The sequence below is a fragment of the Petromyzon marinus genome, unplaced genomic scaffold, assembly GCF_048934315.1.
Source record: "Petromyzon marinus isolate PM22_M1 ecotype Great Lakes invasive population unplaced genomic scaffold, UKy_Petmar_22M1.pri1.0 PM_G_Scaffold_51, whole genome shotgun sequence".
Lineage (NCBI taxonomy): Eukaryota > Metazoa > Chordata > Hyperoartia > Petromyzontiformes > Petromyzontidae > Petromyzon > Petromyzon marinus.
Window position 1 is genome coordinate 11,432 of NW_027423004.1, and position 72,089 is coordinate 83,520.

Here is a 72,089-nt window from a genome sequence, read left to right on the forward strand (position 1 = left end):
AGCCGCGAGGTGCCGGAGCGGCCGGTGGAGCGGCAGCGGCGTAACGAGCGCAGCAGTGACCAGCCGGGTGTGCCGGGACAGCTGGCACTGTGGTGCCCCACCCCACCCCCCACTCCACCCCCCACTCTACCCCCCACTCTACCCCACACTCCACCCTCCACTCTACCCCACACTCTACCCCACACTCTACCCCCCACTCTACCCCCTACCCCACCCCCCACTCCACCCCACACTCCACCCCCCACTCCACCCCCCACCCCCAACTCCACCCCCACTCCACCCCCTACCCCACCCCCCACTCTACCCCCCACTCTACCCCCCACTCCACCCCCCACTCTACCCCACACTCCACCCCCCACTCTACCCCCCACTCTACCCCCCACTCCACCCCCTACCCCACCCCCTACTCTACCCCCCATTCTACCCCCCACTCTACCCCCCACTCCACCCCCCACTCTACCCCCCACTCTACCCCCCACTCCACCCCCCACTCTACCCCCCACTCTACCCCACACTCCACCCCCCACTCTACCCCCCACTCTACCCCCCACTCCACCCCCTACCCCACCCCCTACTCTACCCCCCATTCTACCCCCCACTCTACCCCCCACTCCACCCCCCACTCTACCCCCCACTCCACCCACCACTCCACCCCCCACTCCACCCCCTACCCCACCCCCCACTCCACCCCCCACTCCACCCCCCACCCCACCCCCCACCTGACCCCCCACCCCACCCCCCACTCTACCCCCCACTCCACCCCCCACTCCACCCCCCACTCTACCCCCCACCCCACCCCCCACTTTACCCCCCACTCCACCCCCCACTCCACCCCCTACCCCACCCCCCACTCCACCCCCCACTCCACCCCCCACCCCCCACTCCACCCCCCACTCCACCCCCCACCCCACCCCCCACAACCCCACCCCAACCCCCCACCCCACCCTCCCACTCCACCCCCCACTCCACCCCCCCACTCCACCCCCCACCCCACCCCCCACTCCACCCACACAGTCTTAGAGGTCTACGCTCGAAGTGATAACGAGGAGACGCTCGTGGCCCGAAAGGAATTCCGTTCGGCGTGGATTATTGGTACAACCCTGGTGGTGGCCCGTGTCACTTATCGCTTGCGCGCCGTTCACGAAAGCTCTTTGTCCATTGTTTAACTATTCATTATTTGACAGCGCATTGAACTCGGTTGAACTAAAAAGACAGAAATACCCCGTCTAGCCTTTAGCCGACCGTTGGAGCAAGCGGCGTTAGCCAGCGGCACCTCGTGTTGTGAAGGCTGGCATCGGGCACGAGGTGGTAGGTAGCCAGCAAACCACGCACGTCCGCCTTTGTCTCCCCAGTGTTGATGTTTTGCACAACGCGCCAGGTACCCATTTGAACCCGAGTCAACCTGGGGGGGAGGCCCAGGGATGACCGGTTCAGACAATCGTCACGGTCGTTTGCCAGCGAGCGGGGATCTAGTTTAGAAAGTCACGGTTGTTTTTGCCCAGCCGTCGTGGGATTGTTGATTGTGTTTTAGGATTCTCACGCAGTGCGCCGCTGAAGATTCACTCTCTTCAGCTCGAAACGCAATCTAAGCGAAGAGGATGCGCGTTGAGCCAACACTTTGAGCCGTGCGGTTGTAACTTCCGACGAATAAAAAAAACTAATTTAATCGTGGACAACGCCTCTTTTTTAGTTTGTTTAACGGATGCCTTGTTAGATTGCGAGGAGTCTGCAGATTCAGGATGGTTCGGCATTAACCGTGCCCCTATGGCATATTTTGGCATCGTTTATTGCTCGACTTCTTTCCAGCACAGAGGCAGGGAAGCCGACAACCCAAGGGGCGCCCGCGAGGGAGAATATCGTGGGGCGAGTCGTTTGTGCGACACGCGCCTCATTGTCAAGTGAAGCTTCAGTTCAATATTCACTGTGTAATAGATGTAAAACACGTGATGGAGCATTAGCACGTGATACCATCAACAATATCAACTGCTCTCTCTATATATATTCTAATGCAAGGATGAGAACTTAAAAGATGTGAATCGCAAGTCCGACGTGTATTCATTTAAAACGTTTTAATTGGAATGGAACGATGAAACGTAGAACGATTGTTAAGTGAAATGAAGTTATAATAACAAAACAATTCCATTAAGAAAGTAATAGGACTCGTCAAAGCGCAAAAAAATCGCAACCTTTGCAATTTTGCTAATCGCATTGTTTCAAATTGCGATTGTTTGATTTTAAATCGATTTAATCGTTCAGGCCTAGTGCCTACCCGGGGACACTATACCACCCCCCCCCCCCCCCCCCCACGTGTGACCACCCCACGTGCGTGTATACAATAGAGTCGTGCCTGTCTCTTGCTATAGGGAATTATTAAAAAGATGGTAAACAAAACTGTGCTCGTGTATGTATGCATGCTGAACTTCCCAGTGCAAGAGTTCCTGCTGCTGCTGCTGTTGTAACCTAAGGGCAGTGGTTCTTGAACCTTTACTGTAGCCTTGCACCCACCCCCTTTGGCTCTGAAATCGTTAGACATGTGACGATGTTAATAACAACGTAGGGGGAGGGGGCTTGACCAAACAAAGTTCTTACTTACGTTGCCCCGTGGCTTCGTTTGAGTTTGACGATTTCACTTTAAAAAATCATCCGGCCATGTCTCGCACCCCCCAGGGGGTGCATGACCCACAGGTCAAGAACCACTGGTGTAGTGTGTAGCGTAGTGGATAGTGTAGAGGAGCATGGTAGTGTAGTGTACAGTAGGCTAGTGTACGTATTATTGGGTCTTTCAGGTCACGTTGATAGGTTCAAATAAAATAAAATAACTCATCTACGTGACTTTATGACGTCTTGCTTGTGATACGTCTTGCTTGAGATACGTCATGCTTCTGATACGTCTTGCTTGTGATACAACGTCTTGTGATACGTCTTGTGATACGTCTTGCTTGTGATACGACGTCTTGTGATACATCTTGCTTGTGATACGTCTTGTGATACGACGTCTTGTGATACGTCTTGCTTGTGATACGACGTCTTGTGATACGTCGTCTTGTGATACGGCGTCTTGCTTGAGGTACGATGCGCTTGCTCGAACTTGTCTGGGTCGGGATGAGTCACTGATTCCTCCCCTTCCTCACCACCATCCTCGTAGGCTATCAACTCCTCTCAGCAAGGCAAAGTGATGTTAAATTTTATTTTTTATATTTATTTATTTTAATTTATGTATGCATTTTAGTAATAAGTAGTGTCTAAATTATCTTATACAACCCCATTAATGTATAATATGCCATATAAAATATCATTTCTTTTACTCTGGAACGGATTAGTTCCATTCCCTTTATTTCTTATGGGAAAAATGCGTTTGGTATTCGTCATTTTGGGTATAAGTCCTCCTACCTTCTGAAACAAATTAACGACGTGTACCGAGGTGCCACTGTACTTCATATATTGAAACAATAGATATTAAAACATAAAGATATAAACAGGTAATATTAAAAGAAACATGGTTAATGGATGCATTCATACATTTTTACTGTACCTTCAACAGCCTATCGTTAACAGGGGAATGGACGGTAAGCTAATACATTGGGCTCTATGGAGGCACTACACTACCCTAATATACACTACACTACAATATACAGTACACTATACACTACAATATACACTACTCTATACACTTCAATATACACTACACTATACACTACACTATGCACTACACTATACATGACACTATACACTACACTACTCTATACACTACAATATACACTACAATATACACTACACTATACACCTCACCCAATCAGCCAAACAGCCACCTAAACAACAACAACCGCCATTCGCCACTAAGTGGCGGTGATGTCACCACGACGCTTGTGCCAGGCCATGTGCACCTTGAGGCCACGTGAAGTGTCGAACGCCCGCTGACAGGAGGTCACGGGGCAGACCCAGGTGCCACGGGTCGACTGACTAAGATGACTGGCTGATGCACCACCTGTGCCCCCTACTGTGCCAACCTGCTGTGCTTTAGCCACCCGGGGCTCCGCTCGCTGTTGTGAGCGTCGCTCCTCCGCCCTCCATTGTTGTTGGAGGGTGACTGCCTCCAACTGCCCAGTAGCGTCCTTCACGAGCCTCCTCCACAAAGACTTGACACCGCTGGTACCAGTCATCGGCAAGTCCACTCAGCTCGACGTCCTCCTGTACCACATCACTCCATCTCTTCTCTAGCCTGTCCCGCGCCCGTTTAGCCTCCTTGATCCGGCCGAACAAAAGGTGTATCGGCATGTGGTGGCTGTGCATGCGGTCTAAATGACCAAGCCAACGCAGCCTTGCCTGCCGGAGAAGCTCACCGATGGGACCTTGCCCAGATCTTTCAAAGATTTGTGAGCTCCTTACACAATCCAGCCTGGTTAAATCCAGGATGGATCGTAGGCAGGATAGCCTAAATGTTTCTAACCGGCGAAGATGTTCCATTAGGGGGGTCCACGTTTCGCAAGCGTAGAGAAGGAAGGGAATGACCGTGGCCGAGAAGACCTGAAGCTTCGTGCGGAGCGACAGACCAGGTAGCTTCCACACAGCATTACGCAACCGATGTAAATATATTGCCGCTCAACTTATTTGGAGTGAGACCTCTGCTGTTAAACCTGAGCCGGTCGTAAGCACACTGCCCAGGTATGGGAAACACAACTGCCCCATCACCGATTGGGAGTTGTGGGGTTGGAGTGTCCGATGGTACAAAATACCCAGGCAGGTGCTTGGTTTTGGTGGGGCTGATAGTAAGGCCCCATCTCTTAGTGGCACGCTCCAGTCCCAGCAGCAGCGTCTCCAACTCCTCCTTTGAATGAGCAGCTATTACCAAATCATTGGCATACATAACGTGGTTGAGCAATAGGTAGCCATCCCTTGATCGCACCCGGACATCGATCAGCCTCCGATTATATCTGTACCAAATGGAGATTCCCCCGGTACAGCTATTGAAGGCTTCACGAACTACGTGGTCAAAATAGATGTTAAATAATGTAAGAGCCAGAGGACATCCCTGTCGCACCCCAAAGTGTACAGGGAATGGCTCTGACTCCCGGCCACGTAGTTTTACCCGGGCCCACTCACCATCATGAAGGTCCTTAATGATCGTGAGCAGAGGGTCAGGGACTCCAAAAGCACGAAGAACACCCCAGAGCCCAGGCCTACTGATGGTATCATAGGCCTTGACCAGGTCAATAAAGCAGAGATGTAGGTCTTATTGGAATTCCCTACACCTCTGCTGTAGCAGACGGACAGAAAATATGGCATCTGTGCAGGACCGCCCTTTCCTGAAACCGCATTGGGGCTCGGCAAGCCTCTCCTCAACGTGCCTGGCAAGGCGATGTTGAATAATCCTTGCCAGGACCTTTCCCAGCACACTGAGGAGTGAGATGCCCCTGTAGTTGTTACAGTCTGTGCGGTCCCCCTTCTTAAAGAGGGGGACCACCAGGGCATCCTTCCAATCTTGCGGAACCTGTCCAGAGGTCCAGACTGTTGTTATGATGTCATATAGGGCAGTCTGTGCACAAATGCCACCCTCCCTCAGCATTTCGCTTGGGAGATCATCTCTACCCAGTGCCTTTCCTGGTCTCAGACTCCGGATCGCCCTCAGTACTTCCTCAACAGATGGCACCTCAGCCAGCCACTCACACGGGGTAACGTCTTCCAATATTTGAGGCACTGCAGCTTCAGCAGGGTCATCCCCACTTTGTGCCACGATGTTTTCCTGGCTGAGGGATTTCCCCTCCCCCAGGACCTCACAGAAATGCTCAGCACATCTACAAACCTTTTCCTGGGGGTCAGAGATTGGACCACCGTTTTTTCCCCTAATGATGGTAATAGGTGTGGCGCTGCAGGTTATTTTTGCAACCCGCGACCACCACCCATCCTTGCAGCGCCTCACGGCTCTCCGAACCTCAGAGCGAAGGCTGCGGTAAGCCTCCTCATTCTCTGACGTGGGATTCTGTAGCCGATGACAGTGGGCCTGTCGCTTTTTCTCAACCATCCTGAACACCTCTGTCAGCCAGGGTCTCTGGGGAGGTCTGCACCGCGTACCCAAAGCAACCATTGCAGCAGCATGAGTCACAGTCCTAAACCTCGCCCATTTACCCTCGACATGATGAAATTCTCGCTTGCAACTTTCATCAGATAACTGAGACCAGGCCACTTTAGATTGGAATGGGGTCCTGGATGTACATCCACTACCGGAGTGAAAGAATGACAGGCGCATCTTACAGATGACTAGTCTATGGTCATAGGGCAGATCAGCTCCACGGTAGGTCCTGGTGTCAAGGACATGGGCTCGCATCCGCTGGTCCGTCACTATGTAGTCCAGCAGATGTTCTTGCTTGGACTCGGCATGCATCCGTGATGTTGTGTGGATGCGCCAATGCCGGAACAGCGTGTTGGTAATTACAAGCCCATGGGCTGCACAAAAATCTAGCAGCCTCCTACCATTGTTATTGAGCTGATCTGGCCCATGCCCTCCAATCACTCCAGACCAGGTGCCAGCATCATGACCAACTCGGGCATTGAAGTCACCCAACAAGATGACTGTATCCCGAGGGGCCACTTTAGCCAGCACCTGTGACAGGAGGTCATAGAAGGCATCTGACTCATCGGCTTTGCCTGCATCCCTCCATGGATGTTCGTCTTCGGTGGGGGCATAAGTAACCACCCATCCCTCATGGACTGTCTACCCCTCATGGTGGCAGGAGCCAGAACCGGTCCACCGGACCTCCTGAATGCCACAGAGACCCAGGCGGTACCGGTCCAGCTCCCGACAGAGGAGTGGCAGCCTCTCCTCTGCAGTGAGCATTCGAACCTTCCACGTGGCCACACGAAGTGGCTTTTCGTTGTTTCTGGAGGAGCCCCGAGGGTAGAGATTCAATCTCCTGGCTCCGCCAATTGGGGTTTGGCCAGGAGACGTCATAGACGCCTGTCCCTCCGGGGCCTCCGGCACAAGCTTATTAGTTACATATTTAAGTCGTGGTTTCGTGGTAATGTTTTGAAGGTGGAGGGGTTACTAGCCCCTCGCACCCGTCCAGAGCCCCCGTTTAGCCACTGTGGTGGTCACAGACGCCATGAGGGGAGGGGCCAATCGGAATTGGCCCTCTCCCCACAGCACTGTCGACGACAGAGTTGCCCGTCCGGCACCGCGAGGAGGTAGGGGGCTGTTTTGCCGGACACCTACTCACTCACCCACTCACTCACCCACCCACTCACCCACCCACTGACCCACCCACTCACCTAATCAGCCAATCACCCACCCACTCACCCACCCACTGACCCACCCACTCACCCAATCAGCCACCCACTCACTCACCCACCCACTCACCCAATCAGCCCATCAGCCACCTACTCACTCACTCACCCACTCACTCACCCACCCACTCACTCACCCACCCACTCACACAATCAGCCCATCAGCCACCTACTTACTCACCCACCAACTCACCCATTCAGCCACCCACTCACCCACCCACTCACCCACCCACTCACACAAGCAGCCACCCACTCACCCACCCAATGACCCACCCACTCACCCAATCAGTTACCCGCTCACTCACCCACCCACTCACCCACCCAATCAGCCAAACAGCCACCCACTCACCCACCCACCCACTCACACAAGCAGCCACCCACTCACCTACCCACTGACCCACCCACTCACCCAATCAGCCACCCGCTCACTCACCCACCCACTCACCCAATCAGCCAAACAGCCACACACTCACTCACCCACTCGCTTTGCCCCTCCCCCCTAGCGCTGCCCCTCCCCCCAGCGCTGCCCCTCCCCCCTAGCGCTGCCCCTCCCCCCTAGCGCTGCCCCTCCCCCCAGCGCTGCCCCTCCCCCTCAGTGTGCCGCTGCCTCCGTCTCGTGCTGGTGCAGCTGTTCGCTCCACGTCGCGCCGTTCACTCTCACAAGCCTGCAGGCGAGTGGCAATGTTATTACAATGTTACTACTAACTACCACTATGTTACCACTAACTACCACCACCACGACTACCACATCTATTACTATCACTACTAACATCACTATTATCACCACAACCACCACCACGACTACCACCACTTCCACTAACTACCACCACTACTACCACTGCTACTACCACGACTACCACTATTATTACTATCACTACTATTACTATCACTACTACCACAACTACTACCACCACTAACTACCACCACCACGACTGCCACCACTACTACCACTGCTACTACCACGACTACCACTACTATCACTACTATTACTATCACCACTACTATCACTACCACCACTACTACCACGACTACTACCACTACTATTATTATCACTACTATTACTATCACTACTATCACCACTACTATCACCACTACTACCACCACCACCACGACTACCACCACCACTACTACCACCACTACTACCACGACTACTACCACTACTATTACTATCACTACTATTACTATCACTACAATCACCACTACTATCACCACCACCACTACTACCACCACTACTACCACTGCTACTACCACGACTACCACTACTATTACTACTATTACTATCACTACTACCACCACTACTATCACCACTACCACCACCATGACTACCACCACCACTACTACCATTGCTACTACCACTGCACTTGACGCTGTAAGTGTGGTCTTGATATATTAATGACTCAAAGTTGTCCCCGTTCACGGAAATCGATAGTTTAGTCCTAGTCGTAATATTAAACAGCTGAGTGCCGCTGGTGATTCTGAGCCTAGAGGGTTGCGTGAGGACAGACACCAAGCTCCAGACAACACGCTACTGGCTCTTATTGCAGACGCGGCGAGATAAAATGTTCACACCCCCCCCCCCCCAAGTAGACAAAAAACCCCTCCACAAATTGCGTGACAATGAAATGGCCTCCCTAGGCCTCGTAAGCACGGGGCCTGCTCTTATAAAACACTAACGGAATCCAACAAGATATTTGTCTGATTTTCAATGCCGCTCTGCAGGCTGTTATATCGGTTCACGAGTCCCAGGAAGTTAGGTGATATCCGCAAAAGAGTGAAAACTTTGAGAGGTGGCGCGTGCCATGTCAAGTATTGCAACTCGGGAGAAGAAGGCCAAGTGGCTTAATGGGCCAGGAGCGAGGCGTACGCCACCTGAACTCTCGCGTGGGGCACGCTGCTCACAGCTGTCGAGGTGGAGCGCGCCGCGTGGGGCACGCCACGTGGTAGGGGTTCAGCCTTGCAGACCAATATACAAAAAGTCTTATTTTTATACGTTTTGACATTGTGTACAATATGGGAGCCGTACTCTTTGGTTCTATTCGGTAAAGTCACGTAGGCAAAAAATAACAAAAATCACGACGTTTCGGCCACAACACAAGTGGCCTTCTTCAGGTGTTGTGGCCAAAACGTCGTGATTTATGTTATTTTATTTTTGTTACCTACGTGACTTTACCGAATAGAACCAAAGAGTATGGATCCTTGCAGTCACGAAAGCTTCAAATCTAGAATATGGGAGCTACCCACGTGCCAAATTTTAGTTTTTTATAGCATGTTGGGAAGCATGCTAAACATCTCGAACAGACACACATCCACACATTTCCCTTTTATTATATATATACAGACAACTAGCTGCTACTGCCCGGCTTCGCCCGGGACTTGGATTCACCACGCCCGGCCGCCTTTGTCTCCCCAGTGCTAGCGATGTTCACACACCGCACAGCAGTTACTCGTTTGAGGCTGAGTCGACCTAGGGGAGGCCCAGGACCGGTTCAGATAATCGTCACCGGTGGTGGCCATGGGCGGGAATCGAACCCGGGTCGCTGGCTGCTCGAACCACAACACACATGTGACGTCACAGCTCACTTGCCGTGCAAAATCTAAATGCATTATTGCACCCCCACCCCCCAAAGAAACAAAAGTGTATTTGTATAATGTTAGCACGGTGTACAGTCTGGAAAGTACCCACATGGCAAATTTAAAGTTTGTTGCATGTCGGAAAGTACGCTAAACATTTTGAACAGACAACACACACAATCACAACTTTGCCTTTTATATATCGATGTAGTGTGTGGTCTTTTTTTATGTGTAGTGCGTGGTCTTGAAATTATAAGAATGTGTAGTGTGTGGCAAGGCCGTAATTTTAATATATATTGGGGTGGGGGGACACATCCCTGTGTAGGCATAGATACCTACACACCCTACATACAGGTGGGTAGTATGTAGTGACTGTTTTTTTCGGTAAATTCACGTAGAAATAATAAAAAAGTAATAAAAAAATAAAATTATATAATAGCATACGACGTTTCGATCGCAACACAAGCAATCATCATCAGGTAGAGGAAACATAACAGCAGACAGACCTTAAGTAGGGAGAATTAACACAGATATACCAAGGGATACAGAGAGACGGAACATCACACTAAATCAAACAGGGTTTAGCAAAATTTGTAAACTATATAAAGCAACACAGACGGTCGGTTAATTAAAAATCACGAAAGCGCCTAATCAAGTTAGTATCCAGTAGTGACTCTGTAGTAGTGTCTGGCTCTACAGTAGTGTAGAGGAGTATTGTGAGTAACCAATAAGGGGGCGAACAGAAGGAGGTGATGGGGCGGTTGTGGAGAGAGTGGAGAGTTTCCAATACCTGGGCAGTGTGCTCATGACCGGCTCCCGTTTGACAGCAGATGTCTCCGAATCAGTCGAGCGGCAATATCTTTTCATCGTTTGCGTAACGCTGCTGTGTGGAAGCTACCTGGTCTGTCGCTCCGCACGAAGCTTCAGGTCTTTTCGGCCACGGTCATTCCCTCCCTTTTTTATGCTTGCGAAACGTTAACTCCCTTAATGGAGCATCTTCACCGGTTGGAAAAATTTATGCTGGTTTAACCAAGCTGAATTCTGTAAGGAGCTTACAAACCCTTGAATGATTTGGACAAAGTCCCATCGGTGAGCTCCTCCGGCAGGCAAGGCTGCGTTGGCTGGGTCATGTAGCCCACATGTCCAGTCACCGCATGCCTAAACAGCTTTTGTTCAGCCGGATTGAGGGAGCTCAACGGGCGCGGCACGGGCTAGAGAAGAGATGGAGTGACGTGGTACAGAAGGATGTGGAGCTGAGTGGACATGCCGATGACTGGTACCAGCGGTGTCATAATCGGCCTCTGTGGAGGAGGCTCGTGAAGGACGCTACTTGGCAGTTGGAGGCAGTCGCCCTCCAACAACAACGGAGGGCGGAGGAGCGACGCTCACAACAACGAGCGGAGCGCCGGGTGGCTAAAGCACAGCAGGTTGGCACAGTAGGGGGCACAGGTGGTGCATCAGCCAGTCATCTCAGTCATCTCAGTCAGTCGACCCGTGGCACCTGGGTCTGCCCCGTGACCTCCTGCCCGCGGGCGTTCGCCACTTCACGTGGCCTCAACGTGCACATGGCCTGGCACAAGCGTCGTGGTGACGCCACCGCCACTTAGTGGCGAATGGCGGTGGTTGTAGAAACGTCCCTTTTGAGTATTTGTCTGCTGCTGTAATTGTAAATGTCCACGTGATGGTGATGATGACGACGATGCTGATGAGCCACATTGTCGAGCTATCGTTTACGATGGCCAGGTCGCTTCTGAAAAAGCGCTATCCGGTAACTCAGCGGGGCGCCTTGCCTGGCAAAAAGAAAAATTGTTTGGTTTGTGTTTGGTCTCGATCTGACACGTTAGAGGAGGAGGAGGACCGACACCCCATCGGGAGCGCCCAACGAACCCGGAGACTTTGACGGCGCCCGCCTCTCCGACCGCGGCTCGGTGTCGTCGGCGGCTCTCAGGCGCAGGGCCCGACGCCCGACACGATGGCCTCGGCGCTCCTCCCGCTGCCGCTGCTCCTGCTGCTGCTGCCACCGTGCGTGAGATGCCTCGCCGGGCAACGCGGCCCGCCAGGGTCGCCCCTGCGCTTCACCAGGCCGTCCTACCATGCCACCGTCTACGAGAACTCCGCGCCCGCCACGTACGTGGAGAGCCACGACAAGATGGGGATCCACGTCGGCCGCTCGGCCCCCGGGGCCCGGTACGCCGTCGTGTCCGGGGACGAGGAGGCCGCGTTCGAGGCGGAGGGGCTCGTCGTGGGCGACTTTTGGTTCCTGCGCGTCCGCACAAGGGGCGTGCCATTGGACCGCGAGGAGCGCCACGGCTACACGCTAGGGGTCAAAGCGTTCTCCGAGAACGGCCGCGGGGCGGCGTCCGCCGAGGTCTTCGTCCACGTGCTGGACCGCAACGACCTGAGTCCGCTGTTCTCGGCGTCGTCGTACTCCGCCGGCGTCGCCGACGACGCGCCGGCGGGCGCCGCGCTCCTACGCGTCGCCGCCACGGACGCCGACGAGGGCCCCAACGGGCGCTTCAGTTACACCCTGGAGCAGCGCTCGGACGCCTTCGCCGTGCACCCGGCGAGCGGCGAGGTGACGCTCGCCAGGAGGCTGACGGAGCCCGGCGACGCGGGGCCGCACGAGTTCAAGGTGACGGCCGTCGACGGCGGCGGGCTGAGCGGCTCGGCGCGCGTCGTAGTGAACGTGAGCCGGGCGAACGCCCACGCCCCGCGCGTCGCCGTCGCCGCGACCCGCGCGCCCGCGTGCGGGCCGGCCCCCCTCCGCCTCCGCGTGCCCGAGGACGTCCCGGTGGGGGCCGTCCTCGGCTGGCTCGACGCTGGTGGCCCCGCCGGGGAGGCGCGCTACTCCCTGCGGGGCGAGGACGAGGACGGCGTCACGTTCGCGGTGCACGAGACGAGCGGGGCCCTGCGTCTGGCGCGGCCGCTCGACTTCGAGAGGCGACGCCGCTACGACCTGACGGTGGCCGCGCGCGACGGCGACCCCGGGGGGCCGCCGCCGGCGGTCTGCCGGGCGACGGTGGAGGTGGCGGACGTGGACGAGAACCGCCACGCCCCGCGGTTCACGGAGTTCGCGGCGGCCGCCGCCGTGCGGGAGGACGCCCCCGCGGGGGCCGTCGTCGTCACCGTCGCGGCCGCGGACGAAGACCGGGGGATCGACGGGGAGGTGCGGTACTCCCTCGTGGACGGGTCCGACCTGGGGGTCTTCAGCGTTCATCCGGAGACCGGTAGATCACACCCACTACTGCTATCACTACAACCACCACTTCTACAGCTACCACCGCTACCTCCCTCCTCCCTCCCCCCCTCATCCTGCACAGTCACACATAGTCACTGTAAGATGTTTTTCTTGTTCGTGTTTTTGTTTGTTTGTTGTGGTTGCACCCGATTCAAGCGCCGAATGGCTCACAGGGCTATAACCAAAATAAATAAACTAAAAAAACTAAAAACCCTCGCGGCTAATGACGCCGTGTCCCGCGCCGGCAGGGGCGATCGTCACGGCGCGGCCGCTGGATCGCGAGACGGCGAGCAGCTACTGGCTCGCGGTGCGCGCTACGGATCGCGGACTCGTCCCTCGCTTCGCCACGCTGCACGTCTACGTGGAGGTGCAGGTACGGGAACCCATGCGCACTTGCGCGCACGCACGCACGTGTGAGTGCGTGCGTTTGCACCGCTGCGTTTTAAAACGACACGATGCGAATGCCGTGCGTCTCTCCCGCCCCCGTCCCGCCGCCCCCCCCCAGGACGTGAACGACAACCCCCCACGGGCGTCGCGTCCGTGGTACCGGGCCGAGGTGGCGGAGAACTCCCCAGGGGGCGTCGCGGCAGCACAAGTTGACGCCTGGGACCCGGACAACGCCGACGCCGCCGCCAACACCGCCGCCGACACCGCCGGGGAGGCGCGGGGCAGGGGCCTCACGTTCAACATCGTCTGCGGAGACCCGCAGGGATTCTTCAACATAAACACCAGCACAGGTGGGGGCGGTGGTGCTGGGGGTGGAGAGCAAATCCACAACATTTACAACGATAGTGTAGTGTGCAGTGTTGTGTGTAGCGTATAGCAGTTTGCAGCGTAGTGTATAGTGTATAGCGTAGTGTATAGTGTAGTGTATAGTATAGTGTATAGTAGTGTAGTGTATAGTAATGTATAGTGTAGTGTACAGTGTTGTGTGTAGCGTATAGCAGTGTGTAGCGTAGTGTATAGTGTAGTGTATAGTGTAGTGTATAGTAGTGTATAGTGTAGTGTGTAGCAGTGTAGTATATAGTGTAGTGTATAGTGTAGTGTTGTGTGTAGTGTAGTGTGTTGTGTTGTGTGTAGCGTAGTGTGTTGTGTTGTGTGTAGCGTAGTGTATAGTAGTGTATAGCGTGTAGTGTATAGTGCAGTGTATAGTATATAGCGTAGTGTATAGCGTAGTGTATAGTGTATTGTAGTGTATTGTAGTTTAGTGTTGTAAGGACGAGCAGACTTCTTTAGGAGGCACACTCTGTTTATTGTATTATTTCCTTATACAACGCTTAACACACACAGAGGGATATTCGGTCCCCTCACCCGATACCCTAGGGAGGTACAGCCTCTGGACCTGGCGGGACTCACACGTCTACCGCTAACCTCCTTGATACCTAAGGAGGTACAACCTCCGGACTTGGCGGGACTCACACGTCTACCGCTATCCTAGTCCTCCGGCTAGGACCTAGGGGAGGCTATCTGACCCACCGCTGGCCCGGTGGGTCCTGACCACTGGGTTTGCCGAGCCTTAGCCCTTAGAAGGGCTGGAAGGCTGGTCCAGGGTCCTAGCTAGGCTTCAGCCCAGTCTTCTGTCTTTGTGCAGGGAGAGAACTCCCCAAGGTCCGTTGGGTCACCCGTCTTATACTCCTTCGTGGCCAGGTAGAACCAATCATACATTCCCACGTGGAACCGTCTGATTGGTTCGTACCAAACCCTGGCCACGATTTGTTTCACCTCGACTGACCCCAACCGTTGTACCCAGGGGTAATGCTGTACTGCCCTGGTGGCAATGCAGGTTACGCAACAGCGCGTAGTTATAAGTGTATAGTGTAGTGTATAGTAGTGTAGAGTGTATTGTATAGTGTATAATAGTGCTTAGCGTAGTGTATAGTGTAGTGTATATTGTAGTGTATAGTAGTGTATTGTAGTGTATAGTGTAATGTATAGTAGTGTATAGTGTAGTGTATAGTAGTGTATAGTGTAGTGTATAGCAGTGTGTAGCGTAGTGTATAGCGTGTATTGTAGTGTATTGTAGTGTATAGAGAGCAAATCCAACAACATTTACTATCGACGCATTTCCATTTGGCACGATGTGACCCAACATAGCCTGACATCACGTGGTGATGTCGTCTTTAAGTTGTCAACTGACGAGCTACCCCCCCCACCCCGTCTCCACGTTGACGCCCCCCACCCCACCGTGTGCGTGTGCCGGCCGGCGTGGGAGGGTTGTGGTTCACCTCTGGTGAACGACTCGTCACAGGCGTCATCCACACCACCAGCAGGCCGCTGGACAGAGAGAGGCAGGCGGAGCACGAGCTGGAGGTAAGAGTCACCGTGAGGGTGGTGGTTGTGGTGGGGGTGGTAGTTGTGGTGGTGGTGGTGTTGGTGGTAGTGGTGGTGGTAGTGGTGGTTGTAGTAGTAGTGGTGGTGGTAGTGATAATGGTAGTGGTAGTAGTGGTGGTAGTTGTAGTAGTGGTGGTGTTAGTGGTAGTCGTGGTGGTGTTGGTAGCGGTGTTCGTGATGGTGGTGGTAGTGGTAGTAGTGGTGGTGGAAGTTGTGGTGGTAGTGGTGGAAATAGTGGCGGTGGTGGTAGTGATGCTGGTAGTAGTGGTGGTGGTAGTAGTGGTAGTGGTGGAGTGATGGTGGTGGTGGTAGTAGTGGTGATGGTGGTAGTAGTGCTGGTGCTATTGGTGGTGGTGATGATAATGGTAGTAGTAATGGTGGTGGTAGTCGTGTTGGTGGTGGCATTGGTAGTGGTGGTAGTGATGGTGGTGGTAGTGGTAGTAGTGGTGGTGGAAGTTGTGCTGGTAGTGGTGGAAGTTGTGGTGGTGGTAGTAGTAGTGGTGATGGTAGTGGTGGGTGGTGGTAGTGGTAGTAGTGGTGGTAGTAGTAGTGATGATGATGGTAGTGGTGGTGGTGGTAGTGGTAGTAGTGGTGGTAGGGATGGTGGTGGTGGTGGAGTGATGGTGGTGGTAGTGGTAGTAGTGGCTGTGGTGGTGGTAGTTGTGGTGGTGGTAGTTGTGGTGGTAGTGATAATGGTGGTGGTAGTAGTGGTAGTGGTGGTGGTGGTAGTAGTGGTGGTAGTGGTGGTACAGTAGGGGACACAGTTGGTGCATCAGCCAGTCATCTCAGTCGACCCGTGGCACCTGGGTCTGCCCCGTGACCTCCGGCCAGCGGGCGTTCGATACTTCACGTGGCTTCAACGTGCACCTAGCCTGGCACAAGCGTCATGGTGACATCACTGCCACTTAGTGGCCGAATGGCGGTTGTTGTTGTGCGTGCGTGTCTGTATGTGCGTGTCTGTGCGTGCGTGTCTGTGCGTGTCTGTGTGTGTCTGTGCTTGCGTGTCTGTGCGTGTCTGTGTGTGTCTGTGCGTGTGTGTCTGTGCATGTGTGTCTGTGCATGTCTGTGCGTGTCTGTGCGTGTCAGTGTGTGTCTGTGCGTGTCTGTGTGTGTCTGTGTCTGTGTGTGTCTGTGTGTGTCTGTGTGTGTCTGTGTGTGTGTGTCTGTGCGTGCGTGTCTGTGTGTGTCTGTGCGTGTCTGTGTGTGTCTGTGTGTGTCTGTGCGTGTCTGTGTGTGTTTGTGCGTGTGTGTCTGTGCGTGCGTGTCTGTGCGTGTCTGTGCGTGTCTGTGTGTGCTTCCCGCCGGCCGGCGCCAGGTGTCCATCGTGGACGGCGGCGTCCCCCCGCGTGAAGCGAGGGTGGCGGTGACGCTGAGCGTCTCCGACGAGAACGACAACGCCCCGCGCTTCCCCAGGAACCTCACGCGAGTCAAAGTCGTCGCGGCGGCGGCGGCGCCGACCCCGGGCCCGGCGGTGCCCGTCGCCCGTGTCTACGCCGCCGACGCCGACCGGGGCATCAACGCGGATCTGCGTTACGTCATCAGCGGGGGGCACGACGTTGGAGACTTTGCCATCGACCGCGCGCGAGGAATCGTCTACAGCCAGAGCAGGCGGCAGCCTGCGGGGACATCCAACTCAATCACGGTGCTGGGCACACTCCACATGCTACCTCCTCCTCTCCTGCTCTCCCTACTCCCCCTCTCCCTCCTCCTCTCCCTCCTCCTCTCCCTCCTCACGCAGACACGCATGACGAGGTAACCCCGACTCGACGCAAGGACCCCCCCCCCCCCGCCTCGCCTCTTATCGCCGCGACGATTCGACCGCTGAAACGGAACTCGCCGATGTCGGCGTCGCCGGCCCCGCAGGTCCACGCCACGGACGGGGGGCGACCGCCCAAGTCGTCGACGGCCACGCTCCACGTGGAGTGGATCGCCGCTCCACGGCCACCCGAGACGCCCGCGGCCTTCGCCCTGAGGCAGCACGCGGTCACCGTGGCGGAGACGGCCGCCGTGGGCATGGTGGTGATCGTGCTGCCCACGGAGAGCACGTGGGGGAGCCTCCTGTGGTGGTTCAGCATCGCAGGTCACGTGGTGCCACCACACACACCACACACACACACCACACACACACCACACACACCACACACTCACCACACACACACCACACACACACAACACACACACCACACACACACCACACACACGACACACACCACATACACACCACACACTCACCACACACTCCACACACACACATACACCACACACACCACACACACCACACACACACCACACACACCACACACACACCACACACACCACACACCACACACACCACACACACACCACACACTCACCACACACTCCACACACACACATACACCACACACACCACACACACCACACACACATCACACACTCACCACACACTCCACACACACACATACACCACACACACCACACACACCACACACACACCACACACACCACACACACACCACACACACCACACACCACACACACCACATACACACCACACACACCACACACACACATACACCACACACACCACACACACCACACACACACCACATACACCACACACACCACACACACACCACACACACACCACACACACCACACACACACCACACACACACACACACATACACCACACACACCACACACACCACACACACACCACACACACACACCACACACACCACACACACACACCACACACACACCACACACTCACCACACACACACACATATACACCACACACACCACACACACCACACACACCACACACACCACACACACACCACACACACCACACACACACTACACACACACACCACACGCCCCACACACACACACACCACACACACACACACCACACACACGCACCACACACACCACACACACACCACACACACCGCACACACCACACACACCACACACACACCACACACACCACACACACCATACACACACACCACACACCACACACACACCACACACACACACCACACACCCCACACACATACACCACACACACCACACACACCACACACCACACACACCACACAGACCACACACACCACACACACCACACACACACCACACACCACACACACACCACACACAACACACACCACACACACACCACACATACACCACACACACACACCACACGCACCACACACACACCACACACACACACCACACACACGCACCACACACACACCCACACACACACCACACACACCACACACACACACACACCACACACACCACACACATACACGACGCACACCACACACACACACACCACACACACTACACACACACCACACACACACACCACACACACACACCACACACACCACACACACCACACACCACACACACCACACACACCACACACCACACACACCACACACACACCACACACACCACACACACACCACACACACACCACACACACCACACACACAGTCACACACACAGTAACACACACACATCACACACACCACACACACCACACCACACACACCATACGCACCACACACACACACCACACACACCACACACACACACACCACACACACAGAACACACACCACACACCACACACCACACACATCACACACACCACACACACCACACACACACACACCACACACACACACCACACACATCATACACACACCACACACACCACACACAAACACCACACACACCACACACACACCACACACACACCACACACACACCACACACACACCACACACACAATACACACCACACCCCAACCCACGTGTTGTGTTCATGGTGACATCATGTGGATGGTTTAACGGTGACATCTTGATGGTGGTGTGCTAACGGTGACGTGATGATGATGATGATGACGATGGTGACGGTGTTGGCAGGCGGTAACTGGGAGGGCAGCTTCCACGTGACGGAGCACAGCGGCTTTGTGGAGGTGGCCAAGCCGCTGGATGCCGAGCGGTGCTCCCTCTACCGGCTCACCGTGACGCTCACCGACGGGACCAACGCTGCAACCACCCTGGTGGGCAGGCACGCGTGTCTGTGTGTGTGTCTGTGTGTGCGTCTGTGTCTGTGTGTGTCGGTGTGTGTGTCTGTGTGTGTGTCTGTGTGTGTCTGTGTGTGTGTCTGTGTGTGTGTGTCTGTGTGTGTCTGTGTGTGTGTCTGTGTGTGTCTGAGTGTGTCTGTGTGTGTGTCTGTGTGGGGAGCGATAGTGTAGCGGTTAGCGCGCTGCGCTATGAACCTGGCGACCCGGGTTCGATTCCCGCTCACGGCCAACACCAGTGACGATTATCTGAACCGGTCCCGGGCCTCCCCCTAGGTCGACTCAGCCTCAAATGAGTACCTGGTGCGGTGTGTAAACATTGCCACTAGGGAGACAAAGGCGGTCGGGCGTGGTGCTGGCCACCCACCCCCTCGTGTACCGTTCCGGCCTTCATAGGTGCTCGCTAACAGCACTTGCCCCTACAGTCTGTTAAGGCTATATGGGGGATCTTTGTCTTTGTGTGTGTGTCTGTGTGTGTGTCTGTGTGTGTGTCTGTGTGTGTCTGTGTGTCTGTGTGTGTGTCTGTGTGTCTGTGTGTGTGTCTGTGTGTGTGTCTGTGTGTCTGTGTGTGTGTTTGTGTGTCTGTGTGTGTGTCTGTGTCTGTGTGTGTGTCTGTGTGTGTGTCTGTGTGTGTCTGTGTGTGTGTGAATGTGTGTGTGTGTCTGTGTGTGTCTGTGTGTGTGTCTGTGTGTGTGTCTGTCCGGCAAAACAACCCCCTACCTCCTCGCGGTGCCGGACGGGCAACTCTGTCGTGGACAGTGCTGTGGGGGGAGATCCAATTTTGATTGGCTCCTCCCCTCATGGCATATGTGTCCACCACAGGGGCTAAACGGGGGCTCTGGACGGGTGCGAGGGGCTGGTAACCCCTCCACCTTCAATGAATTACCACGAAACCACGAATTAAACTGAAATATGTAACTAATAAGCTTGTGCTGGAGGCCCCGGGGGGCCAGGCGTCTATGACGTCTCCTGGCCAAACCCCAATTGGCGGAGCCAGGAGATTGAATACCTACCCTCGGGGCTACTCCAGAAACAACGAAAAGCCACTACGGGTGGCCACGTGGAATGTTCGAACGCTCACTGCAGAAGAGAGGCTGCCACTCCTCTGTCGGGAGCTGGACCGGTATCGCCTGGATCTATGCGGCATTCAGGAGGTCCGGTGGACCGGCTCTGGCTCCTGCCACCATGAGGGGTGGACAGTTCTCTACTCGGGGCAGCAGACTGCCAAACAACAGGGTGTGGGTCTTCTTTTGAACAAAAGAATGAAGGGGGCGTGGGAGCGTGGCGGTGAGGTGTGGGAAGCTGTAAGCCCCAGGCTACTTTGGGCTCGCCTTCCCATCAACCGGAGGCGAGAAATGGTGGTCGTGGTTACTTATGCCCCCACCGAAGATGAACATCCGTGGAGGGATGCAGGCAAAGCCGATGAGTCAGATGCCTTCTATGACCTCCTGTCACAGGTGCTGGCTAAAGTGGCCTCTCGGGATAGAGTCATCATGTTGGGTGACTTCAATGCCCGAGTTGGTCATGATACTGGCACCTGGTCTGGAGTGATTGGAGGGCATGGGCCAGATCAGCTCAATAACAACGGTAGGAGGCTGCTAGATTTTTGTGCAGCCCATGTGCTTGTAATTACCAACACGCTGTTCCGGCATCGGCGCATCCACACAACATCATGGATGCATGCCGGGTCCAAGCAAGAACATCTGCTGGACTACATAGTGACGGACCAGCGAATGCGAGCACATGTCCTTGACACCAGGACCTACCGTGGAGCTGATCTGCCCTCTGACCATCGACTAGTCATCTGTAAGATGCGCCTGCCATTCTTCCACTCCGGTGGTGGGTGTACACCCAGGACCCCATTCCAACCTAAAGTGGCCTGGTCTCAGTTATCTGATGAAAGTTGCAAGCGAGAATTTCATCATCGCTTGCGGCTGGGATTGGCATCGTCCCCGACTCCTCCTGATGTCGAGGGTAAATGGGCGAGGTTTAGAACTGTGACTCATGCAGCTGCAATGGCTGCTTTGGGTACACGGTCCAGACCTCCCCAGAGACCCTGGCTGACAGAGGAGGTGTTCAGGATGGTTGAGAAAAAGCGACAGGCCCACTGTCATCGGCTACAGAATCCCACGTCAGAGAATGAGGAGGCTTACCGCAGCCTTCGCTCGGAGGTTCGGAGAGCCGTGAGGCGCTGCAAGGATGGGTGGTGGTCGCGGGTTGCTGAGGAGATGGAGTCTGCCTCAGTGGCCCGTGATCACAAATCTCTATTTAACTCCATCAAAAAAGTAACCTGCAGCGCCACACCTATTACCATCATTAGGGGAAAAAACGGTGATCCAATCTCCGACCCCCAGGAACAGGTTCGCAGATTTGCTGAGCATTTCTGTGAGGTCCTGGGGGAGGGAAAATCCCTCAGCCAGGAAAACATCGTGGCACAAAGTGAGGATGACCCTGCTGAGGCTGCGGTGCCTCAAATATTGGAAGAAGTCACCCCCTGTGAGTGGCTGGCTGAGGTGCCATCTGCTGAGGAAGTATTGCAGGTGATCCGGAGTCTGAGACCAGGAAAGGCAGCGGGCAGAGATGATCTCCCAAGCGAAATGCTGAGGGAGGGTGGCGTTTGTGCACAGACTGCCCTATATGACATCATAACAACAGTCTGGACCACTGGACGGGTTCCGCAGGATTGGAAGGATGCCCTGGTGGTCCCCCTTTTTAAGAAGGGGGACCGCACAGACTGTAACAACTACAGGGGCATCTCACTCCTCAGTGTGCCGGGAAAGGTCCTGGCAAGGATTATTCAGCATCGCCTTGCCAGGCACGCTGAGGAGAGGCTTGCGGAGCCCCAATGCGGTTTCAGGATAGGGCGGTCCTGCACAGATGCCATATTTTCTGTCCGTCTGCTACAGCAGAGGTGTAGGGAATTCCAACAAGACCTACATCTCTGCTTTATTGACCTGGTCAAGGCCTATGATACCATCAGTAGGCCTGGGCTCTGGGTCGTTCTTCGTGCTTTTGGAGTACCTGACCATCTGCTCACGATCATTAAGGACCTTCATGATGGTGAGCGGGCCCGGGTAAAACTACGTGGCCGGGAGTCAGAGCCATTCCCTGTACACCTTGGGGTGCGACAGGGATGTCCTCTGGCTCCCACATTATTTAACATCTATTTTGACCACGTAGTCCGTGAAGCCTTCAATAGCTGTACCAGGGGAATCTCCATATGGTACAGATATAATGGGAGGCTAATCGATGCCCGGGTGCGGTCAAGGGATGGCTCCCTATTGCTCAACCACGTTATGTATGCTGATGATTTGGTAATAGCTGCTCAGTCAGAGGAGGAGTTGGAGACGCTGCTGCTGAGACTGGAGCGTGCCACTAAGAGGTGGGGCCTTACCATCAGCCCCACCAAAACTAAGCACCTGCCTGGGTATTTTGTACCATCGGACACTCCACCCCCACAACTCCCAATCGGTGATGGGGCAGTTGTGGAGAGAGTGGAGAGTTTCCCATACCTGGGCAGTGTGCTTATGACTGGCTCCAGTTTAACAGCAGAGGTCTCACTCCGAATCAGTCGAGCGGCAATATCTTTTCATCGGTTGTGTAACGCTGTGTGGAAGCTACCTGGTCTGTCGCTCCGCACTAAGCTTCAGGTCTTCTCGGCCACGGTCATTCCCTCCCTTCTCTACGCTTGCGAAACGTGGACCCCCCTAATGGAACATCTTCGCCGGTTAGAAACATTTAGGCTGGCCTGCCTACGATCCATCCTGGGTTTAACCAGACTGGATTGTGTGAGGAGCTCACAAATCCTTGAAAGATCTGGGCAGGGTCCCATCGGTGAGCTCCTCCGGCAGGCAAGGCTGCGATGGCTGGGTCATGTAGCCCGCATGCCCAGCCACCGCATGCCGAAACAGCTTTTGTTTGGCCGGATTGAGGGGGCTAAGCGGGAGCGGCACGGGCTAGAGAAGAGATGGAGTGATGTGGTACAGGAGGACGTGGAGCTGAGTGGACTTGCCGATGACTGGTACCAGCGGTGTCAAGATCGGCCTCTGTGGAGGAGGCTCGTGAAGGATGCTACTGGGCAGTTGGAGGCAGTCGCCCTCCAACAACAACGGAGGGCGGAGGAGCGACGCTCACAACAACGAGCGGAGCGCCGGGTGGCTAAAGCACAGCAGGTTGGCACAGTAGGGGGCACAGGTGGTGCATCAGCCAGTCATCTCAGTCAGTCGACCCGTGGCACCTGGGTCTGCCCCGTGACCTCCTGCCAGCGGGCGTTCGACACTTCACGTGGCCTCAGGGTGCACATAGCCTGGCACAAGCGTCGTGGTGACGTCACCGCCACTTAGTGGCGAATGGCGGTTGTTGTTGTGTGTCTGTGTGTGTCTGTGTGTGTGTCTGTGTGTGCACCGTCCACGACAGCGTTGCCCGTCCGGCACCACGAGGAGGTAGTGGGTTGTTTTACCACCCGCATCACCACATTACTCACCCCCACTACCCTCACCACCCACCCCCCCGCCAGGTGGAGGTGACGGTACTGGACGTGAACGACCACCGGCCCCGCTTCTCCCGTGACCTCTACGAGGCGACCGTGGCCGAGGAGACTCCTCCTGCCGCCGCCGGGATCCTGCGGCTGGAGGCGACGGACGCCGATGCCGGCGCCGTCGCCGCCCGGCTCTCCTTCTCCCTCGTCGGCTTAGGCGGCGGCGACGCCGCGGAGAGCCTGCGTCTGTTCCGCGTGGACCCCGTCACCGGCGAGGTCACCGCCGCCGAGAGGCTGGACCGAGAGGCCAAGCGGAGCCACCTGCTCACCGTCATGGTGAGAGGGCGCCACGCCAGGTGCACGTGTGTGTACGTGTGTACGTGTTTACATGTGTACGTGTGTGTGTACTTGTGTGAGAGTGAGGTGTGTACGTGTGTGTGTACGTGTGTGAGAGTGAGGTGTTAACATCGCCACTAGGGAGACTAAGGCGGTCGGGCGTGGTGCTGGCCACCCACCCCCTCGTGTACCGTTCCGGCCTTCATAGGTGCTCGCTAACAGCACTTGCCCCTACAGTCTGTTAAGGCTATACAGGGGATCTTTATCTTTGTGTGAGTGAGTGTGTGTGAGTGAGTGTGTGTGTACGTGTGTGCGTGTGTGTACGTGTGTGTGTGCGTGTGTGTACGTGTGTGTACGTGTGTGTGTGTACGTGTGTGTGTGTATGTGTGTGTACGTGTGTGTGTGTGTACGTGTGTGTGTGTACGTGTGTGTGTGTACGTGTGTGTACGTGTGTGTGTGCGTGTGTACATGTGTTGTGTTGTACGTGTGTGTGTACGTGTGTGTGTGTGCGTGTGTGTGTGTACATATGTGTGTGTACGTGTGTGTGTACGTGTGTGTGTACGTGTGTGTGTGTACGTGTGTGTGTACATGTGTGTGTGTACGTGTGTGTGCCGACCGTGCAAATCGAAGGTGCTGATGACGACGATGATGACGACGATGACAACGATGCCGTGACCGCTGTCTTGCGTGGTGACCATAGTGTCCTGTATAGTAGTGTTTAGCGTACTGTGTAGTAGTATATAGTGTACCGTATAGTAATGTGTAGTGTAGTGTATAGTGTAGTGTATAGTGTATAGTAGTGTATAGTGTAGTCTATAGTGTAGTGTATAGTGTAGTGTATAGTAGTGTGTAGTGTAGTGTATAGTGTAGTGTATAGTAATGTGTAGTGTAGTCTATAGTGTAGTGTATAGTAGTGTATAGTGTAGTGTATAGTGTCCTGTATCGTAGTGTTTAGCGTACTGTATAGTAGTGTATAGTATAGTGTATAGTAGTGTATAGGCTAGTGTATAATGTAGTGTATAGTGTAGTGTATAGTAGTGTAGTGTATAGTGTACTGTATAGTGTACTGTATAGTGTAGTGTATAGTAGTCTATAGTATAGTGTATTGTATAGTTGTGTAGTGTATAGTGTAGTGTATAGTAGTGTATAATGTACCGTATAGTAGTGTATAGTGTAGTGTACAGTGTAGTGTATAGTAGTGTATAGTAGTGTAATGTATAGTAGTGTATAGTGTACTGTATAGTAGTGTACAGTGTAGTGTATAGTAGTGTATAGTAGTGTAGTGTACAGTATTGTATAGTGTACTGTATAGTAGTGTAGTGTATAGTAGTGTGTAGTGTAGTGTATAGTAGTATAGTGTACAGTAGTGTATAGTGTACTGTATAGTAGTGTACAGTGTAGTGTATAGTAGTGTATAGTGCAGTGTATAGTGTAGTGTATATTAGTGTAGTGTATAGTAGTGTATAGTGTAGTGTATAGTGTTGTGTATAGTGTAGTGTATAGTTTAGTGTAGTGTATAGTAGTGTAGTGTATAGTAGTGTATAGTGTATAGTAGTGTATAGTAGTCTATAGTGTAGTGTGTAGTGTATAGTAGTGTATAGTGTGGTGTATAGTGGTATAGTGTAGTGTATAGTGTAGTGTATAGTAGTGTATAGTAGTCTATAGTGTAGTGTATAGTGTAGTGTATAGTAGTGTACAGTGTAGTGTATAGTGTAGTGTATAGTAGTGTACAGTGTAGTGTATAGTGTAGTGTATAGTAGTGTGTAGTGTATAGTAGTGTACAGTGTAGTGTATAGTAGTGTAGTGTATAGTAGTGTGTAGTGTAGTGTACAGTATAGTAGTGTACAGTGTAGTGTATAGTATTGTGTCGTGTAGTTTGTCACGTAAACAAACCGCGTAACCGATGGCCACGTTTTGTTTCGGTGACGACAAACCTTGGTGATTGGCCGTGTCAGGTGCCGGTGTCGCAGTTTGACGGCACCGCAGCGCCGGTCACGTCGCACGCGACCAGCACGACGTGACTCACCGCGGACGGTCTCCTCCTGTCAGGGGGCGTTCGTGGCGAGCGATCTCTCCGCTCGGACCTCTCTCTCACTCTCTCTCTCACTCTCTATCTCACTCTCTCTCACTTTCTCACTCTCTCTCACTCACTCTCTCTCTGTCTCACTTTCACACTCTCTCACTCTCTCTCTGTCTCACTTTCACTCTCTATCTCTATCTCACTCTCTCTCACTCACTCTCTCTCTGTCTCACTTTCACACTCTATCTCTCTCTCACTCTCTTCTCACTCTCTGTCTCACTTTCACTCTCTCTCACTCTCTCTCTGTCTCACTTTCACTCTCTCTCACTCTCTCTCTGTCTCACTTTCACTCTCTCTCTCTATCTCTCTCTCACTCTCTCTCTCTCACTCTCTCTCCCTCACCCTCTCACTCTCTCACTGTCTCTCTCACTCTCTCACTCTCTCGCACAAACAGGTGCAGGACGGCGGGATCCCCGTGAGGCGAGCGTACGCCACGCTGGCGGTGAGCGTCGACGATGCCAACGACCACGCGCCCCGCTTCACCGGCGGCCCCTACGAGGCCCGCGTGGCCGAGTCGGCGGCCGTGGGCTCCGCCGTGGTGCGCGTCACGGCGCTGGACCGCGACGAAGGCCCCAACGCCGACGTCAGATACAGCATCAGCCACGGTGACCGCCTCACCACCACTCCCACCGCTCCCACCACCACTTCCACCACTCCCACCGCTCCCACCACTCCCACTACCACTCCCACCACTCTCACCACTCCCACCACTCCCACTACTCCCACCACCACTCCCACCACTCCCACCACTCCCACCACTCCCACCGCTCCCACCACTCCCACCACCGCCACCACTCCCACTCCCACCACTCCCACCACTTCCACCGCTCCCACCGCCACCGCTCCCACCACCACTCCCACCACTCCCACCACTCCCACCACTCCCACTCCCACCACTCCCACCACTCCCACCGCTCCCACCACTCCCACCACTCCCACCACTCCCACCGCTCCCACCACTCCCACCACTCCCACTCCCACCACTCCCACCACTCCCACCGCTCCCACCACTCCCACCACTCCCACCACTCCCACCTCCACTCCCACCACTCCTACCACAACCACTCCCACCGCTCCCACCACTCCCACCACTCCCACCGCCACTCCCCCCCACGCGGAGGGAGTTTCTGCACTGGAGCACATTTCCCGTGTCGCGTTTTTTTCGTGGCGACGCTCCGTCGCGTGTCTCTCCCCCGTCCAGCTCGGATCGCCGGCGGCCGACGGGCGCCGGGGCTTCCCACCCGCGGCGTTCGCCCTCGGCGGTTCCCTTCGCTTTTGACGACGCGAACTCGCGAATTCCCCCGGCAGGAAACGTGGGGAATTCCTTCGCCGTCCACGGCGCGCTGGGCGTCGTCTCTGTGGCGAGGAAGCTGGACGGCTCCGCGGTAGAGGCCTACGAGCTGACGGTGAGGGCGGCCGACCGGGGGCGCCCGTGCCGCTCCACGAGTATCACCGTCCACGTCGTCGTCGTCGTCGCCGCCGCTACCGCAAACACCGCCTCGGACGGCGCTCCACCCACATTCGCCTCCAGAGGCGGAGTGGTCGATTTACACCCATAGAATAACACAGAGACCCGTAGACTAACACAGAGACCCGTAGACTAACACAGAGACCCGTAGACTAACACAGAGACCCGTAGACTAACACAGAGACCCATAGATTCACACAGAAACCCATAGATTCACACAGAGACCCGTAGACTAACACAGAGACCCATAGATTCCCACAGAGATCCATAGATTCACACAGAGACCCGTAGGCTAACACAGAGCCCATAGATTCCCACAGAGACCCGTAGACTAACACAGAGACCCGTAGACTAACACAGAGACCCGTAGACTCACACAGAGACCCGTAGACTAACACAGAGACCCGTAGACTAACACAGAGACCCGTAGACTCACACAGAGACCCGTAGATTCACACAGAGACCCGTAGACTAACACAGAGACCCGTAGACTCACACAGAGACCTGTAGACTCACACAAAAACCAATAGACTAACACAGAGACCCGTAGACTAACACAGAGACCCGTAGACTCACACAGAGACCCGTAGACTCACACAAAAACCAATAGACTAACACAGAGACCCGTAGACTCACACAGAGACCCATAGATTCACACAGAGACCCGTAGACTAACACAGAGACCCGTAGATTCACACAGAGATCCATAGATTCACACAGAGACCCGTAGACTAACACAGAGCCCATAGATTCCCACAGAGACCCGTAGACTAACACAGAGACCCGTAGACTAACACAGAGACCCGTAGACTAACACAGAGACCCGTAGACTAACACAGAGACCTATAGATTCACACAGAAACCCATAGATTCACACAGAGACCTGAAGACTAACACAGAGACCCAGAGATTAACACAGAGATCCATAGATTCACACAGAGACCCGTAGACTAACACAGAGACCCAGAGATTAACACAGAGACCCATAGATTCACACAGAGACCCGTAGACTAACACAGAGACCCGTAGACTCACACAGAGACCCATAGATTCACACAGAGACCCGTAGACTAACACAGAGACCCATAGATTCACACAGAGATCCATAGATTCACACAGAGACCCGTAGACTAACACAGAGCCCATAGATTCCCACAGAGACCCGTAGACTAACACAGAGACCCGTAGACTAACACACCGTAGACTAACACAGAGACCCGTAGACTAACACAGAGACCCATAGATTCACACAGAAACCCATAGATTCACACAGAGACCCGTAGACTAACACAGAGACCCATAGATTCACACAGATCCATAGATTCACACAGAGACCCGTAGACTAACACAGAGACCCATAGATTCACACAGATCCATAGATTGACACAGAGACCCATAGACTAACACAGAGACCCATAGATTCACACAGAAATCCATAGATTCACACAGAGACCCGTAGACTAACACAGAGCCCATAGATTCCCACAGAGACCCGTAGACTAACACAGAGACCCATAGATTCACACAGAGACCCGTAGACTAACACAGAGACCCATAGATTCACACGGAGACCCATAGATTCACACAGAGACGCATATATTCACACAGAGACCCGTAGACTTAACACAAAGACCCATAGATTCACACAGAGACCTGCTGGACTATCCTACTCACTTCACCAGCCGTCCACCACCCAGCCTGCCTCTCTCTTTACCCCCCCTCGGAGCGGTGCTGGGCCTCCCCTATGTACGCTCTGCCTCAAACGAGCGTACCTGCTGCTGCAGCTCCTGCTGCTGCTGCGTAGTGAACATCACCGCGGGGGAGACAAAGGCGGTCGGTCAGGGGTGGTGCCACAGTGTTAGGTGTGCGAGTAGGAGCACTCGTTCCGACAGTCTGTTGGGGCTACACGGGGCGTGGGGAGTCATTGTCTATTGCGGTGACATTGTCAGTGAATGTTCTCGATTAAACAAAATTGCTAAACGTTGTTTTGGATTTTTGCGCATACAATGTTTTTGTTTTTTCCCTGCAACTCATTTCATCGTGAGAATGGGGAAATGCAGAGGGGGTGGGGAGAGGGGTGGGGTGTGCAGTAACATCCAGCCACGTGACAATTTAACGACGGTCGAGTTTCTCGGAGAGTCCCCGACGTGAAGTGAACCTCGTGGCCGGACCCCCCGGGGGTCCCCAATAAACGGAAGCCAAAATCGCCGCCCAATTATTTACTTTTGGGCGACTCCGTCTCCCCACCCCCCCCTCCCCCCCCACTAGCGCACGCAATAAACGCAGCGAGCCACCGGGAATCAATCCTCCGGTGCTCCGCCGAGCACCCCGTCGTCGTCTAAGTCGTCGTCTAAGTCGTCGTCTAAGTCGTCGTCTAAGTCGTCGTCTAAGTCGTCGTCTAAGTCGCGGCCAGAACGGCCGTAGTCACAAAACTTTGATGAGCGCGCGTCGAGCGGAGCTCGTCGAGAGGAAGAGGTCGCCTCGTCGGTTGGCCCTTCAGCGGACATGAAACGACGTCGCAACGCAGTTCACGCGAGAGCCGGGGGGCGGGGGGGGGCTTATGGGACCCCGGGGTCACCGCCATGAGGGTCAAATGTGTGAAGGTCTCAAGCAGATGCAGAGGGCAGGGGGTGCACGCTGGAGCGTAGCGGACTGGAGAAGCACCAGGGCCCCAGGTGCACAGTGAGGCGAGAGAGAGAACCGCGCTGGGAGTTGTCACAGCAGCAGCAGCAACAACAGCAACAACAACAGCAGCAGCAACAACAACAGTAACAACAGCAACAACAGCAACAACAACAGTAACAACAACAGCAACAGCAACAACAACAGCAGCAACAACAACAGTAACAACAGCAACAACAGCAACAACAACAGTAACAACAACAGTAACAGCAACAACAACAGCAGCAACAACAACAGTAACAACAGCAACAACAGCAACAACAACAGTAACAACAACAGCAACAACAGTAACAACAGCAGCATCAACAGTAACAACAACAGCAGCAGCAACAACAGTAACAACAACAGCAGCAGCAGCAACAACAGTAACAACACCAACAACAACAGTAGCAACAAAGGCAACAACAGTAACAACAACAGCAACAGCAGCAACAACAGTCTCAATAACAACAGCAACATCAACAACAGTAACACCAGCAACAACGGCAACAGCAGCAATAATAGGGGTTTTTCCCCTTTTTTCTGGCAACAAAACTGAAACCTTTTGACAAGGATTCATGTTTACTGCATTAACCACAATGCTTGTGGTCAAAATACAAACAAAACACATACTTCATCATCATTATTAAAACACACACTATGATAATATATATGTGGCATTGTCCTTTAAACTGATTGGTCCACACCAAGGGACGGCTTTCTTTTGAGCCTGATTGGTCCACACCAAGGGACGGCTTTCTTTTGAGCCTCAACCCGATGGGTGCTCGACCAGAGGACGCCAAAAGGCGTCACACAGCTCAATCAGTTTCAAGGACAATGCCACATATATTATCATAGTATGTTTTTTTGTGCATTTTGACCGCAAGTTTTGTGGTTAATGCAGTGACATGAATCCTTGTAAAAAAAGGTTTCAGTTTTGTTGCCAGAAAAAAGGGGAAAACCCTACTATTATTACATGTTTGTACTGGCAAAGGAGGTTTAATGAACAACAGCAGCAGTTAAGAGGCCGTACATAAATGATGTCACGCACCTGGGGGGGGGGGGGGTCAGACATTTGTGACGATGTGTGACGAGGGGGGGGGGGTTGAGAAATGTGACGTCACTTCAAAATGCTCAACTTTAAATAAATATAGAATTGTTATAACAACACTCCTACAACATTGGAGTGCAGCGCCACATGAACAACGCACTGCAATGACAACAATAGTTTAAAGCGATTTGAAGCATGTTTTATTTTCAAAATAGAAATATGGTTTTGGGGGGTGGGGGGGGGCAGAGCTTTGTGACGTCATATTTGACTTTTCATGACGCCGTGTGACGAGGGGCGGGGGAGGAGTCAGGATGAAAACATTTCGATTTTCCTGAAACAGAGTCCGGGAAATATCCCGTGATGTCATACGGAATTAAAACCAATCTTGCGTTAAAGTTTACACCAAACACTCGTGGTATATAACAACATAACAAAATGCAAAACTAAGTTGGCTCTACAGACTCTAACAAAAATCATTAAAGCTAAGTTATTCAGATGATTTTTAACCATGTGCTAAACAAGAACGTGCTATTAAAATGGAATGAAGGGCTTTCACTGTTAAACCGTGCCTCAGATTTCATCTGTGGCCGGTTCAGGGCAGCCAGGTAAAAGCCATGGCAGGTGAGGTTGCCTTTGGTGGTGGTGCTTCAAGCCAGTCTAGCAGCCACGTTTTAGGCCGTGGCTGCTACAGGCAGACAGCAGTCACCTCACAGCATGGCTGTGGCAATCTCTACTGTAGCTGGCGTGGCAGAGAGTCAGGTTAGCTTACAGCAGACCATACCTATTGAGGCATGGCGGGTCTTGTATATGTTGAGTAATGGCAAGTCGAGTCGCGCTTGGGCTGTGTCAATGGTTAGTGGCCCTTGGCAGTTGAATGGGTCGGTGCTTGTCCCCGACAAGTCCATGGGTTCAGTGGCAGACTGTGGGAGTGCTTGGTATTTGGAATGTGTCGCTCGAAGACCGTGGCAAGTGGAATGGCTTAGTAGCTGACTGGGACATTCCACGGCACGTGGAGAGAGTCAGTGGCTGGCGGCTGTGGCGGTCCGTGGTGGTCCGTGGCAGTTTCACGGAGATCCGGGGTGGAGTGGCGTCAGCTTGGCACGTTTAGAGAGGCCAAGACGCAAGGTCGGACCTGATGTGAAATATTTTGACGGCACGACAGGCGGGTCCAAGGGTGTTGTTGGGGTCAGGCTACGAGAGTAACAAATGCGAACTCACATTTTACTTTTTTAAGTAGTCGTTATTTTGGTGACTGCGGCGGCATGGAGAGGCCTTCGTCCGTGAGTGGACCACAAACTATCGGGGGGATTTTTAAACATTATTTTAAAGTTACTCCGAGCATTACACATATTTAGTTGCCATGCGACCATTGACTTCCTCCGAAGTAATTCGAAGAATGTCTTCATTTGGAGTCACAATTCGACTTAAAAAAACATTCTCTTTTTGCATCCCTTTTTGTGTTTTTCTGCCTCCTTCAAAGAGTTTTGTTTCTGCTCAATCGGCATTTCTGACGTGCTCTATCCACTGCTAGATGAAGGCCACCCCAAAGCTGTCGCCATCCCTCACGGTCACACAAAAATGAATTTAGCACACGCTTCCATATCCTCGCTCCGTCCCCGCAGTTGACGTCCACGTGTTGCCACTCCGTCGCGAGCCTCGCTTACGAGGCGATAACACTCAGCACTGCGAGGTCCACACCATCTCGCGGTCTCACAACCTACATCACTTGGAAAGCTCTGGTGGTCATCACTTATCAAGGTACTTAGCAGGCTTAAAAAAAACCCCTGATTAGCTTCCTAGACCCAGTGGAGATCAGGCACATTCATGGATGGTTTCATCGTGGGGGAAAACGTGAAAGTAAATGCCGAGTTAGAAACACGTGTGCTTTGTGCCGGTCGTGGTGCAATGCTTTATCCTTACCTGGAGGAACCCACTTGGGTTGACGCGATGTCGTGGCACGAGCAGTGACACTGCCTTTGTTGAGGACAGGCAGCGGGGGGGGGGGGGGGGGGCTGGAGCTGTGTTTCGGTGATTGTCGAGGTGCAGGATCTGGCCCAACATTCGCCCTGGCTCCACGTGCCGCGCCCTTTGCACTGCTGGCCCTGACCACGGCTACTGCGGTCCCTCTCCTGGTGGCGGGAGTGGCGGTGGCCGTGGCGGTCCTGGGTGCCTTGAACCTCTTGACGTGTGAAGGTCGGCACGGCGTACATGGGGGTGGATGGCCAGCACCATGCCTGGAATTGCACCAGGTACTCATTTGAGGCTGAGTCGACCTCGGAGAGGCCCAGGACTGGTTCAGAAAGCCGCAAATCTGTAGAATCTCATACCGGGTGCATCGTCAGTGTTTACGGTGGCACTGCCGGGAAGACACCACAATTTCCGTCTGATCACCAGCGGGGGCAAGGACCTTCTTGAGGTCCCTCTCAAAGAGACGCTCATCCGGGGATGGTCTGCGCAGAGTGGGGCAAAGTGCGATTGAAGAGTGTGCTCCTAATCTCAGCTCGTTACCTGTATAAAAGACACCTGGGAGCCAGAAATCTTTCTGATTGAGATGGGGTCAAATACTTATTTCCCTCAATAAAATGCAAATCAATTTATAACATTTTTGACATGCGTTTTTCTGGATTTTTTTGTTATTCTGTCTCTCACTTTTCAAATAAACCTACCATTAAAATTATAGACTGATCATTTCTTCGTCAGTGGGCAAACATACAAAATCAGCAGGGGATCAAATACTTTTTTCCCTCACTGTAGAAAGTTTCACGGCAGTGCCTACCCATCTGCAAACAAAGGCGATTTTCAATCAGTGACATTGACGCTGCATTGAAACTCGTCATGATCGATTAACATGACACCGGTCCAAATCAATTAACGTAAAGTTACGCCAATTAAATGCCGGAACACGGAGCCCGACCAACACTGTCCCAACTGATCCGACGTACCAATGTCATCGATTGACGCGGTACTATGCCGATCAGTCAACGTGACGCAGCGTTTGGCCACCATCGGTCAATTAACATCGATGCGCCAAACCAATCGCATCTCTGATTAGCACGGTTGGCTACGTACGGCGCGAAAGACGTTCAACGTACACGCGTAATCAATTAAGGACGATCAATTAACATTACACCGTGACAATAATTTGGGCGAGCCCGTGTATAAATCGATTAAACGTTGCCAACGATTTACATTGTTCATTAACAGTGTCAAATAAGCAATTAACGTTTTAAATCAAATCAATCAACAGTAGCAATTAATTAAGTTGCAGTGGAAATGAAATAACAGTGGCAATCAATTAACAGTGCCAATCAATTAACACAAGCGTGGTCACCACATCTATGCCTCTAAGTGTAGTGATTGTAGCATCACCACTGTGCACACACGCACATGTGTGACGTCAATATGCGGGGGAGCGTCATTACCACGCGGGTCCACACACACACATGACGTCATCCCGGCTGGAGGCGGGAATGACGTCAGGGCCGGGTCTGGACTCGGGAGGTCATGAGGGTGGTGTGAGGTCGTGGCACTCTCTGTGACCCCGGCTGGACACGTGACTGGACCCCAGTGGGGGCCGGGGGCCTAGGGGGCACCTCGGGGGGCACGTGGACAGCAGGGGGGGGCTTCGAGAGGGTCCTCGAAAGGAGGCGTGGCCAGGCCGGGGCCCGCCGAGGCCCATATATGCAGCCTCCTCACGAGGTTCGAGGCTGCCCATATCAAGAATGAAGATGCATCGTGAAGACGCCAAGAAGAGTCAAGCCTCCAGTCAGCGGACCTGCCAGTAGCCCACCTGGCTGGGTCACGCTAGAGTATCTGAGAAGTGTGTGTTAGCTAGAGTAGGTCGGTGGTCACCACCCTACAGACCTGCCAGTAGCCCACCTGGCTGGGTCACGCTAGAGTATCTGAGAAGTGTGTGTTAGCTAGAGTAGGTCGGTGGTCACCACCCTACAGACCTGCCAGTAGCCCACCTGGCTGGGTCACGCTAGAGTATCTGAGAAGTGTGTGTTAGCTAGAGTAAGTCGGTGGTCACCACCCTATGCGTAATGTAAGAGTTAACTGTTGCCCTCAAAGGCGTAGGACACATCCAAGCAGACGTTGCGAGAGCTGAAATAGCCACTATTCTTAAGAATGCTAAGAAACCCATTAGTAACATCAGCAAAAATGAACGCTCTGAATTCGGGAATTTAAAAAGCAGAAGTGATATAGTCATCCTCTCAGCCGATAAAGGCAACGCTACTGTTATTATGGATAAAGATTCATACAACAACAAAATCCAGAATCTGCTCAACGATGGAAGTTACTCAAAAATAAAAAATGACCCTACTAATAGCCTAGCGATGAAAACCAACAAGATCATCACAAGTTCGACCTCCCTAATCGACCCAACTAAACGTTTCATCCCTAAAACCTTCTGCTGCAAGACCCCCTAGATGCTATGGTCTTCCCAAGATTCATAAAGAAGGCACCCCACTACGACCCTTCGTATCCACGACCAACTCCCCTACCTATAGACTAGCCCGCTTTCTGTCAGATACCTTGCTGCCTTTCACTGGCAAGACCGCCTCAGCAGTACTTAACTCAGCCCAATTGGTCTCTATGGTCAAAGACGTTGTACTGTCCCCTGACGATATCCTTGTCAGCTTCGATGTGGTCTCTTTGTTCACCAAGGTCCCAGTACCTGATACCATTGAAATAATTGAAAATTTGGTCCAACATGGACTAGACCCCGACACACCTGCACTGGTTAGGCACTGCCTCAACAATACCTACTTTACTTGGAATGGCTCCTTCTACAAACAAAATGAGGGTACCCCCATGGGATCCCCCTTGTCACCAGTGATAGCCAATATTTTCATGGAGAAATTTGAATCAGACGCCATCCAGACTTCCACCCTCAGACCTTCCCTGTGGAAGAGATATGTGGATGACACTTTCGTCATTTGGCCACATGGCCTCCCAGCTCTGAACCTTTTCCTACACCACATCAATTCCAGACATCCCGCCATCAAATTCACCATGAAAGTGGAGAAAGATGGCAAGCTACCATTCTTAGATGTTCTGTTTTAGAGGAGACCTGATGGCTCATTGGGGCATTCTGTCTACAGGAAACCCACCCACACAGATTCCTACTTGAAACCTGATTCCCACCACCACCCAGCCCAAAATAATTCTCGAATCAAAACTTTATACCATAGGGCTCATTGCATTTCGGACCAACACCACCTGACCAGTAAATTAAAACATGTACACCTGGCCCTCAAAAGGAATGGTTACTCTGACCGTACCATCCGCCAAGCTGTCTCTCCCTCCATACAGAAACAACCACTTGATACTCCGGTCAAAACCATCACACTTCCATATATAGCAGGCGTTACTAAAAAGATTTCCAAAATTTGAAACAAACACAAGATCCAGGTCCGGTTCAATACAGTACACAAAATTCGTGATCTGATCCCATCGGTGAAGGATGTCATTCCTGATTTACAGTACCCCGGGGTTTACAAATTGAGTTGTACGTGCGGTGATTGCTATATCGGTGAGACAAAGCGACAAGTCTCTGACCGAATTCGCGAGCACAAATCAGATTTGAAACACGGCAAAACGAATTCTTCTGCCGTGGCTGATCACTGTTACAACGCTGTGAGGGATCACGATATAATTTTCTCCGATACCAAGGTTCTTTGCAAACCCACGGGCTTTCTTTTATCAGAGATTTGTTCATGAAGCAATTCAGATCTACAAACACAGACACAATTTCAACCGAGAGGATGGTTTCAAATTAAGCAACCATTGGAAAGATGTTCTAAATCGAACTAAACATTAAACTAATTTCAATGGTACAGTATATTTTTCAAGTAGTGGTACCCCAAACTTTCGCAGCTCTTATAAATTCCCTTTTCACACCATCAATAGGTAAACTCCCCCTCCCCCCCTTCCCCCTCGCGCTAAACGGCACGTACACCACCTCTTTCCTAAAATCCGCCGATCGAATGCTAATTTTTATGCTAATTTCTTCGTCAGAACACCTTGTTTGCTCGCACACAGTTTAAAGGTCCGCTGTCTGAGCGTGGTTGTGTTTCGCTAAATTCTCCTGTTTGATGAGTACTAGGTGCCTCGGTGAATGTATATGCTCTGACTTTAACATAGCTATTTCTGTGACCAGTTATAAGCTAATCACTCAGCTATTTCAATGCTAAATTCTATGCTAATTCCTTTTTCTTCTTTGGTTCTTTCGGTAAAGTCACGTAGAATGATAATAAAATAATAAATTGATAAAATAAAATAACACAATAATATTCTCACGACGTTTCGGCCACAACACAAGCGGCCTTCATCAGGTGAAGGGGGCGAGACTGTCTGGTAGGACAGCGCTGGAGTGAAAGAGCCACGTTCAGATACGGCCTTTAAGCTGTGTGAGAGGAACAAAGCGCCTTGACAAAGGAATTAGCATAGAATTTAGCATTGAAATGGCTGAATGATTAGCTTGTGACTGGTCACAGAAATAGCTATGTTAAAAGTTAAAGCATACACACCCGCAGAGGCACCCATTGTTAAAGGGATTAGCATAGAATTTAGCATTGAAATAGCTAAGTTAAGGCATACACATCTTGACAATGGAATTAGCATAGAATTTAGCATTGAGATAGCTGAGTGGTTAGCTTGTACCTGCTGCAGAAATAGCTACGTTAAAGTCAGAGCATACACATTCACCGAGGCCCTTAGTACAAATCAAACAGGAGAATTTAGCATTGAAATAACTAGGCAAATCCAGCATTGAAACAACTGAATGATTAGCTAGTGACTGGTCACAGAAATGACTACACATCTGAGCTATTCACAGTACTATATAGTGAACCAATAAAAACTAAAATATAAATTACCTTCATGTTATCAATAAACTCTATATTCTCCAATCAGCTAAGCTACCAACAATAAGTCGTTATATATCACAATGCTATATGGCGAAAAAATGGGTGGATTCTTACCCTCAAATTTCAGCCCCACGGATAGCTACGGGTCCCGTTCAGACGGACGAGTTCGTCCATGGTCGGAACAGAGGAGGGGGAGAGAGACAGCTGCGAGGCCCTAGTATGCTCCATATTGTAAAACTATACCATTAACCGTGGTGTGAGAGGTATTAAGAGGCAATGCTGGCGAAAGAGCTGCGGTCTGAAGGTCATCGTAAAAATACAATTAATTAAGAACAGAAATGATTTAAAACATCTTTCCAGTGAAGTCACGTTGAAGAGAAACAACAAAATAACAAAATATATATAAAACAATAAAAAATTCTCACGACGTTTCGACCATAAATCAAACGGTCATCATCAGGTGTGTCGGTTTGCATAAATTTATTCTCTTCAACGTGACTTTACCGAAAAAACTAAGAATATGAATTACTGCAGTCACGAAAGCTTTAAATCAAAATCTTTCCAGTGGTTACTAAGCCTGAATCCATCTTTAGCTTGTGACCAGTCACAAGCTAATCATTCAGCCATTTCAATGCTAAATTCTATGCTAAGTCCTTTGTCAAGGCGCTTTGTTCCTCTCACACAGCTTAAAGGCCGTATCTGAACGTGGCTCTTTTACTCCAGCGCTGTCCTACCAGACAGTCTCGCCCCCTTCACCTGATGAAGGCCGCTTGTGTTGTGGCCGAAACGTCGTGAGAATATTATTGTGTTATTTTATTTTATCAATTTATTATTTTATTATCATTCTACGTGACTTTACCGAAAGAACCAAAGAAGATGAATCATTGCAGTCACGAAAGCTTTAAATCGAAATTTAAAAAGCTAATTCCTTTGTCAAGGGGTACCTCTGCGGATGTGTATACTTTAACTTAGCTATTTCAATGAGCCATTTCAATGCTAAATTCTATGCTAATTCCTTTGTCAAGGCGCTTGGTGTTTTTCTTCTCACACAGCTTAAAGGTCGTGGCTTCTTCCACTCCAGCGCTGTTCTCCAGACAGTCTCGTCCCTTCACCTGATGAAGGCCGCTTGTGTTGTGGCCGAAACGTCGTGATTTTTTGTTATTTTATTTTCACCTACGTGACTTTACCCAATATAACCAAAGAGTATGGATCCTAGCAGTCACGAAAGCTTTAAATCTAGAAAGGAGCGTGTCTCATCCCCGGAAGTGACGTCATGCCACCTGCTGCCACGTGACGTCACGAGGTAACAGGAAGCTATCGCTTCCTGCACTGAAATCCGAGGTGAGAAATTCTCATTGCTGTTGTGGTTGTTGTGGTGGTTGTGGTGGTGGTTGTTGTTGTTTACCAAGGTAGAGCCTCGCTCTCTCTCGTAGGGATGTCAGTTGAGTAGCAGCGAGCATGGGAATCGATGTCCAGGTTGGAACTTTACAACGCGGGGCCTAGCCACGCGGGGCCTTGCCTCCTGCCTTCGCCTGATTGCGTTTATTTAAATTATCTTGCTTAAGTTTAATTTGTCTTCACCCGGCTCGCCACTTTGTAACTTTGTTTTATTGTAAATATTCACGCAGTTTTTATTTTTTTCACCAGGCCAAGCCCACTTGAGCTGCTATACCGCTCTTGTTATCAGAAGCGACCTGCCCACAACAACAATAACAACAAGGTGGGACTTGATAATTGGTTTTTTACCCTTTTATCTGGCAACAAAACTGACACCTTTTTTATAAGGAGTCATGTTTACATTGACCACAATACCTGCGGTCGGAAAGCAAACACAAAACAACAACTCTGATAATGTATTGGAACTGTCCTTGAAATTGATTGGTCCACACCCGAGACAGCTTTCTTTAGAGCCTCGTCTCACGTTGGTGTTGGACCAGAAGACAATGCACCACAGTGCCACATACATTATCAGAGTTGTTGTTTTGTGTTTGCGTTCCGACCGCAGGTATTGTGGTCAATGTAAACATGACTCCTTGTAAAAAAGGTGTCAGTTTTGTTGCCAGATAAAAGGGTAAAAAAACAATCATTTTGTTACTGGCAAATGAGGTTTCCAATGGTGTAAGGTGGGGCTTGTCAACAGCGTGGTGGTGTTCACTCTAGACGCGTTGGCAGTGTTCACTCTAGACACGTGGCGGTGTTCACTCTAGACGCGTAGTGGTGTTCACTCTAGATGTGTGGTGGTGTTCACTCTAGACACGTGGCGGTGTTCACTCTAGACACGTGGCGGTGTTCACTCTAGACGCTTGGTGGTGTTCACTCTAGACGCGTGGCGGTGTTAATTCTCTACATGTAGAGGGGAGACCGGGGGATCGGGAAGGAAATCCACACAACCACGGGGAGAGAGAGAGAAACGCAGCCTCGGCTGTGTTGATTGATCCTCAATTAACTACTTGGTGGAGTGAGGAAGCATTAATACTGAGCAGGTGAAGGTGGCCAGGCGTGGGTCTGGACACACCACCACCTGTGAACCATGCCAGTGTGTGACAGTGGTGGAGCCAGTGGGGGGTGGGGTGGCACGTGCCCCCCCAACGATCCGATTGAAATCCCTCATTTTGATAGGATCATTGGGGTTTATTAGTAACGAGCTTCACTACCCAGCTTCGCCCGGGACTTGGATTCTTGTCTTTGGTTAACTTCGCATTCCCTTCTATTTCACTGAAAAACCCTGGAAAAAAATGATGCTTGCAAGAAAGAAAAAAGCCAAAACAAATAAATTTTAGATTTAAAGCTTTCGTGACTGCTAGGATCCATACTCTTTGGTTCTATTGGGTAAAGTCACGTAGGTGAAAATAAAATAACAAAAAATCACGACGTTTCGGCCACAACACAAGCGGCCTTCATCAGGTGAAGGGACGAGACTGTCTGGAGGACAGCGCTGGAGTGGGAGAAGCCACGCTTAGATCACGACCTTTAAGCTGTGTGAGAAGAAAAACACAAAGCGCCTTGACAAAGGAATTAGCATATAATTTAGCATTGAAATGGCTCATTGAAATAGCTAAGTTAAAGTATACACATCCGCAGAGGTACCCCTTGACAAAGGACTTAGCATAGAATCTAGCATTGAAATAGCTGAGTGATTAGCTTGTAACTGGTCACAGAAATAGCTATGTTAAAGTCAGAGCATATACATTCACCGAGGCACCTAGTACTCATCAAACAGGAGAATTTAGCGAAACACAACCACGCTCAGACAGCGGACCTTTAGACTGTGTGCGAGCAAACAAGGTGTTCTGACAAAGAAATTAGCATAAAAATTAGCATTTGATTGGCGGATTTTAGGAAAGAGGTGGTGTACGTGCCGTTTGGCGCGGGGGGGGAGAAGGGGGGGAGGGGGAGTTTACCTATTGATGGTGTGAAAAGGGAATTTATAAGAGCTGCGAAAGTTTGGGGTACCACTACTTGAAAAATATACTGTACCATTGAAATGAGTTTAATGTTTAGTTCGATTTAGAACACCTTTCCAATGGTTGCTTAATTTGAAACCATCCTCTCGGTTGAAATTGTGTCTGTGTTTGTAGATCTGAATTGCTTCATGAACAAATCTCTGATAAAAGCCCGTGGGTTTGCAAAGAACCTTGGTATCGGAGAAAATTATATCGTGATCCCCCACAGCGTTGTAAAAGTGATCATCCACGGCAGAAGAATTCGTTTTGCCGTGTTTCAAATCTGATTTGTGCTCGCGAATTCGGTCAGAGACATGTCGCTTTGTCTCACCGATATAGCAATCACCGCAGGTACATCTCAATTTGTAAACCCCGGGGTACTGTACATCAGGAATGACATCCTTCACGGATGGGATCAGATCATGAATTTTGTGTACTGTATTGAACCGGACCTGGATCTTGTGTTTGTTTAGAATTTTGGAAATCTTTTTAGTAACGCCTGCTATATATGGAAGTGTGATGGTTTTGACCGGAGTATCAAGTGTTGTTTCTGTATGGAGGGAGAGACAGCTTGGCGGATGGTACGGTCAGAGTAACCATTCCTTTTGAGGGCCAGGTGTACATGTTTTAATTCACTGGTCAGGTGGTGTTGGTCCGAAATGTAATGAGCCCTATGGTATAAAGTTTTGATGAGAGAATTATTTTGGGCTTGGTGGTGGTGGGAATCAGGTTTCAAGTAGGAATCTGTGTGGGTGGGTTTCCTGTAGACAGAATGCCCCAATGGGCCATCAGGTCTACACTCAAACAGAACATCTAAGAATGGTAGCTTGCCATCTTTCTCCACTTCCATTTTGAATTTGATGGCGGGATGTCTGGAATTGATGTGGTGTAGGAAAAGGTTCAGAGCTGGGAGGCCATGTGGCCAAATGACGAAAGTGTCATCCACATATCTCTTCCACAGGGAAGGTCTGAGGGTGGAAGTCTGGATGGCGTCTGATTCAAATTTCTCCATGGAAATAGTGGCTATCACTGGTGATAAGGGGGATCCCATGGGGGTACCCTCATTTTGTTTGTAGAAGGAGCCATTCCAAGTAAAGTAGGTATTGTTGAGGCAGTGCCTAACCAGTGCAGGTGTGTCGGGGTCTAGTCCATGTAGGACCAAATTTTCAATTAGTTTAATGGTATCAGGTACTGGGACCTTGGTGAACAAAGAGACCACATCGAAGCTGACAAGGATATCGTCAGGGGACAGTACAACGTCTTTGACCATAGAGACCAATTGGGCTGAGTTAAGTACTGCTGAGGCGGTCTTGCCAGTGAAAGGCAGCAAGGTATCTGACAGAAAGCGGGCTAGTCTATAGGTAGGGGAGTTGATCGTGGATTCGATGGGTCGAAGTGGGGTGCCTTCTTTATGAATCTTGGAAAGACCATAGAATCTACGGGGTCTTGCAGCAGAAGGTTTTAGGGAGGGACGTTTAGTTGGGTCGCTTAGGGAGGTCGAACTTGTGATGATCTTGTTGGTTTTTATCGCTAGGCTATTAGTGGGGTAATTTTTTATTTTTGAATAACTTCCATCGTTGAGCAGATTCTGGATTTTGTTGTTGTATGAATCTTTATCCATAATAACAGTAGCGTTGCCTTTATCGGCTGAGAGGATGACTATATCACTTCTGTTTTTTTAAATTTGCGAGTTCAGAGCGTTCATTTTTGCTGATGTTACTAATGGGTTTCTTAGCATTCTTAAGAATAGTGGCTATTTCAGCTCTCGCAACATCTGCTTGGATGTGTCCTACGCCTTTGAGGGCTACATCGACCTGAGAGATGATATCATCTATTGGTATGTGTTTTGGGGTGACAGCAAAATTTAGTCCCCTAGCCAGTACTGTTTTCAGATTGTCCGAAATCGGGGTGCTACTCTGATTAATGACGATTTTGTTAACATCTTGTTTTGTTATATGTGGAACTGGGTTCTTCTTTGATAGGTGGTTGAATTTAGAAATCAGGTTAGCTTTACATTACATTTATTTTATTTATACCTACGTTAAATTTTTATTTATTTTATTTATACCTACATAACATTTATTTTATTTTATACCTACGTTAAATTAAATATTTTAATAAATCAATTACTTTGCCTTTGATATATATATGTAGATTAGTAATAAATAGTTAATTGAACTACTTTCACGTTGACGGATTGGAAATAGGAATAGCACTGGCTCACCACGGGGCTTATCGCGTGGTATCTGGGCAGTTTTTTTGAAACGTTATCCCCACAGTTTGTGAGTACAATTCCTCGCAAGTTGCGTCCACAGAGACAGACAGACAATGACGCTTCTAGGTAAGAGTAAGAAATAAATCTACGTGTCGAGGAGAGACGAGAGAGCCAAGAGGTCACCTCGGGAGACGGGGCGGCGCGTCAACCTTAGTCACGTGACTGAGGGAGTGTGGGCGTGCCGTGCGTACGTGTGTGTACTGTGTGTGTGTGTACCGTGTGTGTGTACTGTGTGTGTGTACTGTGTGTGTGTGTGTACCGTGTGTGTGTGTGTGTGTACTGTGTGTGTGTACTGTGCATGTGTGTACCGTGTGTGTGTGTACCGTGCGTGTGTGTGTGTACCGTGCATGTGTACTGTGTGTGTGTGTGTGCGTGTGTATTGTGCATGTGTATTGTGCGTGTGTGTGCACCGTGTGTATGTACTGTGCGTGTGTGTGTACTGTGCGTGCGTGTTGTGCGTGTGTGTGCACCGTGTGTGTGTACCGTGCGTGTGTGTACTGTGTGTGTGTAACATGTGTCTGTACTGTGCGTGTGTGTGTGTACTGTGTGTGTGTTTACTGTGTGTGTGTACTGTGTGTGTGTACTGTGTGTGTGTGTACTGTGTGTGTGTGTACCGTGTGTGTGTACACTGTGTGTGTGTGTACACTGTGTGTGTGTAACGTGTGTGGCGGTAGTCTAGCGGTTAGTGCGCTGCTCTACGAACCTGACGACCCGAGTTTGATTCCCGCTCACTGCCAACACCCAGTGACGATTATTTGAACCGGTTCTGGGCCTCCCCTAGGTCGACTCAGCCTCAAGTGAGTACCTGGTGCGGTGCGTAAACATCGCTACTGGGGAGACAAAGGCGGTCGGGCGCGGTGCTGGCCACCCACCCCCTCGTGTACCGTTCCGGCCTTCATAGGTGGTGCTGACACTTGCTAACAGCACTTGCCCCAACAGTGTGTTAAGGCTACACGAGGGATCTTTGTCTTTGTATCACCACCCAGGAGTCACGGAGCTTTTGAGGCTCCGAGCCACGTGGGGATCCACAACAGCGTGAGGCGGTGCCACTCACAGGTGAGACTCGGGGATATGTGATTTCTAATCGATAGCCATCCGTCGGTTAACCCATCGCAACTGCTGAGTCTGTCACGCGACTTCCTCCTTCCAGCGAGCCTTTGACGCTTCACGTGGCCTCAAAGTATACCTGGCCTGGCACGGGCGCCACGGCGATGTCACTGCCACTTACTGGCGAACGGCGGTCGTTGATGTCGGTGTTGACGGCGGCCATTGTCGTGGTACAGGTGCGCGTGGTGCATCGCTACCCCCGGCAAGACGCTGCGGGAGGGGCCAGGAGGAAGAGCGCAATCGGAGTACCACGATGGAGAGAGAGGGGAGAGGCGGGGATGGGGCAGGACAGAGAGGACCAGGGGGTGGGGGGGATCGACCAGGGGGAGATAGATGGGGTGAGATGAGAGAGCTCGTGAGGCAGAGGGCACAGAGGGAGATGGCCAGAATTGAGAGGGGCAGAGGAGAGGGTGGAGAGAGGCCATGGAGAGTGGGGGAGAATGTGGAGCGGGGGCGGGCGGGAAGAGAGCGTGAGATGCGGGTGAGGGAGGGGGCAGGAGGAGGTGGACGGTTGGAAGAAGGGGTCATGGGGCTAGAGGAGGAGCAGTGGGCTCGGAGAGAGCTTGCTCGATGGAGGGGAGGGAGAGACGTGCGCGGGGAACGGGAGGATGGGGTCAGGGCTTTGGGAGCGAGGGAGAACGTGGACCGGGGGGGACAAGAGAGGGAGATGCGGGCGAGGGAGGGCGAGAGGGGTGGACGGGGGGGAGAGAGGCGGGGGGAGAGGGACCCGGTCAGGCAGAGGGGAGTGGGAGAAGTGGTTCAGGTGGCAGAGCGGCATGTGTGGGACATGGAGGGGGCCAGATTGAGGGCAATTAGAGAGGTAGATAATAGAGTGGAGAGGATGTTAGTAAACAGGTCTCGATTGGAGAGAGAGGCGGCCAGATTGAGGGCAGAGGCAGAGGTGCGTAGGCCAATGGACAGGGGAAGAGCGGAGGTGGACATTGTCAGAGGGGCCGGTGGCCCGGGTGGAGAGCAGCAGATAAGAGAGAGAGCGGGAGAGATGCTAAGGTGGGAGAGAGAGGGAGCACGAAGGAGAGATAACAGAGGGGTAGATCGGGGAGCAGAGAGGGAAAGAGCGGAGGCAGACATTGTCAGAAGGGCCGGTGGTCAGGGTAGAGAGCAGCAGATAAGAGAGAGAGCGGGAGAGATGCTAAGGTGGGAGAGAGAGGGGCTTGGAAGGAGGGGAGGGAGAGAGGTAGATAGAAGAAATGAGAGAGAGGTGGCACACAGGGGCATGGAGGGGGCTGGAAGGATCAGAGGTGGCAGAGAGGTAGAAGTGTCGATCGAGAGGGTTAGGCAATACTTGGACAGAGCGTGGAGAGTCGTGGAGGCCGAGAGGGGTCGAGACCGGGGGGCGGGGGGGGAGGTGGTCGCGAGAGACAGAGGAGTCGTGGAGAGAGATAGACGGCAAAGGGAGAGGGGGGAGGGGGGGATGAGAGAAGGGGGAGAGGGAGGAGGGAGGGGACAGTTAATGCACATGATGCGGCATATCGCGAGAGAGAACCACTTGGTGGGAGTGGTAGATAGGGTGCTGGGTATTGTTAACAGGGGGCGAAGGTGGGTGGACAGAGAGGGAGGGAGAGAGAGCGACAAGAGCCCGGCTTGTCGTCGTTGCATCAATGACCGCTGATAGATGATGTTTGCAGGGAGGGGGGACGAGGAGGGGGGTGAGGAGAAAGCAGCGGCGCAGAGATTCAGGCTACACTGCACTACCAACACGGCAGAGACCCCAGTTCGATTCCCGCTCCTGGCCAACAACAACGGTGACGATTATCTCAACCGGTCCTGGGCCACCCTCTTCTAAGCGCCGACTCGGTTTCAAATGACTGGCGGTGTGTTTATGAACATGATTTGGAATTTAAATGCAGCGGGTGTGTGTGGCGTGGGACTCACACGGAGAAGAATGGAAATATTAAGATATGTTTTTCAAACGAACGGTTGTTTGGGTTGCGTTGTGTTCATTAAAGTTACTTGCAATTCAAATACAGGTGTGTTGTTGGTGGTTGTGATGCCAGACGATAACATTGTGAGGAGCAATGCCTGAATCCTTACCCTTGGGGTTCCTCTAGAAATGGCAAAAAGTCACTGAGAGTGGCCACGTGGAGGAGAGGCTGCTACTCTGTACAGAGCTGGACCGGTACCGCCTGGATCTCTGTGGCATTCAGGAGATCCAGTGGACCGGCTCTGACTCCAATTATCATGAGGGGTGCAGAGTCCTCCACTCGGGGCAGGAGAATGCCGAACAACAAGGAGTGGCTCTTATTCTGAAAAAAAGAATGAAGGCGGCGTGGGAAGGTGGCGGCGAGGTGTGGGAAGCTGTAAGCCCCAGGCTACTTTGGGCTCACCTCCCCATCAACAGGAGGCAGAGAATGGTGGTGGTGGCTGCTTACGCCCCCACCGAAGACGAACATCAGTGAAGGGATGCAGGCAAGCCCGTGGATTCAGATTCCTTCTATAAACTCCTGTCACAGGTGTTAGCTAAACGTGGCCCCTCGGGATAGAGTCATCCTGTTGGGTGACTTTAATGCCCAACTTGGTGATGATGCTGGCACCTGGTCTGGAGCGATTGGAAGGCATGGGCCAGATCAACTCAATAACAACGGTAGGAGGCTGTTAGACTTCTGTGCAGCCTGTGGGCTTGTCATTGCCAACACGCTGTTCTGGCATCTGTGCATCCAGACAACATCATGGATTCATGCCGGGTTCAAGCAAGAACATCCGCTGGACTATATAGCAGTGGACCAGCGAATGCAGGCCCATGTCCTTGACACCAGAACCTACAGTGTTGCTGACCTCACTGACCATTAGCTTTTAGCAGGAGCGAGGGACAAAGCAGGAGCGAGGGACAATTAAGCTCCCAAGCATTCACTACGTTATAAACAACATTTTTGCACTCATAAGTCGCTTGCCTAATTGCCTCAGCAACTCGGTGTTTTGTATCGAATCTCATCTCAAATAATCGAAGGGCGCCCCCTAGTGGCAGCTGCCCCTGTGTGGCACAAGGTGGCCCTCCACCGGCCTGCACGTGGACATGAGTCTGTCGGTAGGGGGCGATCATTGACGCGTCATCTCCCTTGTGGAGTTTCTGGATAATGTCTGGAATTAACCACAATTTTGACCGTGACACCAACATGCAATGACCTGTGCGTTGTGAGTGACACAATACTCTGTTTTACATCCGCCGTGAAGCAGAACAGCGCATAATGTGGTGAATGTTACTGGGGTAGCCAGGTGTGCCTGTCGGATTTGAACTTTGAATCTCTGCAACAAATAGAGAATGCGCTACCATATTCCTGGTTCTTTCGGTAAAGTCACGTAGATAGAAATCAAAAAATAAACAAATAAAAGTTAAAAAAAAATTAAAAAATGTAATACAAATAACAAATAAAAATAATACATTTTAAAAAATTAATTGATAAGATGCCATGGGTCGACTGACTCAGATGACTGGGCAATGCACCGCCTTTGACCTCCACTACACACACACAGTGTGTACGTACACACACATAGTGTGTATTTACGTACACACTGTGTGTGTGTACGTACATACACAGTGTGTACACACACACACAGTGTGTACACTGTGTGTGTACGTACATACACAGTGTGTACACACTGTGTATGTACGTACACACACACAATGTGTACACACACACACACTGTACACACAATAATGTCCACGTTGTTGCTGAGTTCACGCACCCAAGGGAGGGGGCAATGCAAAATCAATCTAAATCAACTTAAACTCCATCTCCGCTCTGTGACGTCACCACTCAGCATGACCTCAACGGCATGAAGTGCCAGCGGGAGGTGTACCTTGCTAGTGACGTCATGTCACCAAGGTATTCACACTCCCCCAACCCTGTCCACGGCGCTCTTGAGCGTGACGTCACCTCCGCTTGGGTCACTGCCGATATCAATCCAGTGCCATTCCTTATTTGGGCAAAGCTACGCCCAGTGACTGGCGGTTCATTAACATAATATATTTGTTGAAGCAGTCGAGTGTTTATTGCGACGGGTTCAGCAGCCACGCCCCATCCTTCGACATATGGCCCGGACTCATTAACATAATTTATTCAGTTACAGAGCCGCTCATTGTGGGAGGGGCGTGTCTCTTACCCCGGAAGTGACGTCATGTTACCTGCTTACCCGCGTGACGTTGCGAGGTTACAGGAGGCTGCCGATCCGCGTTTTCATTGAAATCCGAGGTGAGAAATTCTCATGGTGGTGGTGGTTGTGGTGGTTGTTGTTTACCAAGGTAGAGCCTCGCTCTCTCTCTCGTAGGGATGTCAGTTGAGTAGCAGCGAGCATGGGAATCGATGTCCAGGTTGGAACTTTACAACGCGGGGCCTAGCCACGCGGGGCCTTGCCTCCTGCCCTCGCCTGATTGCGTTCACTTTAATTATCTCGCTTAAGTTTAATTTGTCTTCACCCGGCTCGCCACTTTGTAACTTTGTTTTATTGTCAATATTCACGCAGTTTTTAATTTTCTTTTGTTAGCAGGCCAAGCCCGCTTGAGCTGCTATACCGCTCTTGTTATCAGAAGCGACCTGCCCACAACAACACAAGGTGGGGCTTTGTCAACGTGTGTGAATGTTTTGACTTAAAACTTTGGTGACTGCAGGAATTAATATTCTTGGTTCTTTCGGTAAAGTCACGTAGATAGAAAATTTAATAAAAATAACATAATGAAAAAAAAAATTGTAAATAAAGCAAAAAAACTCACGTTTTGAACACAAGCAGTCTTTATTTAATGTAATTGTATTATCAGTTATTGTTATTTTCTATCTACGTAACTTTACCGAAAGAAACAAGAATACGTGTGTCAATGTCTATCGGTCAAAGACGCTCAGCGGAGAAACGCGCAAACTCCAAATATACAGCAGGCGTCAGGGTCGGGATCGAACCCACGACTTCCTGTATACCAGGTGAGGTAGTTAACATCTCACCACGGAGAGAGACACGCAAACTCCAGTTAGCCTCGGCTATGTTTGTTGATCCTCGATTAATTACTTGGTGGAGTGAGGAAGCATTCATGCCAAGCAGATGAAGGTGGCCAGGTGTGATTCTAGACACGCCACCGCCTGTTTACCCAGTGACAGTGTACAGTTTGTGTTTGCAGTAACGTCTATTAACTCTGTTGAACACGGAGGTTATAGCGTAACAATAGTTTACTTTTGTTTTCCTCTGGAACTCTTTAAATGAATGGAAACAGGAAGTTAACACAGCACACACATTCAGCTGAATTCGGAACTGTTCATCCCAGCATTCAAGGACATCTGAGCCTGGATTCACACCTCTAAGTTGCGATTGAACATTAATTTATGCATTTCTGCCTAACACAAATAGTATTGTTTTCAACACCCTTTGCTATGTCAGCCGAATTTAGCTTTCATAAATATTTATTTTGTAGTCAGCCGAAATTGTGTGCTTAGAGTTTTGGGTTAACATTCATCTTGAAGATACGAGGGCTTCCAGGCATATTTATAACCATTTGCCCTCTCATTCTGTGCCATCACAGCCCTGTGATGAATTTGGGAAACGTTTTTACTACATCATGAATATATGAATAAGTATAGACGTGTAAGTCACAGGTGACTATATATGCATTCCTCTGTGCCTCGATACTGTCGTGTAGATGGTGTGGATATTATTTTCTGTCTGTAGCTGACGCTTCCTCTGACGCTTCCTCTGACGCTTCCTCCGCAGAATTGGTCCGATGGAGCAAATGCACTCAGCGCAGCTCGGTATGACAAGTCAACAATGTGACCAGCGTGCATACAGCACGGATCGGACTGGATATTTGACACGGCACCAGAGAACACACACGGGTGAGAAACCCTTCAAGTGCACAGTGTGTGGTAAGGCATTTGCATGGCCATCAGTTCTTCAGATACACCAGCGAACTCACACGGGAGAGAAACCCTGCAAGTGCAGTGTGTGTAACAAGGCATTTGCACAGTCATCTGCTCTTAAAATACACCAGAGAACACACACGGGAGAGAAACCCTTCAAGTGCATTGTGTGTGGGAAGGCGTTGGCACATTCATCTGCTCTTAAAAAACACCAGAGAACTCACACGGGAGAGAAACCCTTCAAGTGCAGTGTTTGTGGGAAGGCGTTTGCACAGTCATCTGTTCTTGTAGAACACCAGAAAACACACACGGGAGAGAAACCCTTCAAGTGCACTCTGTGCGGGAAGCCGTTTGCACTTTCATCACATCTTCAAGTACACCAGAGAACACACACGGGAGAGAAACCCTTCAAGTGCAGTGTGTGTGGGAAGGCGTTTGCACAGTCATCTGTTCTTAAAAAACACCAGAGAACACACACGGGAGAGAAACCCTTCAGGTGCACTCTGTGCGGGAAGGCGTTTGCAAATTCATCTAATCTTCAAGTACACCAGAGAACACACACTGGAGAGAAACCCTTCAAGTGCAGTGTGTGTGGGAAGGCGTTTGCAAAGTCATCTGCTCTTGTAGAACACCAGAGAACACACACGGGAGAGAAACCCTTCAAGTGCAGTGTGTGTGGGAAGGCATTTGCACATTCATCTGTTGTTAAAAAACACCAGAGAACACACACGGGAGAGAAACCCTTCAAGTGCATTCCGTGCGGGATAGCGTTTGCACAGCAACAGCATCTTCAAGTACACCAGAGAACACGGAAGCATCAGAAGATCAACAAGGAGTGGAGTCTGAAATCAGCTTGTGAAAGTCAAAGTGCCACAATACGCCCATCCCTCATGAAACACGAACCAGAAGAAAATCCCAGCTTGGACACTTTTAAAGGTATCGAGGTGAAATATGACAAGGTGATGGTGAAATGTGAAGAAGTGATGGTGAAGAGCGAAGAAGTGAAGGTGAAATGTGAAGATGAAGATTCAACTCCAAAATGGGACCTTCACATTGACGGAGGTAATGTGAAGCAGGAGGAGAATTCTGACTGTGAGGCAGAGCGAGGCAACTCCCAGCAGTTTGTGGAAGTGGAGGTGTGGGTGGACTTCCTAGACAATACAAAGTCAAGTGGAGACCCGGTAGGTGTGTAAGCCAGAGACGATGTCGCTCCAATAGATGCACCTTTGTCACAGGCCTTTAATGACAAGAATGTGAAGTTGAACATTCAGCTCCTAGGTTCAACCTGCAGAGTAAGAGCGGCCAGTCTTTGTGGACCTGTGGGTTGGGTCAATCTCTCACCAGGAGCAAGAGCCAATAAGCTCCCAAGCATTCACGATGTTCTCATGATAATTGCTTTTACGCGGTGCTTGCAATTTTGTTAATATGCCTGTCAATAATTACGAATGAATACTTGTCTGTGCGTATTTTAAATGTTATTCTTTTATAAGGTGATGTTGATATCGAAAATTGACACATAACTGGCATGCCATAAATAGGAAATTAACTCTGCTTATTCGAATCAATGTATTCATATATGTTGATAAACTGTTTCAAGCAGATTGTCTCTAACGGCGACTACAGGGACCACGTGATTGTTTAAAAATGTCTTTGATTATAACTATAATTGCCTACAATTCGTCATGTGTAGCTTATTTAGACTATAATTTATTCACTACCCAAAATGTATTTACTTGAAAACATAGAGCTGATATTTGTAAGCATTGTCTTTTTTATTTATACGTTTGAAAAAATATCTTTGCACAAATTGAACTTGTTCAGATACAAGGTGAATTCACAAGGCTTTGTAAAAAAATCCAATATTTCAGAATGTTTGCCTTAACGGAGAATATTTTTTAAAATGTTGGTAAAAATAAAGATTCAGAAGTATATATTGTGCCGTGTCTACAATTTTATTGTAAAGTGGAATTGGTAAAAAAAATTGATGGTTCAATGAGCCACTCTGTCTAAGGAAAGATACCCATACGGATGCTTACCTGAAACCGGATTCCCACCACCATCCATCCCAGAAGAATTCCCTCATCAAGACTCTGCACCAGAGCCCAATGCATATCCGACCAGGAACACATAGCCAGTGAACTCAAGCACGTACACCAAGCTTTTACAATCCGCAAAGCTATCACTCCAACCATGAAGAAGGACCCTCTTGAGGAGCATTTCAAAACCATCACTTTGTCCTACATTGCGGGGATCAAAAAAAAGATCTCCAAAATCTTGAATAAACACAAAATCCAGGTCCGATTCAACACTTTACATAAAATCCGTGATCTGGTCCCGTCTGTAAAAGATGTGATTCCGGACATAAAGTACCCTGGCGTCTACAAACTAAGTTGCCTCTGTGGTAGTAGTTACATTGGAGAAACCAAACGACATGTCTCGGACCTCATTCGTGAACAGAATGCAGACCTAAAACACGGTAGGACCAACACCTCGGCCGTGGCAGATCACTGTTATAATTCAGTAGGCTCACATGACATGGACTTCTCCAAGACGGAGGTTCTTTGCAATCCATCTGGCTACCATGAGATATTCGTTCATGAGGCTATCCACATATACACAGAGACAATTTCAACCGATAGGAAGGAATTCTGGCTTAGCAATCATTGGAAGGATTTGATAAACCATTTCGGGTCTTAAATGATTGTTCACACTTATGCTGGCTTTCAGACCGCATCCATTATTTTCGTCTACCCCCTCCTCTATCCCGAACATAGATGGGCTCGTCCATCTGAATGACTGTCAAATCGCTCTCTGTGGTGCTAACGTTAACAAAAACGCCACTTTTTTCAAATTTTCTTGCTGTGGTTTTCACACCTGATGATGATTGCTTGTGTTGCAGTCGAAACGTCGTGATAATTTTTATTGTTTTATATTTGTATTATTTGTTTCCCTTCTACGTGGTGACTTTGCCAAAAGAACCAAGAATATGAATCCCTGCAGTTAAGAAAGCTTTAAATCAAAGTTATTATTAGTTCATTAACACCTTTCACTTTCGCACGCCGCTAATTTTTTTACGACAAGAGGTTTCATTACCATAGGTGACACGTGCAGTGGGTCCAAGACGAGGCGAGACGGTTCGCTGGAGGCAACACGTTTATTCAACAAGGGAACCACAGCACAGAGGGGTGACGACCCCTCACAACCGATAACCTCAGTAGGCAGTCCCTCCACACTACGGTGCCCTTACTCTGGTTCTAGCGCTAACCCTACACTGGTTATGTCTGAACCCGACCCTAGCCAGGGTCACTGGGCTCTTTGCTTCAGGGTCTTCAGGGTCTTCAGGGTAGCGCTCAGAGACTTCTTCAGATCTTCAGGTGGACGAGGACCGCCAAACCCGTTCAGGGGTCCGGCTTTTATCCCCATTCCAGGGTCTCTCCGCCCCTGGCCAAGCCTTCTGGAACTCTCTAGGGGGCCCTGGAACATCCCCCAGCCCCCCCCCTCTTGGGGTCTGGGGGCCCTGTTCGTCACACCTGGTCTGTACACCACCCCCTGTTGACGCATGTCCGCTATTACAGGTCAGCTCCCGTGGTAATACGCATACAGCCCAACAATGGCGCTACATCATCCCCCCCCCCCCCCCTTGTAACATCCAGGCGTCTGCTACGTTCACAGGAAGCCCTAGACGCATGCACGAATATGCTCAAGGTGCCATGTCGTACGTTCGGGCGTATGGATGTCCCCGACTTATTTATTACCTTTACATGTAATCCAACTTGGCCTGAGATAAAACAAAAATAATAACTTTCATTCGGCCAGACACCCAGCCGTCGATACGACTTCACAGCCAGGGTGTTCAGACAAAAGCAAGTCAAATTCATCGAGAGCATTCACTGAGAGTCGTGTTTTTTGGAGAAACGATGCTGGATGTACTCAACTGAGTGGCAGAAACGAGGACTTCCACATCATAGGGGTTTCCCCTTTTTTTGTGGCAACAAATCTGAAACCTTTTGGCGTCCTCTGGTCGAGCACCAATTGGGTCGAGGCTCTCAAGAAAGCCGTCCCTTGGTGTGGAACAAGTTGTTTCAAGGACAATGCCACATATATATTATCATAGTGCGTGTTTTTTGTTTGCATTTTGACTGCAGGTATTGTGGTTAATGCTGTAATATGAATCCTTGTAAAAAGGTTTCAGTTTTGTTGCCGGAAAAAAGGGTAAAAACCTCTATTATTATATTTTGGTACTGCCAAAGGAGGTCTAATGATGTAGATGACTTCCCCACGCTCATATTTTAATCTGGCTGAAAGAAAAAAATCATCCAATCCAAATCGATGTTATATCTGTCGAGTTTCCAAATCCAGAGGAAGACCCAAAATCTGTTTGCAGTAGTGACTGCAAATATGATTCATGGGCCATGCGGAAACCTTAATGTCAATGCAGCAGCATGTATGAAGGACATAGAGAGCAGCAAGAAATATCCGAGACAATTTATTAAAGACACAAACTGGAGATGATGGATATCCTCGCTATAGAAGGCGAGCTCCAGCAAACGGTGGATACACAGCAAGACTGAAGATTAGAGGCAACACGGAAATCGAAATAAACAACAGGTGGGTTGTTCCGTATTCTCCGCTTCTTTCTAAAATGTTTCAGGCGTAGATGTGTTGACCACGCTCCACCTCCTCCAGTTAGTGTGTGTATCATGGTGTGTGTATGTCAGTGTGTGTGTCAGTGTGTATAGGTGCTCGCTAACAGCACTTGCCCCTACAGTCTGTTAAGGCTATACGGGGGATCTTTGTTTTTTGCTTTGTCAGTGTGTGTGTCAGTGTGTGTCTGAGTGTGTGTGTGTCAGTGTGTGTGTGTCAGTGTGTGTCTGAGTGACTGAGTGTCTGAGTGAGTGACTGAGTGACTGTCTGAGTGAGTGACTGAGTGTCTGAGTACGTGTCTGAGTGACTGAGTGTCTGAGTGAGTGACTGAGTGAGTGACTGAGTGTCTGAGTGAGTGTCTGAGTGACTGAGTGAGTGACTGTCTGAGTGTCTGAGTAAGTGTCTGAGTGAGTGACTGAGTGTCTGAGTGAGTGACTGAGTGACTAAGTGAGTGACTGAGTGTCTGAGTGAGTGACTGAGTGAGTGACTGAGTGACTAAGTGAGTGACTGAGTGTCTGAGTGAGTGACTGAGTGTCTGAATGAGTGACTGAGTGACTAAGTGAGTGACTGAGTGTCTGAGTGAGTGTCTGAGTGAGTGACTGAGTGAGTGACTGTCTGAGTGAGTGTCTGAGTGAGTGACTGAGTGTCTGAGTGAGTGACTGAGTGAGTGAGTGACTGAGTGTCTGAGTGAGTGACTGAGTGACTGAGTGAGTGACTGAGTGTCTGAGTGAGTGTCTGAGTGAGTGACTGAGTGAGTGACTGTCTGAGTGAGTGTCTAAGTAAGTGTCTGAGTGAGTGACTGAGTGAGTGACTGAGTGAGTGTCTGAGTGAGTGACTGAGTGAGTGACTGTCTGAGTGAGTGTCTGAGTGAGTGACTGAGTGTCTGAGTGAGTGACTGAGTGACTGAGTGAGTGACTGAGTGTCTGAGTGAGTGTCTGAGTGAGTGACTGAGTGAGTGACTGTCTGAGTGAGTGTCTAAGTAAGTGTCTGAGTGAGTGACTGAGTGAGTGACTGAGTGAGTGTCTGAGTGAGTGACTGAGTGAGTGAGTGACTGAGTGACTGAGCGAGTGACTGAGTGAGTGTCTGAGTGAGTGAGTGACTGAGTGAGCGAGTGAGTGACTGAGTGAGTGACTGAGTGACTGAGTGAGTGACTGAGTGTCTGAGTGAGTGTCTGAGTGAGTGACTGAGTGAGTGACTGTCTGAGTGAGTGTCTAAGTAAGTGTCTGAGTGAGTGACTGAGTGAGTGACTGAGTGAGTGTCTGAGTGAGTGACTGAGTGAGTGACTGTCTGAGTGAGTGTCTGAGTGAGTGACTGAGTGTCTGAGTGAGTGACTGAGTGACTGAGTGAGTGACTGAGTGTCTGAGTGAGTGTCTGAGTGAGTGACTGAGTGAGTGACTGTCTGAGTGAGTGTCTAAGTAAGTGTCTGAGTGAGTGACTGAGTGAGTGACTGAGTGAGTGTCTGAGTGAGTGACTGAGTGAGTGAGTGACTGAGCGAGTGACTGAGTGAGTGTCTGAGTGAGTGAGTGACTGAGTGAGCGAGTGAGTGACTGAGTGAGTGTCTGAGTGAGTGAGTGTCTGAGTGAGTGACTGAGTGAGTGACTGAGTGTGTGACTGAGTGAGTGACTGAGTGAGCCACTCCCAACGCCCTCACCCGCTGCCCTGGAATTTCCTCACCCTCCTCCTCACCACCCTACACCTCACCACCCAGCCCCTCCTCCCCACCCTACACCTCACCACCCAGCCCCTCCTCACCACCCTACACCTCATCTGCTCCTCCTCACCCTGCATCTCCCCTCCAGCTGGGGTATCTCAGCCATGATGTCGTCTATCTGCTTGAGAATCCGGCACTCCTCCACCCTCTTGAGACTCGCCACCCTCTCCTCCTCCTCCTCCTCCTCCGCCTCGTCGCCCGACTTGCAGTCGCCATCATCGGCTGCACTGCGTGATCTCCGTAGTCCCCTCCTCCTTCTCCTCCTCGTCCTCTTCTTCTTCTTCCTCCTCCTCCTCGTCTTCCTCTCCTCCTCGTTCTCCTCCTCCTCGTTGTCCGCCACCTCCCCATCGTCTCGTGCTCTGTCGACGCTCGGCTGCAGGCGGCTGGCACAAAACTTCAGCAGCAGCCTGCGGACGCCCCCCGTAGACTCCACCACCTCCTCCTCCTCCTCGTTCCCCCACTCCTTCACCTCGTCCCCCTCCACCACCTCCTTCTCGTCCCTCCGCTCCATCACCTCGTCACCCTCCACCACCTCCTCCTCGTCCCTCCGCACCTTCACCTCATCACCCTCCACCACCTCCTCCTCCTCGTCCCTCCGCTCCTTCACCTCGTTACCCTCCACCACCTCCTCCTCGCCCCTCCGCTCCTTCGCCTCGTCACCCTCCACCACCTCCTCCGGCGATGAAGACGACAACGACGATGCGTCCGAGAACGACCAACAGCTGGGCGACGATGACGACGCTCTCTGCTGCCGGTATTGTTGCTGAATTTGTCTCCGTCGCTGCCGCTGCTTCTCCAGGGCGCGACCCCGGCGCCTCCCGGTGGGCGGTGGTGGCGGCTCAGCCAACGGCCGCGGCATCAGCGAGAAGAAGTGGAACATCGCCCCACGCGGGGCCGAGCGCCGCTTGCCCGCGACCGCCGCCGCCGGCAGCGGCGGCGGAGGAGGAGGCGGAGGAGGCGGAGGAGCGCGGCAGGTAGAGGAGCCCGGGCAGGGATCGGGATTCGGTCCCGCCGGGCAATCCGCCGCCGCAGCCTCCCGCCGCTTGCTTAGCGGTGACCACCCGGTCAAAACCTCCTCCTCCTCCTCTTCCTCCTCCGCCTTCATCGCCGGAACCCGTGGCCTCCGCGGACCCGGCGAGACTCCGGCAGCGGCCTCCGGGACCCGCGGGGCCTTCGAAGCCGGGTCGACCCCCGGGGCACCCCTGGCCTGGCCAGCCGGTGAGGGGCGGTGATGGCTGTGTTGTGTTCACTGTGTTGTGTTGGCTGTGTTGTGTTGGCTGTGTTGTGTTGGCTGTGCTGTGTTCGCTGTGTTGTGTTGGCTGTGCTGTGCTGGCTGTGTTGTGTTCACTGTGCTGTGTTCGCTGTGCTGTGTTCACTGTGTTCGCTGTGTTTGCTGTGTTGTGTTTGCTGTGTTGTGTTTGCTGTGCTGTTCGCTGTGCTGTGTTCGCTGTGTTGTGTTCGCTGTGTTGTGTTCGCTGTGTTGGCTGTGTTGTGTTGTGTTCGCTGTGTTGGCTGTGTTGTGTTGTGTTCGCTGTGTTCGCTGTGCTGTGTTGGCTGTGTTGTGTTGGCTGTGCTGTGTTCGCTGTGTTGTGTTGGCTGTGTTCGCTGTGTTGTGCTGTTTTGGCTGTGTTGTGTTCGCTGTGTTCGCTGTGCTGTGTTGGCTGTGTTGTGTTCGCTGTGTTGGCTGTGTTGTGCTGTGTTGGCTGTGTTGGCTGTGTTGTGTTCGCTGTGTTCACTGTGTTTGCTGTGTTGGCTGTGTTGTGTTCGCTGTGCTGTGTTCGCTGTGTTCGCTGTGTTGTGTTCGCTGTGTTCGTTGTGTTTGCTGTGTTGGCTGTGTTGTGTTCGCTGTGCTGTGTTCGCTGTTTTCGCTGTGTTGTGTTTGCTGTGTTGGCTGTGTTGTGTTGGCTGTGCTGTGTTCGCTGTGTTGTGTTCGCTGTGTTGTGTTGGCTGTGCTGTGTTCACTGTGTTATGTTCGCTGTGTTGTGTTGGCTGTGTTGTGTTCGCTGTGCTGTGTTGGCTGTGTTGTGTTCGCTGTGTTGTGTTGGCTGTGTTGTGTTCGCTGTGTTGTATTGGCTGTGCTGTGTTCGCTGCGTTAGCTGTGTTGTGTTCGCTGTGTTGGCTGTGCTGTGTTGGCTGTGTTGTGTTCGCTGTTGGCTGTGTTGTGTTCGCTGTGTTGGCTGTGTTGTGTTCGCTGTGTTGTATTGGCTGTGCTGTGTTCGCTGTGTTGGCTGTGCTGTGTTCGCTGTGTTGGCTGTGCTGTGTTCAGCTGATAAAGGCCGCACTACTGTAGTGATATCACGAGCCGATTATGATAATACAATTAGAAATTTACTAGAGGAAAGTACCTACATTAAAATTAAACGAGATCCAACTAATACTTTAGAACATAAGACCACTGCAATAATTGCAAATTCACTAATCCCTAAAAATGAGCAATACCTAATTAAGCCAAGGGCCTCAAAACCACCTAGACTCTATGGGCTACCAAAGATTCATAAAATCGGCATCCCATTACGACCCATAGTCAGTACAATTGGCTCTGCCACATATCAATTAGCAAAATATATAACCAAACAAATACTGCCCTACATCGGTAAGACATCTTCATTCATAAAAATTCAGAACATCTTGTGAATGTGATTAAAGATATTAAACTTACTCCTGATGATATTCTGGTAAGTTTTGATGTGATTTCTCTATTCACTAAGGTTCCAGTGGACGAATCGCTTAAATTACTTGATACACTAGTAAAGAATACCGGTTTACCAAAAGATATTCCGAAACTTGCTGGCCATTGTTTAAATAACACTTACTTCTTATGGAGAGGAGATTTCTTTAAACAAAAGGAAGGAGCAGAAATGGGTTCTCCTTTATCCCCTGCTATAGCAAATTTGTACATGGAAAACTTTGAAATAAGAGCACTTGCCTCGAGCACATTAAAACCATCTTTTTGGTTTAGGTATGTGGATGACACTTTGGTTGTCTGGCCACATGGTAGAGATACACTTAATGATTTTCTAAATCATCTCAATGCACAAAACCCGGCCATCCAGTTCACCATGGAAATGGAGGTGAATAACACACTCCCATTCCTAGATATTTTGCTTGGACATGGCCTAAACGGTAAAATAACACACAGTGTTTACAGAAAGCAAACGCACACTGATGCCTATCTGAATGCAGAATCACATCATCATCCAGCTCAGAAATCCTCTCTTATCAAGACGCTCATACATCGGGCTAAAACAGTGTCAGATGGTGAGAGTCTAGTGAGAGAGATTAAACACGTTAAAGACGCACTACGACAGAATGGCTACAATAATGCTCAAATTAACAGAGCACTGAATGCCAAATCACGATCGCAAAGCAATACTGCTGAAAGCGACCAGATTGTTAAAACAATAAAAAATCCATATATCTCAGGAGTAACTGACAAATTAGCCCGTGTTTTGCAAAAGCAAAACATTACAGTAAGATTTGGTACAGTACACAAAAATCAAAAACTAGTATCTTGCACTAAAGACGCATTACCTAAACTATCAACAGAAGGTGTATATCGGATTAATTGTTCATGTGGCAGCTGCTACATTGGGCAGACGGGACGTAACATCAGCGTAAGACTAAAAAAACATCAGAGAAATATTAAATTATCTCAAACACAACTGTCGGCAGTGGCAGAACATGCTTGTCAACAAGGACACTCAATTGCTTTTGACAATGTTGCAGTGGTGTGTAAAACTAATTATTACTGGCAAAGACTAATTAGAGAATCCATTGAAATTGAGAGGAACAAGAATAACTTTAATCGCTCTGACAGCTACCGGCTTAGTGCGGCCTGGAAGAGTATTATTAAATAATACACATTACATTTTGATTTAAAGAATTACTAATCTACAACTCATTACTAATCATAACCAATGACTGATTACTAATCGATTATATAATTACAATACCCCCCTTTCCGCCTCTAATCACTGCACCTGATATGAGTTAAGTGATGACGTCACCCTGCTGCTCTATATAAAACCGGGAGCAAGCGAGGGCTTTACCATTCTGGCGAATTGCCCGATGACGCTGGATGTATTTACCAGCGAAACGTCGTACTCAAACTGTAAATGTGGATTAACTCTTCAACACACCGGTGGGCTGAAGTAGTGATTTATTTGTCTTTTGTCAACGTGACACTTTTTTTTTGCTGATTGGCCATGTCGGGTGGTGGAGGGTTACGACACATTTATAAATAAACGCGATCTAACCCAAAAACCTTTATTATGAATAATATTGGTCGCGAAAGCCTACGTGTTAATCTGAGTCTCGTTATCGTTTTTCTTTTCTTACTTATAAAAGGCATTTTTTTTCTGTGTGTATGTCCGTCTGTCTCTGTGTGGACGCACACTTGCTCGCGAACCATGGAGTTTACTTTTAAAAAAAGTAGCCGGGTACCACGCCGTAAGCCCCGTGGTGAGCCAGCGCCATTCCGTTTTCCCATCCGTAAACTTCAAATGTTGTTAAATTAATAATTTAGTGCTATTTCGCATTATTTAAGTATTTCCTTGCGCCGCTAAAGCTGCCCGGGGGATGCCCCTAGCAACGCTCGCGCGTCATCGGTGGAGGGTGGGGGGGGGATTTCTCATTCGCGTTCAAAATGGTTTTACTTAACTTGATTCCTCTGTTTGTCGTGGTCAAATCTTGTGATAAAAATTTCGTCCACTTCCCGTCGTCCAATAAATTCCACATTTCGCACATGGTACTCAGATCCGGTGACAATGCATGCCTGTATCAAAATCGGCATCAATTAATCAATTAATTGGCTCCCTTAAAGCGATTAACATTTTGTATGGACGCCTTATTATTCATATATATTTGTGTGCAGGTCAAAAACGCCGCGGTCCCTAAACTGTGGAATCGCCTCGCCTGCTCCGTGTGAACGAGTTACGGGCACCCTCACTCCACACAAACAAAAGTTGTACATTGAAGATTGATTTATAAAATAACCAATTAATTCAAGTAAGCGTTGATGTGTGAGCAGGCGCCGCATCATTGACGTACTTCTCGACGGTGAGTTGAACGAAGTTGTGACAAAAAAGTTATTAAACTTCATTCCTCTGTTTGATGTCGTGGTGTACGTATGTACGTACACAGTGTGTACGTACATACATACACACTGTGTACACACAATAATGTCCACGTTGTTGTTGCTGAGTTCACGCACCCAAGGGAGGGGGCAATGGAAAATGAATCTAAATCAACTTAAACTCCATCCCCGCTCTGTGACGTCACCACTCAGCATGACCTCATCGGCATGAAGTGCCAGCGGGAGGTGTGCCTCGCTAGTGACGTCATGTCACCAAGGTATTCACACTCCCCCAACCCCGTCCACAGCGCTCTTGAGCGTGACGTCACCTCCGCTTGGGTCACTGCCGAAATCAATCCAGTGCCAATCCTTATTTGGGCAAAGGTACGCCCAGTAACTGGCGGGTCATTAACATAATGTGTTCGTTAAAGCTGTCGGGTTCAGCAGCCACGCCCCATCCCTCGACGTATGCCCAGTTAACATTAACATAATTTATTCAGTTACAGAGCCGCTCCTTATGGGAGGGGCGTGTCTCTTCCCCGGAAGTGACGTCATGTTACCTGCTTACACGCATGACGTTGCGAGGTAACAGGAGGCTGCCGATCCGCGCTTGCACTGAAATCCGAGGTGAGAAATTCTCATGGTGGTGGTGGTTGTTGTTGTGGTGGTGGTTGTTGTTGTTGTTTACCACGGTAGAGCCTCTCTCTCTCTCAGGGATGTCAGTTGAGTAGCAGCGAGCATGGAGATCGATGTCCAGGTTGGAACTTTACAACGCGGGGCCTAGCCACGCGGGGCCTTGCCTCCAGCCCTCGCCTGATTGCATTCACTTTAATTATCTCGCTTAAGTTTAATTTGTCTTCACCCGGCTCGCCACTTTGTAACTTTGTTTTATTGTAAATATTCACGCAGTTTTTATTTTCGTTCTTTTGTTAGCAGGCCAAGCCCGCTTGAGCTGCTATACCGCTCTTGTTATCAGAAGCGACCTGCCCACAACAACACAAGGTGAGGCTTTGTCAACGTGTGTGAATGTTTCGACTTAAAACTTTGGTGACTGCAGGAATTAATATTCTTGGTTCTTTCGGTAAAGTCACGTAGATAGAAAATTTAATAAAAATAACAAATTATAAATTAAATAAAAAATTGAAAATAAAGCAAAAAACCCACGACATTTCGATCGCAACACAAGTGGTCTTTATCTTATTAAATTTAATCTGTTATTTTTATTTTCTATCTACGTGACTTTACTGAAAGAACCAACAATACGTGCGTCAATGTATCTATCGGTCAAAGACGCTAAGCGCGTGCTGCTGTTGACTCTGAATGTGTGGAGGGGAACACCTTCACCACGGGGAGAGAGAGAGACAGAGACACGGATAGCCTCGGCTATGTTGATTGATCCTCGATTCATTACTTGGTGGAGTGAGAAAGAATTAATGATGAGCAGATGAAGGTGGCCAGGCATGGTGCTGGTCACACCACCACCTGTTTACTCATGGCAGTGTGTGACAGTGTCAAGTTTGTGTTTGAAGTAAAGTCTATTAACTCTGTTGAACACGGAAGTTATATCAAAACAATAGTTTATTTTTGTTTTCCTCTGGAACTCTTTATAAGAATGGAAACAGGAGGTGAACACAGCACACACATTCAGCTGATGTCGGATCTGTTCATCCCAGCATTCAAGGACATCTGAGCCTGGATTCACACCTCTAAGTTGCGATTGAACATTAATTTATGCATTAGTACATCACACAAATAGTATTGTTTTCAACACCCTTTGCTACGTCAGCTGAATTTAGCTTTCATAAATATTCCTTTTCTAGTCAGACAGCCGAAATTGTGTGCTTAGAGTTTTGAGTTAACATTCATTTTGAAGATACGAGGGCTTCCAGGCATATTAATGACATTTCCCCTCTCATTGTGTGCCATAACAGCCTGTGGAGAGAAATCCTTCAGGTGCACTCTGTGCGGGAAGGCGTTTGCACGTTCATCAAATCTGATGAATTTGGGAAAGTTTTTCACTACATCATGAATATATTAATAAGTATAGACGTGTAAGTCACGTGTGCATTCCTCTGTGCCTGACGTGTAGATGGTGTGGATATTATTTTTTTCTGTCTGCAGCTGACGCTTCCTCTGCAGAATTGGTCTGATGGAGCAAAGGCACTCAGCGCAGCTCGGTACGACAAGTCAACAATGCGACCAGCATGCATACAGCACAGACCGGACTGGAAATTTGACACGGCACCAGAGAAGTCACACAGGAGAGAAACCCTTCAAATGTACTGTGTGTAACAAGGCATTTGCATGGCCATCAGTTTTTCAGAACCACCAGAGAACACACACGGGAGAGAAACCCTTCAGGTGCACGATGTGCGGGATGGCGTTTGCACAGTCATGTAATCTTGTAATACACCAGAGAACACACACGGGAGAGAAACCCTTCAGGTGCACGATGTGCGGGATGGCGTTTGCACAGTCATGTAATCTTGTAACACACCAGAGAACACACGGGAGAGAAACCCTTCAAGTGCAGTGTGTGTGGGAAGGCATTTTCACATTTATCTACTCTTAAGACACACCAGAGAACACACACAGGAGAGAAACCCTTCAAGTGCAGTGTGTGTGGGAAGACATTTTCAGATTTATCTACTCTTAAAAAACACCAGAGAACACACACAGGAGAGAAACCCTTCAAGTGCAGTGTGTGCGTGAAGGCATTTGCACAGTCATCTGATCTTGTAAAACACCAGAGAACACACACGGGAGAGAAACCCTTCAGGTGCACGATGTGCGGGATGGCGTTTGCACAGTCATGTAATCTTGTAACACACCAGAGAACACACACAGGAGAGAAACCCTTCAATTGCACTGTGTGTGGGAAGACATTTTCAGATTCATCTACTCTTAAAACACACCAGAGAACACACACGGGAGAGAAACCCTTCAGGTGCAGTGTGTGTGGGAAGACATTTTCACATTTATCTACTCTTAAAAAACACCAGAGAACACACACAGGAGAGAAACCCTTCAAGTGCAGTGTGTGTGGAAAGGCATTTTCAGATTCATCTCATCTTCAAAGACAAGAACGTGAAGTTGGACACTCAGTTGCTAGGTTCATCCTGCAGAGTAAGAGCGGCCAGTCTTTGTGGACCTGTCTGGTGGGTAGATCTTTAACCAGGAGCAAGAGACAATAAGCCCCCAAGCATTCACTATGTTATAATAATAATTGCATTTACACGGTGCTTGCTTTATCGGCTCGGCAACTCGGAGTTTTGTGTCGTACCTCGTCTGAAACACTCGAAGAGCATCCCCAAGTAGCAGCTGCCCCTGTGTGGCACAGGGTGGTGGCCCTGCACCGGCCTGCATGTGGACAAGAGCCTGTCAGTAGGGGGCGATGATTGATGCGTCATCTCAGTTGTGTAGTTTGTAGGTAATCTTGATTCGAAGCTTTCGTGACTTCAGGAATCCACACTCTTGAGTTCTTTCGGTAAAGTCACCACGTGGGTAGAAACATAACAGACCATGGCGTTTAGATCACAGCACAAGCAATCGTCATCAGGTGGGACAACCACAGCAAGAAGAAGACGCTGAAGTAGTAGGCGCCTACTCCAGCAGTTTCTTATTGCTGCTGTGCTTGTCCCACCTGATGACGATTGCTTGTGTTGCCATTGAAACGCCCTCATCTATTATTTGTAGCGTAATGTTTAGAATTTGCTACATTTTGACCCAGACGCCAGCATGCAACGGCCTACTCGTTTTGAATGACGCAACAATAGTACGTTGTACATACACTGTTAAGCAGACGGTGCGTATTTGTAAAATAGCTTATTGTTAACACGATGTAACGTGATGCAGTCAATTTCGCTGCAGTAATCAATGTTAATTAGAATTAATACTTGTCTGATTGTGCGTGTACATGTAACATTTTGTCTGAGGGTCAAACATTGAATAAGTGATGTTAGGACAAAGTGTGTGTGTTTGGAAGTAACCTGTACAGAGAACTCAGGTGAGACCCGTTGTTCTTGTGATACAGGTCAAAGGGTACTTTTGTGTTTCACGAAGCGTCTGCCTCTGGAGCAACTCATCGTCTTTGAAATAGGGAGCACGCTCGGATCATTCATCAGTTACAAGGCATACCACTTGAAAGTTACACGTATAGGAGGAGGTACATTCTCTACAACACGAATTGTAGTTTTGTCTTACGTGTTGACGTAGAGTTTGTCTAACTGGGACTAGAAATGCTCCTTGCTGATTGACGGCTGGATGTTTGTACCTATCGGTTGAAGCAAACCCCACTGCTGTTGGGGTCCAACACATTGACGGCCTTCAGGCCAGGAAAGTCACAACATTTGCACACGAAGGACGCATTCACGCAAGTACCCCATGCTCCATTTTGAAGTTTTAAAATGAAGCATCTTTGAATTGTGTTGTGTTTTGAATTAGATGAGTGTATTCATTAAAAGCTTGTATCAATTTACATCTGGAAGACTTAATTGAAAAGGACATTTCGTGTGAATTTTCTCTCGTCATTAAGTAGATGGCCTTTGCCGGGGGTTCGGACACAAACAGTGTACACACACAGTGCACACACACACAGTGTACACACACAATGTATACACACTGTACACACACAGTGTACACACACACAGTGTACACACAGTGTGCACACACAGTGTACACACAGTATACACACACAGTGTACACACAGTGTATACACAATGTACACACACACAGTGTACACAGTGTACACACATACAGTGTACACACACAGTGTACACACACACAGTGTATACACATAGTGTACACACACAGTGACACACAAAGACAAAGATCCCCCGTGTAGCCTTAACAGACTGTAGGGGCAAGTGCTGTTAGCGAGCACCTATGAAGGCCGGAACGGTACACGAGGGGGTGGGTGACCAGCACCACGCCCGACCGCCTTTGTCTCCCTAGTGGCGATATTTACACACCGCACCAGGTACTCAGTGACACAGTGACACACACAGTGTATACACAGTGTACACACACACACAGTGTACACACACACGGTGTATACACAATAATGTCCACGTTGTTGCTGAGCTCACACACCCAAGGGAGGGAGCAATGGAAAATGAATCTAAATCAACTTAAACTCCAATTCTGTGACGTCACCACCCAGCATTTCCTCATCGGCGTGAAACGCCAGGGGGAGGTGTACCTCGCTAGTGACATCATGTCACCAAGGTATTCACCCCTCCCCCGTCCACCGCGCTCTTGAGCGTGACGTCACCTCCGCCTGGGTCACTGCCGATATCGTTCCAGTGGCAATCGTTATTTGGGCAAAACTACGCCCAGTGACTGTCGCTCATTAACATAATGTATCCGTTAAAGCCGTCGCGAGTTTATTGCGACGGGTTCAGCGCCCACGCCCCCATCCCTCCACATATGGGCCGTGTACATTAACATAATTTATTCATATTCTTAGTTTTTTCGGTAAAGTCACGTTGAAGAGAAACAACAAAATAACAAAATATATATAAAACAATAAAAAATTCTCACGACGTTTCGACCATAACTCAAACGGTCATCATCAGGTGTGTCGGTTTGCATAAATGTATTTTGAAAACGGCATATTTATTTATTTATATATATATAAATAACGTTTGCGTCACGCGCAACGATTGGCTGTTTGCCAGGACTAGTCCATCTATTTTTTGAAAAGAGGAGGGGGGAGACGAAATTTGTTTTTATGTATGCTGTCTGAAAGCCACTGTAAGCGTGAACAATCAATCAAGAACTGAAATGATTTATCAAATCTTTCCAATGATTGCTAAGATAGAATCCATCTTCTCGGTTGAAATTGTCTCTGTGTTTGTATATGTGGATAGCCTCATGAACGAATCTCTCATGGAAGCCAGATGGCTTACAAAGAACCTCCGTCTTGGAAAAGTCAATGGCATGTGAGCCTACTGAATTAGAACAATGATCTGCTACGGCCGAGGTGTTGGTCCTACCGTGTTTAAGGTCTGCTTTATGTTCACGAATGTGGTCCGAGATATGGCGTTTGGTTTCTCCAATGTAACTACTACCACAGAGGCAACTTAGTTTGTAGACACCAGGGTATTGTATGTCCGGAATCACATCTTTTACAGACGGAACCAGATCACGGATTTTATGTAATGTGTTGAAACGGACCTGGATCTTGTGTTTATTCAAGATTTTGGAGATCTTTTTTTTGATCCCAGCAATGTAGGGTAAAGTGATGGTTTTGAAAGGCTCCTCAAGAGGGTTCTTCTTCATGGTTTGAGTGATAGCTTTGCGGATTGTATAGTCGGAGTAACCATTAGCCCTAAGAGCTTGGTGTACGTGCTTGAGTTCACTGCTTATGTGTTCCTGGTCGGATATGGATTGGGTTCTATGATACAGAGTCTTGATGAGAGAATTCTTCTGTGATGGATGGTGGTGGGAATCCGGTTTCAGATAAGCATCCGTATGGGTAGCTTTCCTGTAGACAGAGTGGCTCATTGAACCATCAGGTCTCTTTTTAATTAGGACATCCAAAAAAGGTATCTTGCCATCTATTTCGACTTCCATGGTAAATCTGATGGCTGGGTGTATGGAATTGATGTGGTCGAAGAATTGGTCTAGAGCAGGCCGGCCATGTGGCCAGATGACAAAAGTGTCATCCACGTACCTCTTCCATAAGGTTGGGCGCAGAGTGGCAGTCTGGATGGCGTCAGTCTCAAATTTCTCCATGAAAATGTTAGCTATAACTGGAGAAAGGGGGGAGCCCATTGGGGTGCCCTCAGTTTGTTTGTAGAAAGTTCCATTCCAAGTGAAGTATGTATTGGTTAAACAGTGTCTCACCAGGGGGGGTACCTCAGTGTTTAGTCCTTGATGAACCAAGTCTTCAATGATTGCAATGGTGTCAGGTACAGGAACCTTGGTGAATAAGGAAACTACATCAAAACTGACAAGCAGGTCGTCTGGGGACAGGGAAATACCCTTGATTGTTGATACCAGGTGAGTAGAATTTTGTACCGCAGAGGTGGTCTTTCCAGTGAAAGGACGCAGGATTTCAGACAAAAAACGAGCTAGTTTGTAGGTGGGGGAGCTGATAGTAGAGACTATGGGACGAAGAGGTGTATCAACTTTATGTATTTTTGGTAAGCCGTATAATCTTGGTGGCCTGGCAGCAGAAGGTTTCAATGAAAACTGTTTAGATTGATCAATTAATGCGGTTGAATCAGAAATTATTTTGTTGGTTTGTGTGACGAGGCTGTTGGTGGGATCTCTTTTTATTTTTGTATAACTACCATCGTCGAGTAATTCTTTAATTTTGTTGTTGTATTCTATTTTATCCATGATAACAGTAGCATTGCCTTTGTCAGCTGAGAGAACTACAATATCATTCCTCTTTTTAAATTTATATAATTCAAAACGCTCATTTTTGCTGAGGTTGCTAGCTGGCATCTTAGCGTTTTTGAGGGTTGCAGCGATTTCAGATCTTGCTACGTCTGCAGCGATGTGACCCAGGCCCCTGAGAGCAACGTCTACTTGGGCAATTATATCATTAACTGGTATGTGTTTAGGTGTGACTGCAAAGTTTAGACCTTTAGCTAAAACGGATTTCAGACCATCGGAAATAGAACTGTTACTGCGATTAATTACGACTTTATTAACGTCTAACTTTTTGGTGTGTGGGTCCGGTCTTTTGTTGAATAGGAGGTTAAATTTGGAAATCAGGTTTTCCTTACATTTGGTCGACATAGTAGCAGCTGAAGAGGCAGTCATATTGTCTACATGTTCCCAATCCGATGTGGACATTATTGCCGTCAATGATAAGTGTGATTTGTAGAGTGTCTTGTCTAACTGATCTAGTTCTGTGCGTATAAGTCTGATTTTTTCTGAGATAAGAGCTAAGCTAGTTTTGAAAAGAATTCGTTTCGCATTAGAAGAAGTTACAGTAGCAGAGGTGAGTGTAAATGCGATTGGTATTACCCCAGAGTCGCGGCATCTCTTCAGGAAGGTGAGAGACTCGATCAGCTGAGCTTTCTTATCCCGGAGTTTGTTGAAGGATCTTAAAGTTATGTGAAAACCCTCCCCGTAGAGGCGATTAAATTTTGATTTAAAGCTTTCGTGACTGCAGTAATTCATATTCTTAGTTTTTTCGGTAAAGTCACGTTGAAGAGAAACAACAAAATAACAAAATATATATAAAACAATAAAAAATTCTCACGACGTTTCGACCATAACTCAAACGGTCATCATCAGGTGTGTCGGTTTGCATACATTTATTTTGAAAACGGCATATTTGTTTATTTATTTATATAAAAATAACGTTTGCGTCACGCGCAACGATTGGCTGTTTGCCAGGACTAGTCCATCTATTTTTTGAAAAGAGGAGGGGGGAGACGAAATTTGTTTTTATGTATGCTGTCTGAAAGCCACTGTAAGCGTGAACAATCAATCAAGAACTGAAATGATTTATCAAATCTTTCCAATGATTGCTAAGATAGAATCCATCTTCTCGGTTGAAATTGTCTCTGTGTTTGTATATGTGGATAGCCTCATGAACGAATCTCTCATGGAAGCCAGATGGCTTACAAAGAACCTCCGTCTTGGAAAAGTCAATGGCATGTAAGCCTACTGAATTAGAACAATGATCTGCTACGGCCGAGGTGTTGGTCCTACCGTGTTTAAGGTCTGCTTTATGTTCACGAATGCGGTCCGAGATATGGCGTTTGGTTTCTCCAATGTAACTACTACCACAGAGGCAACTTAGTTTGTAGACACCAGGGTATTGTATGTCCGGAATCACATCTTTTACAGACGGAACCAGATCACAGATTTTATGTAATGTGTTGAAACGGACCTGGATCTTGTGTTTATTCAAGATTTTGGAGATCTTTTTTGTGATCCCAGCAATGTAGGGTAAAGTGATGGTTTTGAAAGGCTCCTCAAGAGGGTTCTTCTTCATGGTTTGAGTGATAGCTTTGCGGATTGTATAGTCGGAGTAACCATTAGCCCTAAGAGCTTGGTGTACGTGCTTGAGTTCACTGCTTATGTGTTCCTGGTCGGATATGGATTGGGCTCTATGATACAGAGTCAACGTGACTTTACCGAAAAAACTAAGAATATGAATTACTGCAGTCACGAAAGCTTTAAATCAAAATATAATTTATTCAGTTACAGAGCAGCTGGTGGGAGGAAAGTGACGTCATACTACTTCCTGCAGTCGAGAGGCAACAGGAAGCTGCCGTGTGCGCGCTTGCACTGAAATCCGAGGTGAGAAATTCTCATCGTTGTGGTGGTGCTGGTCGTGGTGGTGGTGGTTGTTGTTGTTGTTTACCAAGGTAGAGCCTCGCTGTCTCTCTCGTAGGGATGTCAGTTGAGTAGCAGCGAGCATGGGGATCGATGTCCAGGTTGGAACTTCACAACGCGGGGCCTAGCCACGCGGGGCCTTGCCTCCTGCCCTCGCCTGATTGCATTCACTTTAATTATCTCGCTTAAGTTTAATTTGTCTTCACCCGGCTCGCCAC

General features: G+C 49.9%; 1 protein-coding gene and 1 long non-coding RNA gene across 2 annotated transcripts; both read left to right on the top strand.

Annotated features, from left to right (window-relative positions):
- The first annotated feature begins 7,874 nt into the window (after positions 1-7,874).
- On the top strand, positions 7,875-29,851 carry LOC142917461 (protocadherin Fat 1-like). The gene is made up of 11 exons (XM_076062146.1): positions 7,875-7,949; positions 11,694-13,076; positions 13,336-13,460; positions 13,593-13,824; positions 15,336-15,397; positions 16,734-17,060; positions 17,282-17,498; positions 19,351-19,490; positions 24,028-24,324; positions 26,799-27,009; positions 27,713-29,851. The coding sequence occupies exons 2-11, from the start codon at positions 11,822-11,824 to the stop codon at positions 27,961-27,963; spliced, it is 3,117 nt and encodes a 1,038-aa protein (XP_075918261.1). The 5' UTR covers positions 7,875-7,949; positions 11,694-11,821; the 3' UTR covers positions 27,964-29,851.
- A 10,250-nt stretch (positions 29,852-40,101) lies between these two features.
- Positions 40,102-45,543, top strand: LOC142917450 (uncharacterized). Its single transcript, XR_012936993.1, has 3 exons — positions 40,102-40,176; positions 45,161-45,230; positions 45,458-45,543. It is a non-coding gene; the product is annotated as an uncharacterized LOC142917450 (long non-coding RNA).
- The last annotated feature ends 26,546 nt before the right edge of the window (positions 45,544-72,089 follow it).

Excerpts from the sequence above, each read along its gene's own strand:
- LOC142917461 (XM_076062146.1), top strand. The coding sequence starts at position 11,822 with ATGGCCTCGGCGCTCCTCCCGCTGCCGCTGCTCCTGCTGCTGCTGCCA. Across the intron at positions 13,461-13,592 it reads ACGTCTACGTGGAGGTGCAG|GACGTGAACGACAACCCCCC; the intron begins GTACGGGAACCC and ends GCCCCCCCCCAG. Across the intron at positions 27,010-27,712 it reads CAGATACAGCATCAGCCACG|GAAACGTGGGGAATTCCTTC; the intron begins GTGACCGCCTCA and ends TTCCCCCGGCAG.